Genomic DNA, 72,089 nt, shown 5'->3' with positions numbered 1-72,089 from the left:
GAGGCATAATATGCCATCCTATTCTGGTCTAAATTATTGAATTCCAGCTGCCATCATAATAGTGTAGCCAAACAAATTATTTAATTGATATTACTAAAGTAGATCTGCTTTCTAAAAATGGCTGGTTAAAAAGAAGCAGAGGCTAATTATACGGTAATGGATCCATAACCATATGCAGGCAACCAGCCTTTACTCTATTTTGCACATCCCATACATGTTACTTTCTCTCGTTAGTACAGAATTGCTGAAACGCAATCCAAAAGCCCAAATATGTACAAGTATTTCAAATGCAGCTTTTGATTTTTGTAGTCTTGTTTTTAGGTTGACCTTTTAACCGAATCTATCACTATTGAATCAGATGGGGAGTTCTTGAATTTTCAAAAGAAAATTAATCATAGTAAAGATAAATACTACAAAGTTATCTCAGTATCTCTAATAATATTGAGGTCATTAAGAAATACAAATAAAGATTTAAAGGGCAGAGTGGAGATACAGACTGAAGTAAGCACAAGTTTTTCGCCCACTGGCAAGGATTTATGCAACCCTACAGGAGCCACTTTCAGAGAAATTAACAGCTCTCAATTCATCAGTTGACTTATGGTAAGTCATAGGAATTGTAATTCCTTCTCATAGGTCCCGTTTACAATAGCATCAAAAAAATAAGATACTTTTGAATAAATTTAATGAGAGAAGTGAAGAACTTGTATACTGAAAGCTACAAAACATTGTTGAATGAAATTAAATAAATTCCTAAATAAATGAAGGACATCTCATATTTGTAGATCAGAAGACTTAATATTGTTAAGATGGCAGCTTTCTCCAAATGGATCTATAGATTCAATGCTATCCCTATCACAATTCCAGACTGCCCCTTGAGTGTGTCACTTCTGGATGTGTAGAGTTGTAATCAGGTATGGTCTGACACTGACCACTGGGTGCACTGGCTCTTGGGTCTCCAGGGAGGTGCAAAGTCAGCCACTGCCTGGGGCCACCCAGCAGGAGCTACAGAGAGATCTGCAGATTCCTCCTCTTTGTACTGAGTTTGGAAGTGCCCAGATGAGGTCCAGCTGTGAAGCAAGGCAGGTGCCAGGTCTTGGGCCTTTTTTATTGCTATGTTTGGGGCTCCCTAACCCAGCTGCAGCTTGTTTGAGATTTTAGTCTGAGCAAGGACAGGCCATTCATATGCAAAAGCTGCTGCCCACAGCTTGGATGGGGTTGTAAATTGGATGAGGCGGGGTCTTAAGGAATCACCAGGGCAGAGCAAACAGAAATGGCTGCCAGTCAGCCCTGCAACCAGAGAGGTCCTCTGTCTGGGAGAAAGCCACCCGGACTTCCTGCCCTGATGCCAGACAATCCAGTTCCTCCACATATGTGTCTGTGCACCCCAGAGCCTCGCCCCGGTGCTGGAGCTCAGAGGAAGCAGAACTTTGTAAGTTCAGTTTATGGTGCTGGCCTTTTAAGAGGAATAGCTGGGTCTCCAGCAGCCTCTGTATCACTGAGCCCCAGTCTGCACTGGTTTATACAGTCCGTAGTTCTTACTGCCTGTAGGGACTTCTTTTCCCAGCTCTGGGACCCTGGTCTGGGTGTTTGGTGTGGGTCTGGGACCCTTTCCTCCCCCATGGCGGCCTCTGCAGAGTCGATCTCCCTCCCCATTAAAACAGTGGCCCACATGGGTGCCAGACCAGCCAGTTATGCGCCCCGCCTCTCCTACCAGCCTCAGTGTGCTCCCTTCTTTACCTCTGTAGTTGTAGGATTTCCATTCAACCAGCTTTCCAACAGTTCTGGATGATGGTTGTTCTGTGTTTTAGTTGTAATTTTGATGTAGTTGTAGGAGGCAGCAAGTACAGGTGTTTACCTACACTGCCATCTTTCTTGATGCCTCTTTTGCCCATTTTTAAATTGGGATGTTTGTTTCCTTATTGCTGAGTTATAAGTGTTCTATATAGATTTTGGATACCAGTCTTTACCAGATATGTGTTTTGAAAAGTTTTCTCTCAGTCTGGACAGTCTTTTCATTCTCTTAACAGTGCCCTTCACAAAGCAGAAACTTTTCATTTTAATGAAGTCCAACTTATCAATGTTTTCTTTTATGAATTATGCCTTGGGTGTTATATTTAAAAGCCATCCCTGCCCCGGCCGGTGTGGCTCAGTTGTTGGGCATCATCCTGTGCACTGAGGGGTTGCTGGTTCAACTCCTGGTCAGGGCACATGTTCGTTTTTCAGGCTTGATCCCATTGGGGGATATGCAGGAGGCAGGTGATCAATGTTTCTCTCTAAAAATCAATAAAAATATTTAAAAATCATCATTAAACCTGAGGTCACTTAGATTTTCTCATATGTCTCCTCTAGGAGTTTTAGAGTTTTGCATTTTATATGTATGCCTATGATAGTGTTTGAGATAATTTTTGTGTAGGGTATAAGATCTATGTCTAGAGTTATTTATTTTTTTGCATATGGATGTACAATTGTTCCAGCACCATTTGTTGAAAAGACTAAGATCATTTGACTATATTAGTACGGTTCCATTTTTGGGCTCTCTATTATGTTCCATTTGTTTTGTCAGTAGCCTTTTAATAATTTCCCCTTATTTGCTTATGATGATTTGAGTTGAATTTTGGTTGCAACTGAAATATCACTGATTAATTCAAGCAATTGGTACATGCCAAGCACTGTGCTAATCTCTTTACATAAATTCAGTCACAACAGTCTTTTGATATAAATGAGAAAAATTGGGTTTTCAAGTTTCAATAAAATGTCCAAGATCATATCACTTAGTGACCCAGGTCTATCCGCCTATCTATACTATACTACCTGTCAACTATGACCTTGTTCATCCTTACTCGAACTATTACAGTTGCTTTAATAGTCCATCTTCTGCCAATAACCGCATCTAATATATATATATATATATATATATATATATATATATATATATATAAAAGGCTAATATGCTTAGTGTCTCTCCAACTGTCTGATCGGTTGCTATGACATGCACTGACCACCAGGGGGCAGATGCTCAATGCAGGAGCTGCGATAATGCACACTGGCCATTTACAAAGAAATGGCACCATGGACCTGGTGCCAACAAAGTAACACTGGGCTTCTCCCAAGTGGGACACAGGCCCCACCACCACCCTGGAGCGACAGCCCACCAAATCGCAGCCAACGCTGCCAAGACCCAATGGCACAAAATGCGGCCCACAGCCCAGCCCAGCCCAGAAACAGTCACTGTGGGCGCCGGGTAATGACATCATGTAGCAACGCCCGGCTTCCTCTCCGTAGCGACTAGCCTCCTTGCATTTTCTTCAACCCAGGAACACAACTTGCTTTATACCCAGGCGCAAACATTTTACCCTTTAATCAAATGTCTGTGAAGCGTTTTCCTGTGCCTCATCTCATTTGATCATCACAGAAGTCCTGGAGTAGGTAGATAGGAGACTCAGTGGAATCCTAGTTTCTTTTCATTAGCCGGAAAATGGAGATTTATAAAGTTTAGAGACTTGACCTGACTGAAAAGAAGTAAGAAAGGGTAGACCTTGAAAATGACTTCAGGTTTTCTCACTGTGCAGAATATAGTCAAACACTGCTGCAGTTAAATATTTTACCCTTTGTTCTCCCTGCGTGATCTACAATAATAATCTACGTGTTGACAATTTACTGCTTTGTTGCCGACAGTTACCTGAAAGAGAAGTTGGAGTGCTTCACTGGTCTGGAAAAAGTTTAGCTAAATTAGAAATCAGGTCTAATCAGGCAAGTTTATTCTATGTATATAAAAGTCTAAGTTGACTCATGCATGCGCAATACATATAAAGCTCTCGCTGTCGCCAATCACCCGTGTGTGTTTCCCTCTGTCATTGTCAATCATGAATTTGGTTGGCACTTCTATTATAGAGAAAGGGTGAATAGTAATATTAAAATATTTCTTCTAATTAATTTCTTTTCACTGTGCATGAATCCATGCACCGGGCCACTAGTTACACTGTAGTTGTCTTCTAAATTAAATTCTGACTCCTTCGCCGCATTTAAAGCCTAACACCTCCATCTTTTTCGCAATACTCTCTCATATCTCAGTGTGACTACTCTGTGGTCGTCTGTTGCTCCCACCATTTACTATACCAGCATGTGACCCAACCTGTTCCTTATACTTGCTGCATCTCAAGCATTGAATATTTGGGGACAGAGTCATCTCAAAGGTCATCTTCTCCCTCAGCTTTCTCAATTGTGTACCCCCACCTCACCCTAAAACTGGAATTGAGATCTTAAAATAACCAAAGCATTTCATTTCACCCTCAATTGTGACACAACTTATGCCTTGCTTTCTGTTATGTAAATTTGACTTGTCATTACCACGAAACTGTCACCTTCTTGATATCTTGTATGCTGTGTGGAACCTGGCATTCATTTAAAAAATTATCGAGCACATAATATCTGAACCAAAACATCACTAAATGCTGGAGTGGCAAAGATAAAAGACATAGCCACTGCATTCAAAAAGCTTATAGTCTAGTTGGAGAAGCCAGAGCAGAATGCAATTTCTTTTATGTAATTTAAGTTCTAATATGAATGCACACCCTCTAGTATTATGGGACAGAGCAGAGAGTATGGAGTACTTAATGCAGTTTGAGTTTGGGAAAGAGAGACTTATCAGAGGAAAACACATAGAAGTTATGTCCCCTGAACTAAAAATATATGCAAAAGCCTGAAAGAGCATCACACATTAGGAGAGCAAGTAGTTCGGATTAGCTCTACTACAATATCTGAGTTAAAGAATGGCAAAGGATGAAAGAAAGGTAGGGAAGGGGAATCTCTTTTTTTAAAAAAATATATTTTATTTATTTCAGAGAGGAAGGGAGAGAGAGAGAGAGAGAAACAATGATGAGAGAGAATCATTGACCGGGTTACCTCCTGCATGCCCCACACTGGGGATCGAGCCCACATCCTGGGCATGTACCCTGACCTGGGAATTAAACTGTGACCTCCTGGTTCGCAGGTTGACTCTCAACCACTGAGGCATGCTGGCCAGGCAGACGGGGTATATCTTAAAGAAGTTTCTGAGTCTTGCAAGGGAGTTTGCATTGTTATCCTGTGGGCATGAAAGTCAGAGTAAGTCTTTAAGCAAGGGAAGTCTGGCACTGGGATCTCATGCTTAGGTGGGTCACTCTGACCAGCTGTAGCGATCATGAAGTGGAATTAGCTGAGACTAATGACAGGAAGGAAGGCCAGCCAGCAGGATGTTACAGTAGTCTAGGAAAATAGTATTAGGATCTGAAAGGTCAAGGAGAAAAGAGAACATATTTGAGAGATATTTAGGAGATAGAATTTATATAAGACTTGGTGATGGGGTAAAATAATTCTTTAAGATCTCATATTCTCTACACTTGGGGATTCATCTGAACAGTAACTTTCCCACATTAATTTAAAGAGATACTCTTTCCTCTTCCACTGTATAAATTTCTGGCATCTATCTCATTCTTCCTCATCATTAACAGCCACCTTGCCAGACAGCCCCTACTACCAAAAGGGCTCTTACCACCAGAGCCTCTGCTGCTGCCAGAAGATAAAAGATCCTGCTCGCACTGCCCAACTTAGGGGAGATGTACTTCTGAAATAAATATTAGAACTCACCAGCCTATTTCAGTTTATTATTTTCTTAGAAATAATGTTAAAAGATAAGGACTTCGGTACATCGTGTCCTTAAGTATGATCTATCCTGGGCCATAAAACTTTGTGGCACTTTGATTACAAGTTCTAACCAACCTGCTCTTTAAAAAAAAAAAAAAACAACTTGAAAATTAAGTTGATGGCTCCTTATATATACTTGTGTACCAAGAAGTGGGGATGTCCCAGCAAGAAGGAATATTTTATTGCTGACATTCTCTAGAATTGCTGTCACATGACAGTGGTGTTGATGATCGTAATAATAATATGGTGGACATATTTTTAGTCTGTTTCATTTTTGTCTTTAAATTTTCCTGTAGCTCATTACCCATTTCTGCCTGCAACTAAAGCTGTGCTTCCCCTCTCCTTCCACCCACTGCTCGGCACACCACTGCTCACATTCCAATCAGAACTCACAAAATGGAAATTCTTCCTTCTGAGACAAGGAAGAATTCTGAAGGAAAAAAACCTGTTGGATGTAAATCTGTGTCCTCCATTTTACCAACAGCATGATCTGGGGTCGGAACAATTTATTTGAACCTCAGTTTTTCTATTATTAAAATAGGGTAAAATCTCTCTTTTGTTGCATATTAAATAATATTTAAAGTACCTGGCACTTAGCACATACACTAAACAAATACTGATTCTCTCCTGTTGTAAACGTTTTCCTATTTTCTGGCTGCCCAGGAGGTGAACATTTTGCAATGTTACTTTAGGGCATTTCCGATTGTAATCTACAGTAAGTGCTGTTTCCCAAGGTGACCTCTGAAAACAAAACCTCCAGACTCACAGCTAGCGCACACATGTGACCAGGCTGCAACACTCAGCACACCTGCGTGAGATGTAGATGTGGAAGTTACTGGCTTGAGGAAGGAAAGATTCTGCTTGAAAACCAATTTGCTAAGAAAGGCATCTGCCATTTGGGGAGGGCAGTGCTTGAAAGGTTAACCGCCTAGTGCAGAAGGGGCCTCGCTGGTCACGGAGTGGCAGCTGGAGACTAATGCATTTTGGGGCTCCCTAACCTCCTCCTCTCGTAATTGTACAAAGGCCACTGCTATAGAGGCCCCTCAAGACACCTGGACCTAAGTTATTGGCTCATGCTGCTTACTACTAGAATAGCCACAACTGTGAGCCCTGACTGATGTGTGGTTCTTCATTGGTATTTTGACCTGTGAGTAACAGGCCAAGAAGAACGTTAAGGAAGAGGCAGAAATAATGTAATAATTCTAGAAAGTAAATCCTATAAAAGTTTATTGAGCTATCACCGAGTGGAGTTTGAGGATTATAGTTCTGAGGATTATATATAAATATTAGAATGCTTTTGCCAACTTTCTCTTTCTCTATTGCTAGTGGAAATACTTGGGTGAGCTTAGGCTTTCATGCTCCCCAAATAGAAATTATTTCAGAACCAGTTTATAAAAAATTTTGAATCCCTGGATATTGATTCTGCAGAGCAGTCCCAAGTGAGTTTATCAGTTCAAATCAAATCCAGAGTCAAAATAAAGCAGGCATTATATGGCATATTAAATTCCGGGGCCTCAACTCAGTTCCCCTAATCTCTTAGCAGCAGTAACAGAGTGGCAGCTCTCACTCATTGCGATGGGGAAATAACAAAGCCAGAGTAAAACTGCTGTTGCAAAAGAAAGCGCATCACCACATTTCCATCTCATGCATTATAGTTCATGAATCTCCCAGGAGCCAGGAAAACGCAGCAAAGTCTTTAAAAGTGAATCCAGATGTCAGCCATCACCATAGCAGTGCTTTAATTATCAAAAAACAAAGAAATAACTCCTTAGGTACATTCTAAGCAGGTGTTCCTTTACAGAAAACTGAATAGGTGAAGAAACAGCTGTGCATGATATCTGCTTCAAGAGCAGGGAACAAAAGTACAACTTAAATAACAGAGACTACCCAGAGGGAGCATAGGCAACTCACAATTATTAGAATTTTGCAAGTAGCAAGCTATACAGTATAATGACTGATTAATATTAATTACTCCGTTTCACAGATGGGAAAACTGAGAGCCTTGGACAACAGCCATTTCTAATTCAAAGTCTGTCTTTGACAAGTTCACTCATAATGCATTTATTTTGCAAGGTATTTTAGATACACCATATAGCATGGCATGGTTTTTTAAACACACTGATATGTTTTAACACAAATAATCCATTTTTATTATAGCAGATTTAGAAAATAAAGATAAGCAAAAAGGAGAACTTAAAATTACCTCTAATTACTTTGTGATCAGCAAACTGCCCTACAGCCTCAACCTGTTATCTAAATGGTTCCTTGCATTAACTGGAAGCTGCCTCAGCTCTCATGCCCTCTGACCCTGGAGGGAATAGTGCACGTGGACATAGCTATGTTTGGGAGGCAGAGAGAGAGAAAATGGAGAGTTCTTTGAGAAGAAGGAAACAGGCCATCAGTTGCGTAGGTGAGAGCAGAGGTCTTGAGGATAGGGGTAGAAGTATATTAATAGCTACTGGGATGGTGGGTGGGGTGAGAGGGCGCTTCACCAAAGGACAGTAAGAGGATTGGCACATAGTATTAAAGCTCCAGCTGAGACCAGTGTGAATCTTTGTTCAGAAACTCAGTCTGGAGAAAATACCACACTATTTTTTAAAAGCTAATTTAAATTTACCTCTGAGCTGTCTGTTAATAAAGCTGGAGATTAATTCATTATTGGGGCTCCCTAACCTCCTCTTCTAATGCAGGGGTGGGCAAACTTTTTGACTCGAGGGCCACAATGGGTTGTTAAACTGGACCGGAGGGCCGGAACAAAAGCATGGGTGGAGTGTTTGTGTGAACTAATATAAATTCAAAGTAAACATCATTACATAAAAGGGTACGGTCTTTTTTTTCAATAGTTTTATTCATTTCAAACGGGCCGGATCCAGCCCGTGGGCCGTAGTTTGCCCGCGGCTGTCCTAATGTATTCCTGTAGAGACACCTGGACTTAATTTATTGGCTCATTCATTATTGGTTATTTTACTACTAAAATAACCACTCCCCCAGCCCATGGCCAGCCCTTTAGACCCAGGCACTCTGCTGCCTGCTGGGGGATAGACCTTTCTGCTAGTTAGTAGCTCCCGTGCCTTCAGTCCAGTTGACTCGCATGCCCTCCGATGTCTGAGAAGCCTGGTGCTGACACACTGGGATCTGGCAACCTCCGAGCTTTCCCAATAAAGGATGTAATATAATGACTATAAAATGGTGACTGGAGAGGCAGATAAAAAGCAAAATTTAAATGAAGTGTGACAAGCCAGATTGGGGGAAGTGGTGGAGAATAAAATTAACCCATCATTTACTCAGAGAATAGCCTCAACCTGGGTGGGAAGTTCAGAATCTGATTTTCCCAAGTCAGGTGATTGAATTTTGAAAAGGTTTACAGTGAAAATTTGGAAAATGTGGAAGTTGAAAGATGCCTAGGAACATAAGATTGGGAAGTTAAATTCGAGAGGATCCATGTGAATAGGGTTGCCCGTTGACATAGCAAACAGAACTCAGCTGTGGTGGGTGAAAGATGGATGCAGATTCTCTGACATTCCTCTCATTGAGAAGCAGAGTCTAAAGTCCTTCCTTCTTGAATCTAGACTCACTTAGTGACTTACTTGGTCAGTGGGATAGGGTGGAAGTGACACTCTGGAACTTCTGAGGCTGAGTCATAAAAAGTCTGGGGGCTTCTGTCTGGGTCTCTTGAAACTGTCTTTTTTTGAGCCCTGAGAAGCTATGCAAGAAGTTTGATTACTCTTCAGGAGAAACTACAGGGAGGGGGCGCACCTAAGCCCAGCCCATCCACATTTAGACAGATGGATGAGTGAGCTTCACTGTCTTTGACCCTTTAGCCCACCCAGCTCAGCCATCAGCTGGTTACCACCAAATGGCTGCCTAGGTGAAGCCATATGGAGCAGAAGAACCTGCTAGCCATAAATTTATGACTTACAAAAATCATCCGATGTAATAAAAATGATAGTTGTTTTAACCGTGAAGTTTTGGGGGAACTTTTATACCGCAGTAGATAAGCTGAACATCAACAGAGCAAGCAGAAGTCCTTATCTATTGCTGCATAAGAATTTCCCTAAAACAAACTGAAAATAGCCCAAATGTCCATTGACGGGAGGATGGACATATAAGTGATCACTTATTCAAACTACAGACTATTACACAGCAGGGAAAAATGAGTGAACTATAACCAGATGGAATAGCTTAGGGACCCTCAGATATGTACTGTGGAGTAAAACAGCATATTGCAGACAAACAAGCGTGGTCTAAGTTGAAAGACATGTGAAACTGAGCAATATGACTTAGGAATACACACTCACTTGTAGATAAAACTGTTATGGGGAACAAGGGAACTTAAAGACTACAATGGGCAGTTACTTCTGGAAGAGGTGGCGGGGAGCAGGGTGTGATCATCCCTGGAGGCCCTGCAAGGTCATGCTCATTTTCTTAAACGGGGCAGTGACGACATGGATGTGTAGTCTATTATTCTTTGAACCATACATATTATTTTTGTGTATCATTGTATATACGTGTATATATACATTTTTGTAAGCATGAAGTATTTAGTAATTTTAAATATCCTATATAATAAAGTTGTAATATGCAAATGGTCATTCCTTAAGGACTGACCGTGTAATGACTGGATCACGGATCAGCAGGCGGGTGGGGCAGTTAGCTACAAGCGGGCTGCGGAGAGCTACAGGACGGGGCAGGACAGCAAGCTATGGGGGGGGGGTGCGGGAGGGGGGCAGAGGGAGCTACAGGAGGGCGGGGCAGCGGGCAGAGACCTACTGGCGTACCGATTCATGCGCAGGGCTACTAGTCCACAATAAAGTAAAATAATCTATTAGATTTCCAAGTTGTGTTTCAAGGCTTAAGAACAACCAGTTTTTATATAAACAGCTTGAGTAAATTGGATGCTATTAAAAGCACAGCAGTTGTTAAGTACTACCGTCCTTTTCACCCATAAAAGGTAAAAGCCTTTAGAGCAGTGGTTCTCAACCTTGGCTGCACATCAGAATCACCTGGGAATCTTTTTAAAATCCTGACTTCTGGGCCTCATCCTCCGGAAATTCTGTTTCTTTGTTATGGGGTGGGGCCACATCATTAGTAACAAAGAAACAGAATTTCCGGAGGATGAGGCCCAGAAAGCAGGATTTTAAAAAGATTCCCAGGTGATTCTGATGTGCAGCCAAGGTTGAGAACCACTGCTTTAGAACATTTCAAAACAAAGCTGGCATAGTCCATGCCTCTCTTCCTGCTTCCTTCTCCCGTCCCCAGTGGGTTCCTATCATATATCATTGGTGAATTTTTGGCTTTTACAAAAAATAGCAATAGCTTGAGTATATGCAACTTGTACTTTTACCAGCTACAAAAGTTCCCTGACAGAGGGACTCCAGAGCGTGGCTGCCAGCTTGAAGTGCAGGGAGAGGAAAAGAGAGGGAAATGGGGAGGAAAGACACAAACTAGAAACGCAAATGACCTTGCTGTAGATGCTTTATCACACTTTTATAATTTTTCTTTCATTTGTAATTTTTTCAGGAGTTTTACCATTTCTATGATCTCTCCCTATCAGTTTATTATAAATAACATGTTCATTTAAAAATCATAAAAAACCTTTGTATCTTATTCTTTAAATATGTTTTTAATGATTTTAGAGAGAGAGGAAGGGAGAGGGAGAGAAAGAAACATCAATGATGAGAGAGAATCATCGATTGGCTGCCTCCTGCACGCCCCCTACTGGGGATCGAGCCCACAACCCAGGCATGTGCTCTGACCTTAGGAATTGAACTGTGACCTCCTGGTTCATAGGTTGAAGCTCAACTGCTGAGCCACACCGGCCAGGCCCTTAGTATCTAATGTTAATAGCATTAATAGCCAGATGTTTTTCTCTCCTCTCAGTTTCCCCTCCCCCCCCATATTTGTTCTAAATTGGTCTATTTCTGAAATTCAGTCTTTCATCCTGGCATCTGTCAATGAGAGAGCCTTAAGTCATCCCTGGTGACTTTATAATCAGATTTCCTTCAATGAGATCCTTGTGTGGGTATTTGCTGACTTAGAAGAAACATCTCCAACTACAAATTGCTCTTTAGGTTCTGGGTTCTGTGCACTTCCCTTCAGAAATTCTGCTTGGTTCTTTTCCTTCAGCAGAATTTTCTTTTCTCGTGGATCTTAAGGGAATTGGGCAAGATACAAATCCCAGAACGGCTTTGCCTTCCTTTTCTTGCAGTTTTTCCTCGCCCCTGGATTCCTTCCTTTTCTCCCTGTCCCTTTTGCTACTGTTCCTTTTAACTCCTTCCATTTTCTGAATGTGCCCCTGTTCATTCCTGAACTCTCCAAGTGAGCATGGGAGTGAGGACCCGGTGGCTAACGCCCCTTGTATCTGCTGCATCTTTGCTTTGCTTCAGTCCCTGTGTCTTCAGTCCCTTTTCACTCTGTGTGTTCATAGCCCACCTCATTCCAAACGTAATTTTATGCCTTTTACCAAACGTATTTCCTTTTGTTTTTATTCCTTTTTCAACTTTAACTCTCCTTTTCTTGGTCATTTTTTATAAAAGTCTCACTTGGGACAAAAACAATGGATTTGATTTCTAAAGCCTCATTGAGTATTTTATTATAACGAAGAAGTGGTTCTTATCCACATTGTACAGATGGCTAAGGAGCCGTAGAAAGGAAAACCTCTTGCCTCCAGCCATATGTTAAGTCTTTTGGAGAGGCCAACCAGACCAGCAAACAACTGCTCCCTCCACCTGGTGCCCCTCTCACCCAGGACACTCTTTCTCAAAGGGGATCGAGGAACCATCCACACTGAAGTCATGCTTGGTGCTTTTCTGTTCCCAGCCCCAGGATCACAGATCCAGGACATAGTCTCCATTTTATTTTATTTTATTTTTAAATATATTTTATTGATTTCAGAGAGGAAGGGAGAAGGAGAGAGAGATAGAAACACCAATGATGAGAGAGAATCATTGATTGGCTGCCTCCTGCACACCCCCTACTGGGGATCGAGCCCACAACCCACGCATGTGCCCTTGGCTGGAATCAAACCTGGGACCCTTCAGTCCGCAGGCCGATGCTCTATCCATTCAGCCAAACCAGCTAGGGCCATAGTCTCCATTTTAAACAGCTCCCACGGTCATTATCAGGCACAGTGAAGTTTTTAAAAAGCCACAGATTCCTAAGATAGTGAAGGTGCTAATCCTTTTTGTGCACATAATGTGTGTTTGGTATTGTTGATTTCATTCTATAAAAGCTCACTAAGCTAAGTTTTCTTATATCCATTTTGTGGCAGAGAAACTGAGGTCTGAGTTAGGAAACTGCCCGGGGTCAGTGAGCTGGTCTGGAAGAGACTACCTCTGACTTCTTTAGCCTGGATTATGAGAACTATGGCATGGCACATGTTTTAAATTTACCACGAAGAGCTAGTAAATGTTACCATACATATGGGGTTATTTTAATCTCATACTGTACTGTAATCTGTAATACAGCTACATTTATCAAACTCATTCAAGTGTGTTTTTTAATTGAGATATGATTGACATACAACATTATATTAGTTTCAGGTTGACAACATAATGGTTCAATATTTTATATATCATGAAATGTTCACCATAATGAGTCTAGTTAACATCCATCATCATACATGGTTACAATTTTTTTTGTGATTAGAAATTTTAAGATCTACTGTCTTAGCACCTTTCAGTGTTACCATTGTCACCATGCTGTACATGGCAACCCAGGCATACCCAGGGCTTATTTATTCATTTTATAGAACTTCACCCATGTCACCCACCCAGCCTATCATTTCTGGCAACTGCTAATCCGTTCTCTATATCTTGGAGCTTGATTAAAAAAACTTTTTTTTTTTAGATTCTACATATAAGTGAGGTATTTGCCTTTCTCTTACCTATTTCACTTAGCATAATGCCCTCAAAGTCCATCCATGTTGCTGCAAATTGCAGGATTTTCTTCTGTCCTTATAGCTGAATAATATTCCTGTGTGTGTGTGTGTGTGTGTGTGCGTGTATCCACATTTTCTTTGCCCATTCATCTATCCGTAAATACTCAGATTGCTTCCTTGGCTTCTGCACTGAACATGGGGATGCAGATATTTTTTTCACGTTAGTGTCTTCATTTCTTTGGATAAATACCCAGAAATGTGGCATTCTGGATAATACAATAGTTGTCGTTTTAGTTTCTCCAGGAGCCTCTGTATTGTTTCCATGGGGGTTGCACTAATTTGCATTCCCACCAACACTACACAGGGTTCCCTTCTCACCACATCCTCACCAACACTTATTTCTTTTTTTTTTTTTTTTAACATATTTTTATTGATGTCAGAGAGGAAGGGAGAGGGAGAGATGGAAACATTAATGATGAGCAAGATCATTGACCAGCTGCTTCCTGCAACCCGGGCACGTGCCGCCCTGACCGGGAATGGAACTGTGACCTCCTAGTTCACAAGTCAATGCTCAGCCACTGAGCCACACTGGCCGGGCTATTTCTTATCTTTTTGATAATAGATGTAAGGTGATATTTCATTATGGTTTTGACTTACATTTTCCTTATGATTAGTGATGTTGAGCACCTGTTCATGTATACGTTGGCCATCTATGACAATTTCTTCAATGTCTCTGAAGATCCTCTGCCTGTTTTAAAATTGGATTGTTTGGGGGTTTCTGTTGTTGTTGTTGTTGTGCTCTTGAGTTGTATGAGTTCTTTACATATTTTTATATTAGCCCTTATTAGACATATGACTTGTAAATATTTTCTCTCATTTAGTAAGATGCCTTTCTATTTTGTTGATGGCTTTTTTGGCTGTGCAGAAGCTTTTTAGTTTGATGTCGTACCATTTTTTTATTTTTGATGTTCTTACCTTTGCTTTGGGCGTCAAACCCACAAAATTATTGTCAAGACTGATGTCAAGGAGCTCATTACCTATATTTTCTTCTAGGAGTTTTTGGTTCAGGTCTTACATTAAAGTTTTTAATCCATTTTGTGTTAACTTTTTATGTTTGGTGTAAGATAGTGATCCAGTTTTATGTGGCTGTCCAGTTTTCCGAACGCTATTTATTGAAGAGACTGTTTATTTCCCCATTGTACTTTCTTGGTTCCTTTGTCTTAAAATAATTAAAATTTATATTCATGAGTTTATTTCTGAGCTCTCTATCCTGTTCCATTGATCTATGTGTCTGTTTTTATGGTAGTACCATACTTCTTTGATTACTGTAGTTTTGTAATATAGTTTGAAATTAGTAAGCCTTCTTTCTCAAGATTGCTTTGGCATGAGAACCATGATTTTATCTTTTCCTGATATTATCTTTTAACATAGATAATGTATAAACAAACATTGTGTTAAAAGACAATACAGCCTGGCTGGCATGGCTCAGTGGTTGAGTGTCGACCTGTGAACCAGGAAGTGACTGTTCGATTCCTGGTCAGGGCACATGCCTGGGGTGCAGGCTTGATCCCCTGTGTGGGGCGTGCAGGAGGCAGCCAATCAATGATTCTCTCTCATCATTGATGTTTCTATCTCTCCCCCTCTTCTTTCCTCTGTGAAATCAATAAAAATATATCTTAAAAAAGATAATATAATGACAAAAGAATTGAAAATTATGAAGATTCTATGTTATAGAGTCATAAGCACATGTTAGTCATAAAAATTACAATGAAGTATTCTGGGTGGAACATGCTCCACTTTTTTCTTTCTGCTGCCTGGAGCATGAATTCAGTGGTTGGAGGTGGAGTAGCCACCTTGAATCACAAGTTAGAAACTGAACACTGAGGATGGTCAGAAAAGCCTGACTCTCAATGTGTGCCCATAATACCAGTCCCGACTCTTTCTGGATTTTACATGAGGAAAAACTTCTCTCCTATTTAAACACCGTTACTTGGTGTTTTCTGTCTCTCACAGTTGAACCTAATCCTAACAGTAATTACTTCTGTTATATAAGGTTTTATCATGATAAATATTAATCATTATGAGAGTTAATAAAGCCATTTCAAAACCTCAGTCAATAATGAGAATGTCGTACTTTAATACAATCAATACACATTGTCATTTTTATAGCTTCTAAGTTAGTTATTGAAAAAAAATTTTTTTGTTGGCAATCCAACATAAAAATTGTTTGTAGCACACTTTAAATTTGAAATAAATTCAAGATTTGAAATAAAAGTACAGAAATCTATTGCTAAAATAATTATTTGATTCCACAGTAACCTTTGCTATGTCAAAAATAGAGACAGCTTTGCTATGTCAAAAATAAAATTTGCATTTCATAGGATGAATAATACATTGAGCCAACAAAGGGACTCTATTCCCAAAGTTTCCAACCAGGTTTCTAGCTCTGCTGTACCAGGCCAAATGTCCCATGTCCGTACAAAGTACTCCAGCAGATTTAAGATTGCAGTGCAAACTTTATGCTGTAAAATGTATAAAACTGGGGCTAATAGCAGGAAATATGAACTTTTGGAGATAGTTCAAGTGTCTACTAAATTAGTCAAGGAATTATAATTTATCATTACAGTTAGTACTTAGAAAAATGTCTTCTGATGAATAAAAATGAAATGCCTGCATTCCCTATTCTACAAGTTGATCCATTGTAATCATTGTTATAGCAGAATTTAGTCCCATGTTTGTTTGCTTTTTCACCTTGCCCTTCTCTGATGGATAGTATCACGTGTAGGACGTATCGTTTTCATTTATTTCCATTGTGTGGCAGGGGTGGGCAAACTTTTTGACTCGAGGGCCACATGGGTTCTTAAACTGGACCGGAGGGCCGGAACAAAAGCATGGATGGAGTGTTTGTGTGAACTAACATAAATTCAAAGTAAACATCATTACATAAAAGGGTACGGTCTTTTTTTTTTTTTAGTTTTATTCATTTCAAACGGGCCGGATCCGGCCTGCGGGCCGTAGTTTGCCCACGGCTGGTTTAGGGGCCAGGGAGGTAAAGTAGGGTTAGGTTTGGGAACCTATAGAGAACATGAAGAATCCAAGTTTGATTTTAAAAGGGAGATTTAATGTTTCATAACTAAGGTAACAAATTTTAAGAAATTCCTCTCTTGTTATTATTGTTGACTGCATGATGCATTGAACAGGCCCAAGCATGATTCATTGAAACAAGCCCAAAGGTGAACTTAAGGCAGGATTGGATTTCTGCATTTTATAATAGGTATTACTACTATTTTCCTAAATGTTCAAGGTTTTGAAAAGAAAAATATAACTTTAATTTTATAAACTTAGTAAGTTGGATTTCACCCCTTTTTTATTTAACATACATGTACTTGGGAATCTCGAGGCACTTTCTTAAGCTGTTAGAGCTACTGCATACCATCTCACAAGGGTTCCATTTTAAGATCGCCTCCAGAGGACAATTCCCAGTTTCCTCCCATCTAATGCCCGGAGGCCAGACTGATCCCGCAGGCATTTGCTCCTTCAACTCCGTGATTTCCAACTTGATAGCTGGACTGTTTAATAGTGCTTTAAGTACATTCTCTTCCCCTGCATTTCTAATCAGGGAAACATAAAACAAGACCTGTCCTTAAGCTGTTTTACTTTACCTTATAATGATCTCCATTTCCTTTTTTGAGGCATTATCTTGATAAATTGCTGTTTTTAAAGATCACTTCTTGCCTGAAAAGTGTGCAATAGATCAGGCACTGAAGGCTCTTTCTGGGGTTGGGGTTTTGGCCACATGTTGTATAACCTCCTGCATGCTGTATTAATACCCCACAATATTCCTGATTTTACTCTTTGTTTCTAATTTGTATACTGGCTGTTTTGTTTATTTTTATTTTTAAAAAATATTTTTTTTATTGATTTCAGAAAAGGGAGAAGGAGTGAGATAGAAACATCAATGATGAGAATCATTGGTTGGCTGCCTCCTGCACGCCCCCTACTGGGATCGAGTCCACAATCCAGGCATGTGCCCCCGACCAGAATCAAACCTGGGACCCTTCAGTCCGCAGGCCTACCCTCTATCCACTGAGCCAAACCAGTAGAGCTCTATACTGGCTGTTTTAGCAAATTAGACTGGCTGGATTCTCCCCGAAACAAAGCACACTCCTTAGCTAAACTAAGGACTAAAAAGCATACAAAAAAAAATCACCATACTTAGAAAGATCCATTGAGTACTGAAACTGTTTAAAAAGAGAGAAAGAAAGAAAGAAATAGAACAGTCCTATAAGTCAGGTCACATTCCTTGAATTCAAATGTTAATTATTCCCGGTGAAAATTACCTTGGTAATTGATTTCTAGAGGTATGTTAGAATTTGAATCACTTACCTACATTCATCCCTAGAAATCTAGCCGTAGTTTAAAGAAAACTTACATGGTAATTTGTCTGTACTTATTACACTTGGAGGAACACTTAAAAAGCACTGCACATAAACAAAACACAAAGCAGGCACATCACTGTGGAGCACAAGTTCCTTCGAGTGACAATAACAATTAGTATAAAAAGAGCCACGTTGGCTCCACTGAGGACTACCATTTCCTAAAAGCAAATGAGCAATTTAGAGGAAAGCTATTGGAACTGATTGTTAAATAATGCCCTGAACTGACTTTGAAATAACACATGGGTATAGCTATGCTACTAGCAAATGGTAGAGAAAAAATTCTAAATTCATTTACATTTACCGGACCTTTTTTATCAAGTGCTTTTGTTGTTGTTGTTGTTTACCATCAAGAGGTCAAGAAAACACCTGCCCCTCTGTTAATTTTTATGGTATTTGATTTATATACCTCTAATAGAGGATTAAAAGGCTACTTTGTAATTATCAAGCATGAATCTCAAATTCATATTTAAAAATAAAGTTAATGTCATACCCAAAGTCATGGAAAATTTTAGAAGTGGTATTTAAAATAGAAATTTAGACTACTGACTTGAAACCCCATGCTCTGACCACCAGACCACACGCCTGCCCAAGGATACTTAAATTTTTTACTGAGTTATTCTTCTTTGTAATTAGATGCAGTGATTAGAGTGTCTTTTGCATTACTCTGCATTTTTCTCTTAAGTCAGGGTTGCAAGCCACATAGGGCACTGTCCCTTACAAACTAAACAAGGGATTTTTAGTCTTGCAATACAATCTCTTGATATTTGTTTATAGGTTTCACACATCAAAAAAACAATGAAATCTGTAATTTTTCAAATTACAATCTTTTCATTCTCTAAGTTATGTGCCTATGAGAATTTGAAAATCTTTTGAAGAGAATGTAATCTTTATGCTTACAAAATGTAGGCTTTCATATTTGGGTACAATTACAAATCAAGGCCTTTTCCCCCATAATAATCAGTTTCTCAAAGTTGTGGGTTTTCCTCATTTGAAAATAAATTAATGGGGATTTAAAAATATAATTCATCCAGTTATTAAATCTTTTCAATCTTTAAAATTAGAAACCATTTCTATTCTCAATCTCCAAAGAAGCAATGGCAGAAAATGTCTTATATTATAGCTTATTACAATTAAATTTTTGATTTAGGAAATAAAAATAAACAGCTAAAACCAGTTTACATTGTAAAAGGGAGGAAACTTTTATGTGACTGTTTATTGTTATACTTTTTTTCATGAAAGGTATATTTTGTGTGCTTAAATATTGATTTTTTTTCTCAACCAACTACCTTTCAAGAGAGAAGTTCAGTTTGGGAACAGCAAAAATTCAAAGTACTACAAATGGTTTTCTAAAGGAGTTCAAATTAGCATTTAATGTTGCAAAAACAATGATAACCTCTATAGCTCTAAACATCAGTTTTTTTAAATTAGAGATTGATAGAGAAAGGAACTAATTTTGCATAATTATTCTTTTTAGAATAATACAGCATAGTTGCTAAATTATACAGCAATTTTGTATAGAAACATATTTTCTGAATGCTGTCATGTAATTATTTAGAAATTTTATTCTCAAAACCATGAATTTAGGACACAGGTTACTTTTTTTCTATTAGTACCTTATTTTGAGATGAAAATATGGTCATTCATATTTTCCCCAGACTTTCCTGGAGTAGTCTTCGGGGCAGGGGTGGGAGTTGGGCGAGTAGGGTGGCAGTAGACACATGTAAAACTTGTTAAACCTCATATGTGAACATCGGCTTTTGGTGAGGATCTAAGGAGTCTCCCAGAGGGAAAATAGAGTGGAATCAGGAACATCAGTGCCATACAAGGAGGTAGTCTTCCAAGTAGTGGTTGTTCTTTGTCAGAATCCTAGAAAATCAGCGTGGAGAGCAGGTTCTCTGTCTAATTTGTCAATTCTGTGCCTCTGGTGTCTAGAGCAGCAAATATCTGTTGAACGAATAAATGAGTGAATGAATGACTCGTGATTCTTTTGGACACCTTTTAAATCAAGTTGCCAAATTAACATCTTCATCATAGGTAATCCCACTGATCAGTGAGTGGTATAGGAAGTATACACCTGGCAGTTACTTGAGAGAACAGAACCATGGTTGGGATCAGGGATTCTTGAGGGCAAACAGCACTTGGGTAACGCGAACTTTTCCAAAGGCAAGTTATGGATGACATATTATAACTGGACTTTCCTTTTAAATCATACTTTGAGGGGAAGGTTGAAGGAAACAGGAAAAATAGATGGGGTATAGATGAAAAAAATTTGCTACACATTGATAATTGTTGAAGCTAGGTACATGACATGAGAGCCATTATACTCTTCTCCATGCTTGTGTTTGAAATTTTATATAAAATTCAGCAAACGCATACCCCTCTTCTTAAGAGCCTGACATAGTAAACATACATACTGCCTGATATGTAGATATCAGTCTAATCTTAAAGAGCCCTTCTTACAATATATAGATAAAGAATTTAAAAAAATTGTCTTCATGACAAAAAATTACTTTTGGCTCTAGATGCAACAAATTATGATAAAAATCAGTACCATATCACTGATATCAGGCTTTCATAATCTTGGAGAAAAGCTGAGGAGATATGCCTAGACTTATCTTTATCCAATGCCCAAGTTGTCCTCAGTGCATCTTCATACTCACTTGAAGTTGGGGAGGTTATTGAAAAGGTTACTGAATAACCAAGGTAACCTTGGTAACCCACCTACTTCTGGTCATCTGCAGAAAAAACCTAGGGGTAGCCCTCTCATCAAGTGCTTTACAGTGCTGTATCACTTTATAGTGCTTTTATGGGATTCTCATTGCTTGGTCATGAGCCAGATTTATTTACCAAATCTTACATTCTGGCCTAACAGCCATCTTAGTCCATTCAGCTGCTTTAAAAAAAAATACCATAGACTGGGTAGCTTCTAAACAACAGGAAGTTATTTTTACAGTCCTGGAGGCTGCAAGTCCAAGAGCAGAATGCCAGTGTGGTTGGGTTCTGGTGAAGGCCCTCTTCTCTGTTGCAGATTGCAGACTTATTTCTGTATCCTTTTATACAGGACCTTGGGGTCTCTTTTATAAGGGCACTAATCCCATTCATGAGGGCTCCACCCTCAGGACCTCATCATCTCCCAGAGCCCCCACCTCCTAATCACCTTGGGCATTAAGTTTTCAACATATGAATTTTGGGGTGACACAAACATTCAACCATAGCAAACCTTTAATTTTCCACTTCTTTAAAGTCGAACTCCTTAACAAGGGATACATGTTCAATCCCTGCCTCTTCAGAGGGTTTTCTCAGGTCTTTTCAGCTCAGTGATTTGTGATTTCATAAACAGTCTACTGTATAGTCATTAAAGCACAGTAAGTCTGATGTCTCCATTTATCCTTAGGAGCCATCATAAGTGATGTGATGTGTTCAGATAAGAATTGATGGGAGGTGATTGTTCCTGCCCAATCCCCACGCTTTCCTACTCCGAGGATATTTTTTCTCTAACATTGATTTGTGAATGTTTGGCATAGAAGCTCAAGTTTAAAAATCTATATATTACAGGGCTCTCCAGGTCACGAATTAACTCTCCACAGTACCTTTTTCATTTTCTCATAGTACCTAATACTGTATAATTATGTTGCACAGTAGACCCCAATACCTTTCTTTGCAACTATTACCAACTGTCACCTCACAGCCTGGCATGAAAATAAATGACTCCAATCTTTAATAGTGTTAATCTGAAATGTTTAAAACCAGTCTTGTTACTGAATTAAGAAAGTATAATCAACCGACCAGTTGATGCCAAAGTATAATCACTGGCATCAGTACCAAGACTGGAAAATCATTACTGTAACAGAACGAGGTCAAAATTAAGTGAGCTGGTCGCTTCAAATTGTACCTTAAATCTGGTGTTCATACATTATATTGCAGTTTCCAGCCAACCCCTCAAATCTACGTAAAAGAAGAGAAGTTTATAATTCAAATATTATAGGAAGAGAAAATCTAATTTTGACCTTGAGTCAAATTGATGCTAAATAGAGTTTATGGTTTTCTTTACTTTATAAGCTGTAATTGCAAATACAGTTTCCTTCATCTAACAGACTACTCCACCCTGAAATTTTCAAACAAAAATAGTTTGCAGGAACATGGGCAAAAGACATGTTCAAAAGTCACTAACTAGTTTCAATTAGAAGGAGAGGGAGGAAAAAGATGGTAGATATTTTTAAAGGGGTTATGTTTTCAATATTTTTGACACTCGATTTCTAATTCCCGTTGCTTTTTTAAAAAAGTATTTCTCATTTAAGATTTAAAAGTATATTCATAATTTAAATGTGCTTAATTTGTAAATAAGATAAAAATAACATGAATGTGTATAAGATAACTTTAAGAGAAAAATACAATATGAATATCTTTAAATAGTAAATAGAAACAAAGTTGTAACCAGCAAATGCTATAAAATACTAAGATATGAAGGTCCATATTATGACATTAAAATATAGAAATTAATGAAATGTATTTAACAAAAATAATTTGATTATTTTAGCAGAATATTTGATAATATATATTTAATGCCAATAAGTAAATTATGTTGGTTATCCTAAACACTATTTTTTATGGTGTATCTATAGCTTAAATTTAAAATCATGTTTGAGATGAACTGACTCATCACCTTTGCCACAGTGATTGCCTAGTGTCCAACATAAGACACGTCATGATTCTGGTTTTACGAAGTTAGTGTATTATTTCAGTAGATGAGAGGTTGGTGTGGGGTAAGAAGTTCTCATTAAGTAGAAATGTTATCCCCTCTTATTTCTTATTGCTTGCTGCAGGTTCCAGGTTCTTATGAAGAAAATAAATACAATAAAAACAAAGGAGCTGGAAAAGCTCCAGGGAAGCATCACACCTTCCCAGAATGGCTTCTGTGTCCGGTCAGTGAAAATGATAGATTTAGAAAGATAAAGCCATTTCCCAAAGTGATATCACCCCACCCCACCCCAAACCCCACATCCTGCCAGATTAACCAAACCAAAATCAACTAAATTAAAACAAAACGATCAGAAAATAAAATAAAAATGGAATTTATAATTTTTATAATCATTAAAATTATAATGGCCATTGTGAATATCCAAGAAGAGAAATAGGGGGATTAATCACAGTCTGAGTATTTGTTCCTGTACCATGATATCAAACTTTAAAATGTTTAATTACTAAGATTTTTTAATTGTAAAAGTGTACAATAAAGTGTACATTTTTATATACATTTTTATATAAGATTATCAACTTTCCCAAGCTTCCCTAATTTTGCAACACTTTGCTCTTCTAGTACTTATAGCACATAAGGAAATTTTAATTCCAAGTTATATCTGTGTATTCAGATTGAACATTTAAATATTAACTGGTTCATTGGCCTTCCTTGTTGGCATTATGTTCCTGCTTTGCTGACTGTATGTGACGCAGACATCACATTGATAATGTAGGTGTGTGGCTATCTGATCTGGCATCTGTAGTTGAGCCAAATAGAAATCTTGACCACATACTTCAAAGTCAAAGTTCACTAAGGCCCAATTCAGAGACTCATAGAACATTTAAATAAGTAAAGACTATCCTAATTGTTTATAGATTCTATATTCTCATTTCTTCTTTTCTGGAGAAATAATTAGACATTTTAAACTGAAATCAATGAATTCCTCTAAAATCCACAAGATGGTGCTATGAAGTGGTGTTTAAAAATTTCTGAAAAACCATATGCCTTCTAGGAGCTATTTTTAGGCAGGGCCAAATTAATACCATTTAATAACATTGACTACAGATAAATGCTATTTAAAAAACAACCACCGTGTAAACCAGATCAGTTGATTTAAGGAAGGCCTACCTTTACTCCTAGTGTTGCTGTTAAAAAATACTTTACCCCATAAATTACACTTCTGTTAACTCTGTTATTGAGATGAGGTTTTAAGGGTATTTTCTGAGAAGACTGGGACTTGAACTTGGATCTTAGCAGGTCTAAGTCATAATGTAAAAAGTGCAGGACTAAAACAGAGACCCGAGTTCTGATCTCTAAGCTCTACCTGAATTGCCACGTGCAGCTGCTCTCAAGGACGCTTTGCCCAGGGGGCCGTTTAGCAGTGTCTAAAGACATTTTGATGGTCACAACTGGTAGTGTGGTGGGGGCGACTATTCCTGGCATCGAGTAGGCAGAGGTCAGGGATGCTGCTAATGCACAGGACGATCTCCACATTAAAGAATTCTCCTGCCCAAGGTATCAGTGGTGCTGAGTTTGAGAAACTTGACCTATGTTTTCACTCCTTTTTTGGTTTGTCTCTTCATTTATTAATTAGTCCACACATTCCTTTATTTATGTACTATCTATCCATCAACCAATTAATTAATTCCTTCAAAAGATTTTTATAAACTGTCTACTATGACTCAAGACTGGACTAAGCTCTAGGGATTGCAAAGACAAGACTTATCCTATTCTTGTTCAGTCTAACTGGGGAGCGAGACACTTATGAAATAGAGGCCCGGTGCATGAAATTCATGCATGGGTAGGGTCCCTAGGCCTGGCCGGCAATCAGGGCCCATCTGTGGAGCGACCAGCGGGGCGATGGGGGGGATGGGGGGGAAGGTGGGCACTGACACCCGCCTTGGTTGGCCTGGGACCAGCAGGCTGGGGGCAGCTCCTGCATTGAGCGTCTGCCCCTGGTGGTCAGCGCGCATCATAGCAGCCGATCATTCCGCCATTTGGTCTATTTACATATTAGGCTTTTATTATATAGGATATTGTGATCAAATGTGCTCAGTGTTTCAGTGGTAAGTGTGAGATGTTACGAGAACACACAAAGGGTGTGATGAATTCTGGAGAATGTGACAGAGTTCAGGAAGGCTTCATAGAGGTGGGGGTATTTATCGGGTGGGTGGGTGGAGGATGGTCATAGAATGAAATCTTGAGCAAAGCACAAACAGAGCCAGAGACAGAGTAGTCCAAAGTGTGTTTGGTGAGCAGTGTACTGTTGTGGTATGAGATCAGAGTGAGGAGGAAGGGTGGGAAAAGAAAAAGAGAAAATCTTTAAAAAGTAGAATGGGGCCATCACCCATGGTTAGGGCCTTGGACTTCATTCTCCAGGCATTTAAAATTAAAAATAGAAGATGTTAGCCATGTGGCACTCACTTAACCTCTTGAGGCCTGAGTTTCACACCATTAAAGAATTTGGTGAGATACTTTCAGGTTTCCTTTTAAAACCTTTAAAACTATAAAATCAACCTATTAGAAATATTAGATACTGTATATTCTTAAATTTATATTACAACTATCAATAAAGATCATAATATCGATAAAGAAAACATCTTTTTATCCACAAAAATTGTGTTGTCCCAGGTATTTACTTTCATTATAATGAATCAAATGTAATATGTCCCTATTAATATACTTGGTGTTCCTTCTAAGGCTGGAAATAATTAAAAAGATCAAGTTATTCTGCAGAATATACAGTCTTCCTATTGGTTTATTCCTATGTCAATAAGTACTTTAGGTTACACCCAGGATAAATTTTTGAATTTTTTTCTCAACCTTCTCTACTATATGTACTTTTATCAATACCTTTCAGATGATCTAAGTGGTTTAACATATATTTTATAATTTGAATAATTACTTTAAAAATATTAGATTTCAGGGAAATAAACAATGAAGTAGTTTATGTTTTACATTAATAAATGAAGAAAATCCCATAATTAACAACTGTTTGGATTTTACTTGAGTAAAATTAGTAACTATCAAGTGAATATTTGATATAATTTGATTGTGATTTATAAAATATATTCTTATATATATTTTTCATTTAGTATGTTTATACTTATAATTTAAATTCAGCTTTAAAATATATAGGTAGCTGAAACCACTGCTATAAACCAGTTCAGTTGTCATTCAGAATTTGAGCCCAGAGATAAAATGGTCTAAGATTAAAAAGAAAAAAAATTAGATGGGGGTTGGGAGTTGCAGAAAAGAAAAATGGGCTCCATATCTGAATTAAAACACAGAAATCTCCTTCGAGGAAAATGGCCATCCTCTTGCCCCGAATAGAGAAGTGAAAATACTGATGTTAAAAGTAACAGAGGCACTGAGAAGGGCAGGCCGTATTACAGTCTCCTGAACTGGATAGTGGCACTAACTGACCACTTTCACCCTTGCCTGTTGTCTGACTATCTGTCTGCTCTATTTGATTGCATCTGTTTGAATCCTTGTTTCTCCTTCTCCCAAATTGTTATCCTTCTGTTTCTGCACCACATTCCCTCAGGTATTAATTAAAGCCTCGGATGGATTCTTTCAGATATGAATACCCATCCATACTTACTTTCCTTCACAAAAATGATCGTCAAAACCCACCCAGTAATTGAAAAGTAGTGTGGATTTCCCACAGTGCTTGCATTTTGAAACAGCTCATGGACTCGTGTCAAGATAGAGAGTTCATCTTCAAAAGATGATAACCTTGCACGATGTTATAAAAAGGGTAACAGGCACCAGAAGAGGGGTTGAACTAGTCAGTGGTTTGCAAAGGCACCTTAGGGTTCCCAGAGGGGCCACAGAAGAAGCAGTAGCGGGTGGGGGGTGGGGGGTTAAGTGTAGGATGCGGGACTCAGCCTCTACCCTGCTTTCTCCCAAGCTCTGCCTCCACCTCTAGCTAGTCTGTTCCAGGTCACACATGAGCAACGGTCCTGAGGAGGCACCAGATGATCTCTAAGATCCCTTCTGAGCTGAGCTTCTATACACGTTTACTTTCAGATTCTTTCCAAAAACACAGAACTTCAAGCTAAAAAGATTGCATAATAACTGAGGCACAAAGTAGGGTAAAGAAAACGTTAAAAACAACAGTACCCAAAAATTAAACTTGCCCACCTCTTCCTAAGAAATTAGACATTTTCTATTTAAGTGTAATGAAAATAAATGTAAAAAGTTAAATCCCTTCAAACCCTGAGATAGTTAGTAAAAGACAAACAAACCAACAGGAAAACCTTTACTCAAACCTTCCATTTGAATGTCCTGCAGAGACCGAGCTTGGAGACCCGCCCAAGAGCGGAAGTAGTTCTTGAGAAGGGGGCTGTTCAAGGCCAGGACGGCTGGGAGCACAGTGGATGAGGCCGTGCAGCCACTGGGCGCTTCTCTTCAGGGTCTCCGACTCCTGTTCATACAAGAGGTGACCCCCTCCCTGTCAATTAAGAGCTGACAGTCACCTGCATATAATAGGACATGAAGTAACCACAGTCCAGAAGTGCCTACATGTGCACCGTCACAATACCTGTCGTGGTTCTGCCTGCAATTTGGCAGTTCTTATCCACTGGTTACAATCTTTCAAGTAAATATTTATTGATAAAAACCTCATGAGCCAATGAAAATTTATGTTCCTAAGGGGAAAATGTTTCTAAACATTCCCAGCATTTTTTCTGGACATAAGATAGATTTTGTGAATTGCAATAGTTTTAGAAATTATCTTAATGTAGTCCTATAAGTTAAATTTTCAGCAAAGATTCTAAGTTAGTTTTAGGAATTGCTTTTCATCTGCAATATGGTTAGTAGCTATAAAAAACCCAGCTTTGGAGAGGGGCTCTCGGCGACCCCTCATTCATTCAGTGCCTACGGCCAAGAATAAAGGCACCCACACTGTACCCATATTCTGAATTGTTTCAGGTAAATAGGTAATGAAATGTATTAGGTGAGTAGAGTTATTTTGCTCATTTTAGTAAGGGTTTGCCTTCTTGTAAGATAAGTTGGCCAATTTGAATATATATGGAACTCCTTGAACAGACTATAAATTATATGTATCCACTGGCCTGGAAATTTCCACCCTTGACATTTCTGGTTTTGTTGCCCATTTGGGGGCCCGAAGATAGGATGCAGGCAGAGCCGAGCGGCGCAGTGTCCTCTCAACCCTACAATCAGAAACGGGCTGGCACAAAGGGGACCGCAACCACTGGGCAGGGATCAGGGTGAGGCGAGGAGACGAAGTTGGCAACTGCAGGGTATGAGCCAGTCTTTATTTAAAATTCTGCTATTGTGTTCACCGTGGATTTCTAACTTTGCATTCATGTTGGTTTTTAAGGTATTGCATTACTGAGTTTTTTGGCCCCCACTTAAATTTGGGTCCCAAAATGTATCTCACTAGTCCCAGCTCTGCTCCGGCACTGGGGCTCTGGGTCCCAGCGGAGCCTGGAGCCCCACTGGAGCACAACCTTCGCTCCCACCACCTCAGCTCTGACGGGCCAGGGAAGGCTCCCACAGGAACCACGGCTCCTGCTTGCACACATGGAGGGAAGGGTGCAGACAAGCATCCTCTTGGTCTCCCGGGGAACCCCTGGGAATGTCAGGGAACAGCTCTCATAGCTGTTGACACTGGCTGTGGCTTCTGTGTATGGACAGGAACCATAGTGACACAGGCATCCATGTCCTCAGCATGGATTTAGCAGGAGAAACGAGGAGAGTTACACACTCACCCCAAAAGCATGAAGAACTGCAGAGCATGCTAAGTCATATAAAAATGAGAGGCTTGGTGTACAGATACCGGAAATCCGACACACAGCTCTTTAAATCACGGAATGGGCAGGGTCACGCGTGGTAGAGCTCAACTAAAGCCGAAGGCACCTTTCTGTTCTTGAAGAGAACAAAATGGCACTTTCAATCTATTGCTGAACTTCTCGTCAGACTTGCTGGTATCTGTCTCCTGTCTCGTCCCAAAAGACACGCTGACAGTCCTTAGGCAGGGCCAGTGGCTGCCCCTCCATAAAGAACCTGGAGGCCTGCTTTCTCTCCATTTGTGTTTGATGAGAGCAGAGTGGGGAAAGGGACTGAGGTTGACTAACTCCCGGGTGTTCGCACTTACTCATGCCCGGGAGCCCTGGAGGGAGAGAGACTCACAGGATTAGAAGTGGGGAGAAGTCTGACTTCTGGCATTCGGCATTCACTACAGCCAGAACCGTGAGGCCCTAGTGGTCACACTTTCCTCTGGGGCATACGCGAAGACCAGATATAATGGGACTGCTCTGTCTTTCATCTTAGCAAGTAGTCTCATCATAGGATTGTCTGCAAACACGAAGTACACAGGCTGCCGTTCCGTCGTCCTCCATGGAAGTCAACTTTGGACACTTTTTGGAAATTGGAAGCTAAAGCCCTAGGTAATAAAAGCTCTGAAAAGGAAAGAAGAGAAAGTTAGGGACATGGATCTGATTAAAAAGCTCTCAAAATTATCTGCTGACATTAGATGGGTATTGGTTTTTAGGTATTAACACGACTATATGTCTATTTTATACATGTCTATGCAGATTCAGTAGGGAAAATGCTTAAATATATACTTAATTCCATAGGATCCCAAAGCACTTGAGGATTTAAACTGATAAGCCAACCTCAAAGGGACTGATTCTTGCTACTAAAACACAGACACCTCTGGGGTGAAATGTGGCAACAGTTTGACAGGCATAGCAGTAGCTTAGGCCAGAAAGGATTTATCCAATTAAAATTATGGGATGAATTTTGGCTGGCAGAATGTAATTACCAGCCTTGGAATGGATCCAGGATCCTGAGGTTAACACCCCGCCTCTTGCCAACAACCCTCCTACCTGCCAACACTCCGAGATGGGGAAGGCAGGATCTGACACAATCGCACATAATACTGTTGTGACATCTAAGTACAATGATGATGATGTGAGAAGCATCGTGAACCTGATTTTTTTTAGCACTCATTATGTTACTTATTTTTATGCCACATTAGGCTAGAAACCAAATGTCCACATAAATGTTAATTTCCTCAAATCTGTATTTAAAAAGTATAATTAGAAAATAAAAAATAGATTTAAAAATTAATTTATTCTGTCAAAGTCGTTATTTAGTGATTATTGCAGTTTAGAAACGAAATTGGATCAAAATGGTGACATTTAATGGTTGCTGCATTAAAAAAAACACACACACAGGTCCTGAATTTTTGGAAGAGAAATGTGTTCTCCCAAGTTCACTGGCCTAGAAAAAAGGGAATGCCTAGTGCTAGGTTCACAGTGGTATTGGGCTAACCGGTCAGGTGCAAGCACTGCTTGGTCCCAGGGCGTCCGTTCCCTCTCACGGGTGCGCGCGGCAGGGGAACTGGACCTGGGGAGTTTGTGCGCGCGCCCCGGGGAGAGCCCCCGCAGGAGCCTGGTCCAGGGGGATGGCCTCGCCTTTGGATCCCGCTGCCCTCCTAGCGAGGCAGTCATTTCCCGGAGGGAACTGTGCAGGCTCCCCACGGAGCGGGAGCGGCCGGCGGGCAGTGCCAACAAGGACGTCCAGCTCTCCGGGCCCGGGCGCGCGGGCGAGGCCGGGCCAGGGTCACGGTCACGGCCCTGGAGGGAACGCAGGCAGGAGCGCGCCGGGGCGGGAGGCGGGGCTGGCGGCGGAAGCAGCGGCCACGCGCGGCGACTGCGGCGATTAAGGCTCGGTGCCGCCCTCCCCTCCGCGCGCAGGTCGGTTCCCTCCCAAACCCGCAGGGCGGCTTCGCGGCCACGGGTTCGAGCCGGGCCCTGGCTGGGCCGCTCGCAGACCACAGACCGGGCTCGGGCGGCCGGGAGTCTTGCCGAGCCCCTGGGTTACTCTCGGGCCCGCGTGGCCCTGGGACGCTCCACGCAGGACCCGGGGCGGGGCCGCGCGGGGGTCCCAGCCGCAGTTCCAGCCCCAGCACCCGCTGCCGCCTGGCCCGCGGCTCCCTCTGCGGCCCTGAAAGTGCTCCCGGCGGTGCGTGCGGGCCCCTCGCCAGCTGCTCCGCTCCGCACCGGCCCTGCCAGCACCTCCCGGCGAGCCAGGGTCTGGTCTGTCGCCGGGCGTCACCGAACCGCACGGGGATTGAAAGGGTGGGCGGTCTGGGCTCCCCTCTCCCGAGTGTTGGGAGGGCTGGCTCCGGGTCCCTGGGTTAGAGGAGGAGGGAGCAGTGCTTACCCTGGACTAACAAGCCTGACCGCTCTCCAAAAGCCTGGTGCAGCCGCTCATTCCAGCGTGTGCTGGGAAGGTAGGTTTCCCCAGCACCATCTTTGTGTGATTTAGCTGTCCACAGGGAATCAGATGTGGAATGAGAAGATGAAACTAATCCTTTCCCTTGCACTGTTAGGGGTTGCCATAAACACCATTTGTTAAGAAGCATAATTAGGTTGGGAAAGTGCCTGATGAGACAATTAAGCTACATAAACACACCGAAAACAAATGAAAGCCAGAAGACGCCCACGCCCCTTGTGTAAAGCAATTTTTTGTTTACAGGAGAACCAGAGGTCTGAGCTGCTTTAATACAGCGATGTTACTAATGTCTACTCCAGAAGAGCCTAATGACCGCGTCTTCTATGAATTTCCGATGCGGTGATGGTCACTACAAAAGCCTGAGCTACCCATGAGCTCTGCGCTTCCTTTAGGCTAGGATGGTTAGGCCACCACCCCGAGTGTCCGGCTGCCGGTGGATTTATGCGTGGAGAGCACTAACTGGCACCCAGCACGGTTAGCTTAAACTCATAGGCTTAATGTTTGTCTCAGAGGAGACCACCCTTTCCTGAAGCATCCCCCACACGGAGACCATTGCCTGACACCAAGTGACCTTAGTCAAGTAGTTGTTGCATGAGGTCATGAGGGCTGCGTTCATTTTTCGATATGATATGTTAAAAGGCCGCAATAGGATGGCCTGGTCTCAAAAAGGGTTGGGGGGGGGGGGTTGTTACTATTTTGAGTTATTGAAATTTCCTCACGTCATATCATCTGAGGTATGGAAAGATAATGGGTTGAAAAATGCCTTTCTGGAGTCCTAAAGAGCATCAAAGCAACTTCTAAAGCGTGTGAAATTAATCCATTTTCAGTGAAAGAATCAGTCACTTTCTCGGCATTACTGAGTGGCATACCAGAGTACATGTCAGCTTTCACAGTTCAAGGTCCAGAGTCCTGTGGAAAGGTTTGCCACTGATTTAGAAACTTTGGAGATCAAAGTGCCAGAGGAACATAGATAGTTGTCATGTAAAGCCCCTACGTGAGCCCCTTTATTTCTTTTTGCTAGAGGAATCGTTTTTTGTAGGAATCAGCATATTAAATAATCTCCTTCATTCCTCTTTTTTTGGTAAGTCTCATTTAACAACAGGATCATGCTTACTGGTTACACAGAGAAGACCCGGAAAACAGGGAAAAGCTGAGGAAGACTGTGCTTAAAAGGGAATAATATACTTTAATGGAAGTTTCACTTGCACGACAGAATTCAGGCTGAGTAACTTGAAGGATATACTAGTATTCCAGTGTTGCTACTGTGTTCATCTGTGCGTGGCCACATACACAGTCTCGTGAGGAGTCTCCCTGAGGGTCTTATTATTCAGGTGTTCCCTAAGGAGTGAGAGAGTGACGTGTTAATATTATGACTAACTGGTTTCCAAAGAGCTATGATTCTTTTAATGGTTAATAAACATGAACATTGTTTGAATGAACTGTAGAGGTGGAAATGAAGACTCCTTTTTCTCCCATTCTAGGAAAAACCAGCATGTCTTCCTCCAGATTGGGGCTCCGTTTGGCTGCCTGTTTACTAAACATCTCAGAAGCCAGGAGGAAACACGTCGTTGAGAACATCGCAAAAGCAGCTCTTCTTGGGGAAAATGGTAGGAACAACAGACAATTGAAGTGGCTATGTAGTGTTTTGATGATACGGTAATTTTTGTGCTCTGCAGACAGTATCTATAGAACACTCTTCTTTCTTTGTGGGCTCCCCCCACCACCACCACCGCCCCGTTCCTGGGCTGTAGCAGGCCTCCAGGATACTGAGGTAGAGCAGTTAGGCAGATGTGCACATGGGTCTTTTCCAGACGCCTGCCTGCGCTCCGCCATGCAGTTAGGGATAGTGGAGAATGAGAGGAGGATGTAGTTACATAAAGGTTAAATGTCCCCCTCACAGGCCATTTATTTGGTCATTAATAGAATGAGCATAATTGGGCATTTTGCTTTTTATTCAGCAGGTTACATAAAAAATAAACTTGCCAAATACCAACCACTTTTCAAAGCACTCCTGCCAGCAAAGCCCTTGCTATCATTACAGCACTATTATTTCTGTTACCTATTTTCCCTATAAAGAAAGGCTTTTAGGCAATTGCATTTAAGTGATGCGCGTAAGATCACTTAGCAATTCAGGAGTCTGGAGCCCAAACCTCCTTGCTCCCTGGGCCAGTGTTTACTATGCGAGATACTACTCTCCTTTTTCATTTTTTTTAAATTTTTTACTCTTGTTGAAGTGTTCATGTGATGACATAGTTCTAGGCATCATTTGTTTTTACACACATACATGTACACACACACACATACACACAGACAACACAGTGAGTGTACACACAGTTGTTCAAATAGAAAACTTTGTTATTAAATGAAGTTTTTTTGGCAGCAGGCGAGCATTAGGCCCCTAGCCCTGAAGCATTTCAGACAGTGTATTGTCATTTCTGATCGTCATTTTTCGTTTCGTTCCTGCTTTTCATGAGAAACAAGTGTTTCCTTCAGCCCATTTCTAACGATGAGCGCATTTAAATTACTGTCTTGTAACTGTACAGGAGCTGGAAGTGTCTACGAAAATTCCTGATAATTGCTGATAAGAAAGAAACCTCTGGAGTCAGCCAGCTGTGCTCTTGCATTCTCTTTGTGGGAAGGGAATAGCCCGCTCGGCCCCTCATTGTCAGACAAGCACATCTAATGGGATCGGGTTACCTGTCTCTGTGATTAAATGAATGCGCCGAGACATTTGGGGAAGCCACACACTGATGGATACCTTGTCTCACTCACAGTTTTTATCAGCTTATTAGTGGCAGCAGCTCAAATGGAATTATAGCTATTATACTCCATTACAGACACCAAACAATTTACTTCTGCTGAGAGGCAGCCCGACAGCTCCTCCTGCCAGCAGCCGTTCTTTTCTCTCTGCATGCTGGAGAGATTGCAGGAGAAAGTGTTTCATTCTCTCAGCATTTGATTCAATTGAGTCAGATGAAACTGAGAATAAAAGCTTTTCAGAAGAAGACTTAGGATGGAAAAATAAAATCACAGTAAAAAGGAGATTGTCTGGTCTGGTTCTTGCTTCATCTTTTATAGTTATGAAAATGCAAGGAAGTAGCACTAGCTAAGAAAATGACCTATTGTTTTACAAATACTTTAAAGGCATTTATTTTTCAGCAAGTGGAATAAACCGTAACACCTATAATTTTCCTAACTAAGTAATGTTAACACATTTAAGTGGCCTAAAAGGTCTCAGGGAAAGAAACTTGAGTTATAAACTTTAGACCTACACCAGGGCAGGGCTGTATAGATGCTCATTTGGCTAAGAGCAAGTGACATACTCTAAGTTTATCTTTTCAAGTTATTAAAGTTAATGGCATAGGGCTGCTGTAAGCTCTGTCGTGCCTGCATGCAACTTATTTTTCCTCTCTTCTGAAAAGATTAATTGTTAAGCTGCCAGGGGATTGGGGGTGGTGGGGGTGGGGGGACAAAGGTATAATGGCATGGCGAACGATCTAATTACCGCCTGAAAACTTTTGTCCTTCTCTTTGAATTTGCTTTTGCAGGCTTGAGGGGGACTTTTAAGGGGCCTGGACCAGGCTTGTAAACTTCAGAAATAATGTGGGGTTATGTGTGGCTGCCGTGCCGGGCAGGGCAGGGCAGGGCAGGGCAGCTTTCTCCTCCGGGTTACGTGATCACCCAGTCACAGGCCACGGGAGGCTGGAAGCCATTAACATCTGAGGGCTGTGGGTGGCCTCTAAGGAGGTGTTGGGGTCGGAGCGTCTCCAACAGGCAGGTGCATGCATCCCAGAAACCTCTGCTTCAGGCACTAATTGGCCCATCCTAGTTTCTCCAGATGGCAGCTTTTTATCCAGACAGGTTGATTTCTGGGTTTAGGAAGGAAAAATTGATAAGGCCTGAAAGACGCGACTGAGAGGGAACGGGATTTGGAGCGACACAGCGTGGCAATTGAAAGAAGAGGCTGCCATCTTTGAGTGGAGAGACACCAAAGCCTCGTGTCCGAGCTGAGCCGTCCAGCTACATAGGAAGGCGCCGTAAGGAGTGGGCGTTACTACCCAGGAACGTCATGATTAGCCAGTGTCACCTCAAAGGTCACAACCCCGAAATTTCTCTGTTGAACAAATATAATTGTATCCAAAGAAGTAAAGTATTAAGGCTTCAGCAGAGAAAAATAATTCTTGCCTTTATATTTTTTTCCTTTACAGGGAAGAAACGTCCTGAAGTATCAGTGCTCAATATATTTTCTGATCAAGACTACAACAGATCAGTCATTACCATAGCAGCTTCTGTTGATGAATTAAGTGAGACCGCAGTTTCTTTCTTCATATATATATATATAGATATATATATATATATCTATATATATATATCTATCTATCTATCTATATCTATGTCTATAATGAAGGGTAGCTTCAGGTAGGCCTGCATGCTCTCTACTCGTTGATTTCCTGTGCCGTAGGAATAGTCCATTACCTGGAGAGTCTACCTCAAAAATGCATTTCATCATTTTTCTGAACATACACACCTCAAACATTTCCCATTTCCTCTTCGTTACAATGAATCTTGGGTCCAAGAATAATACCTTTCCCCCCCTGAAGATGGTCACGTATCATTTATGGATAAGAAAAACAATCTTCAAGTTTTAACCTGTGGAGTCATAGTGTTGAAGTCAGCCTTGATTTCAGTGATAAGTTGGCATAGAATGAAACATGCTAAGCAGTTGTGTTTTGGGTTGGGAGCCTGAAATCTTGAGTTGGTTCACGGATTGAAATGAAATGTCTCATGATGTAAGTTTTAGTGGGACAAGTTGAATTTGAAGGATCATAACTGTTTGAACATAAACTTGTATTATCTTAATATTGCTTACAAAGGTCTCATAATATTTTTAAATAGACTTTATTTCAACTCAGATTGTCTTTTTTCATAAGGTATGTTTGTTTGAAGAACTAAGCGCTGGCTGGTAGCTCCCAGCAAACAGGACAAATTATCTTGAATGTTAATCATAAGATGGTAAATTTGCTTCTTTGTTGTTTATCTTTCTTGTTGAAATGGTCATTCTGTACTGCTAATGAAAACTCAGGGTAATAGCATAACTCTTAGGTATCCATCATATGTAGTTAGATGAAATAAAATCTTTGAATGCAAAATCTAATTACTGGAGAAGAGGAAAACTAAAATAAATAGTTATGCTTTTAAAACTTTGTGTATATATTTTAATAAAAATTAATAAAGCATTCTGAAAATACAAAGTTTTATCAGATTAATTTGATAAAGTTGAAAACATTTAAAGTAACCAGTTGTAAAAAAACACAGAGGTGCCCTAGCTGGTTTGGCTCAGTGGATAGAGCATTGGCCTGCGAATTGAAGGTTCCCAAGTTTGATTCTGGTCAAGGGCACATGCCCAGGTTGCGGGCTTGATCCCCAGTAGGGGGCATGTAGGCGGCAGCTAATCAATGATTCTCTCTTATCATTGATGTTTCTATCTCCCCCTCTCCCTTCCTCTCTGAAATCAATAAAACACACACACACACGCCCACAGGTGTTTAAGAATCATAAACATTGCATAACTCCTCTACTTTGGGGAATAAATGTGAACTTTTATGATGATTGGGAGGTAGGGCAAGGGGAAATGTTGGATCTTTTACTTTATTTTGGGTGAAAATCATCTTCTATACAGATTACAAAAAAACAACAACAACTAGTGGGACACTAAAATATAGCTGCTTCTTTACTGTGTTTGAAAGTTGAGTGATTGTTTTGTACAATTTTACCTTTTAAGACCATGCTGTCCTGGCTGCCTGCGTGGAGGCCTTCCGGTCTATTGACATGGAGGCTCAAGAGGGGATCCACCCGTGTTTGGGAGCCGTGGACCTGATCCCCATTTACCCGCTCGCCGGCGTGTCAGTGGAAGAGTGTGGAGCTGTGGCCAGAAGTAAGAGAAAGCTTGGGGCTGTGTGTTATTTCTTAACAGAAACCATTTTACAAAGCAGAGCAGCTCCTGACAATGTCAGCGCTCCTCAGCTCCCCGGGAAAGGTCTACCTTGAGGGCGTGTCTGAACAGTAAGCTTTCCTGGGTTGCAGTGGCCCATCGTGTCTCTGTGGCATCCTTCCAGTGTCCACGCCGGGGCACGGGAGCGCTGACTGCTGTGGGATGCAGCACATCAGTCACTTGTCCCTTCCGAATTCATGGTGGACCACGAGGAAACAACAGTAGTTTCTAATGAGCTCCTAGACTCTTTGGGGCAGGACGATGCTGTGTTTTGCCCATCTGTGTCTTATTTTCTTGAGCAGGGATAATGATGAGGTTGAAAACCACTTAAATGTTAACTCCTACCCCCTTTTCCCCTGACTTTTTTCTCTCCCTGTGCAGGACTCTCTTTAAGATTTTCTTTAGAACTGAACTGTCACAGGCTTGATTTCAGCCCCAGGGGTGAGTTTAATTTGGAAAATTTGAGCTATGTCACTTGAGGTGTTTTGGAATTAGGCAAATTGGGAGAAAAAAAAGACCCTTTGCCTGGACTGTCTAGCTGCGCCACGGTTAATTACGGCACACAGGGGCTCATAACCTGTGGGGGAAAGGCCGCCTTCGGATAATTGCATTCTTCTCTGTATGACCTCAGAAGTCCCTCATTTTTATTTAATAGTGAATCGTCTCACATTTGGGATGTAGGTCTGGACCCTGGCTGAGCTGCATCAGGCACCAGGAATAGGAAATGAGACTTGTTTCTAAAGGAGAACTCACTGTTGTACTGCACTTTAATATGACCTGACAGTCGAAGGATTGCTTCGCAGGGAAATCTTGGCCCGAAATGTGCTTTACTTTTTACCCAAGAAAGAGTTAAAATTTAACATGGGGGGGGGAAAATATGTTTCACACAAAAAAGAAGAGTTCATAGATGTCCAGGGCAGAATAATGATTTTAATTGTCTTCAAAACAATTATGTTCAATTACATTAAATCTCAAATTAGCTAGTACACGAAGTTCTTCATTACATCAGGACGAGTCTGCCCAGATGTGCGTCCTGCAAAGGAGACAGTCAACAATCGGAGGGTCTGGACACAAGAGCTCTCCCTTCCCCTGCCCTTTTGCTTCATTGGCAGCTACTGTAGCTCATGATTTAAACATGGACATTTCTAATTAAATGAGAGCTCAGCTGCATTCTTGAACTAATTTATAACATTTGATTTGAAATGTAATAGCTTCAATCTTCATCTGATTAAAAACAGTCATATACTGTACATGGTTACTATTTTGATGCTCCAACATGCAGTTTTTATTTTTACATTCCCCTTTCTGCACAGCTGTTCATCTAATATCATCCAATTTTTTTTTTAACAACATGCTCAGACATTCTTATAAGGCAAAAGTATTCAAATTCTAAGGACTGGCTGTTCTCCAAACGGTGAAGGGATGTTTTCCACTAGGGTAACCCCTTCTCAGGGAAACCAACTTGAAGTTGATAATTGAACTAACTTTTTTGGGGGAAGAAGGGCAGTGGAGAGCAGTCCAGTTTCATAATATAGTTGATATTGGTTATTGATACGGATAATTCATATATGCTTTTGTGTGCAAAAACTCATTGAATGATAAATTTCAGAACTTTTTGATATCAGCTATAAGCTTGCTTATACCTTAAGGAAGGGGTTAAAGTGGGGCATGAAATTGGTTTTGAGGAGACTTATAAATACTGTCAAAATCACATGCAAATTTTTATGCCTGTGCTTTCTTGTATACATACAGAGATACATACTCTCACGCATAACTGCACAAATCATTTTAATTTAAGAACTTTTAGAATAAAGGGCACAGCAGTGCAGAGGTTCAGAGGTGAGGGTAGCCTGGGATTTGGGGCCTGCAAGGGACTTGAGTATGTGGCCAGCCCTTAGAGGTGGATAAGATGGGAAAGGCATTCCTGGGAATGTTAAGATAGAAGCTCAAGTGATGCTTGGAGGTCAGATCATGGAGTATTATGTGCTGGTGAAGGAGCTCAAACCTTATTGTAAAAGGATGGGAACCACTGAAGAGTTTTAGGCAAGAAAGTGGTCTGATTGGCTTTGAACTCTGGAAAGATCACTCTGTGCCTGCAGAGACCAACAGGATGCAGGCGGATCAGTTTGGAAAGGTGATGGTGGCCGAAGGTAATCGATAATGGAGAGACTCCAAAGGATGTTGGGGGCGGGGAACAAAACGATGGCATGGAAGTGTCATCACTTACAAATGATGACAGGAAGGAGGTTTTAGGGGAGAGAGCATGAGTGTATTTTTCACATGCTGCTATTGGCAGTTGAATATACCTCAGTGGACAGCTAGGAGACACATAGGCCTACTCTATTTATGTAAGGCTTACCATGTTTGTTTGTTTTTTTAAATGTCTTGGACTTTTATTTTTATTTTTTTAATTATTTTTTCATCTTTATTGTTGAGATTATTACAAATGTCCCTCTTTTCCCCCCCATTGTCCCCTTCTACCCAGTTCCCCCCTCACCCCTAGCTTCCACCAACCTATTGTCTGTGTCCATAGGTAATGCATATATGCATATAAGATCTTTGTTTAATCTCTTCCCGCCCCTACCCACCCCTCTTCCCTCTGAGAATCATCAGTCTGTTTCATTTCCATGCCTCTGATTCGGTTTTATTCACCAGTTTATTCTGTTCATTAGATTTCTTACTCATTTATTATTTTTATTTTTTTAATAAAAATATATTTTATTGATTTTTTACAGAGAGGAAGGGAGAGGGATAGAGAGTTAGAAACATCAATGAGAGAGAAACACTGATCAGCTGCCTCCTGCACACTCCTTACTGGGTTGTGCCCGCAACCAAGGTACATGCTCTTGACCGGGATCTATCCTGGGACCCTTCAGTCTGCAGACTGGCGCTCTATCCACTGAGCCAAACCGGTTAGGGCTTATTTTGATTTTTAGATTCAATTGTTGATAGGTATGTATTTGTTGCCATTTTGTTGTTCATATTTCTGGTCTTTTTCTTTTTCTTCTTCTTCCTCTTCTTAAAGAATACCCTTCAGCATTTCTTATAATCCTGGTTTGGTGGCAATGAACTCCTTTAGCTTTTTCTTGTCTGCGAAGCTCTTTATCTGACCTTCAATTCTAAATGATAGCTTTGCTGGGGCGAGTAATCTTGGTTGTAGGTCCTTGCTTTCATCACTTTGAATATTTCTTGCCACTCCCTCCTGGCCTGCATAGTTTCTGTCGAGAAATCAGCGGACAGTCATATGGGCATTCCCTTGTGGGTAACTAATTGCTTTTTTTCTTGCTGCTTTTAAGATCCTCTCTTTGTCTTTAGCCCTTGGCATTTTAATTATGATGTGTCTTGGTGTGGTCCTCTTTGGGTTCCACTTGTTGAGGACTCTCTGTGCTTCCTGGACTTTAACACATTGTATGCGGGAAACATATTTATACGTTTTACGTTGACTGGTAGTAGAGTGCGGGACACGTATTAATACGTTTTTTATAGACTAGCGGTAGAATGCGGGTAACATATAAATACGTTTATTTTTATACTTTTTTATTGCTCTAAAGGGATGCTAACATGGAGATATACGAATTCCAAAGGACAAAATTTGGGTCTCTAACACATACAATGGTGAATTATGTATGTACTTCCAGGTATAATGGTAATCAATCTATTCAACTGCAAAAATGGCCCGCGCCACCTGTTAGCGCGCGCGATAAAAACTACCCGCAAACAATGTGTTAAGTTTATTTCTTTGACCAGTTAGAGGAAGTTTTCTGTCATTATTTCTTCAAATAGGTTTTCAGTATCTTGCTCTCTCTCTTCTTCTGGCACCCCAATAATGTGAATGTTGAAATGCTTGAAGTTGTCCCAGAGGCTCCTTACACTATCTTCTTATTTTTGGATTCTCTTTTCTTTTTGCTCATCTGATTGGGTGTTTTTTGCTTTCTCATATTTCAACTTGTTGATTTGATTCTCAGAATCTCTACTCTACTGTTGAATCCCTGTATTTTATTCTTTATTTCAGTCAGTGTATGCTTAATTTCTGACTGGTCCTTTTCTATTTTTTATTTTTTTTTTGGAGGTTTCTAAAGCAGCAGTTCTCAACCTGTGGGTCGCGAACCCTTTGGTGGTTGAACGACCCTTTCACAGGGGTCGCCTAAGACCATTCTGCATATCAGATATTTACATTACGATCCATAACAGTAGCAACATTACAGTTATGAAGTAGCAACGAAAATAATTTTATGGTTGGGTCACAACATGAGGAACTGTATTTAAAGGGCCAGGAGGTTGAGAACCACTGTTCTAAAGATTATTTAGTAACCTTATAACCATGGTTGTGAACTCTATATCCAGTAGTTTGCTTTCTTCCATTTCTTTCATTTGTGATATGTTTCTTTGTCTCCACATTTTGGCTGTTTCCCTGTGTTTGTTTCTATGTATTGGGTAGAGAGCTGCTATGTCTCCTTGAGTTGGTAGAGTGGCCCTTGTATAGTAGGTGTCCTATAGGGCCCAATGGCTCAGCCTCCCCAGTCACCTGAGCTGGGAACTCCAGGTGCACCTCTTTGTGGGCTGTGTGCACAGTCTTGTTGTAGTTGAGACTTGATTGCTGTTGGTGTCACTGGAAGGAATTGACCTCCAGGCCAATTGGCTGTGAGGACCAGCTGTGACTGCCATGGGAGAGCTGCTGTTCAGGAGACACCCCTATGGAGCAGGACTTGCTTCAGTGGGGTTTTGGTGCTCACTGAGTCTTCCCCTTGAGTGTGTTGCTTCTGGATGTGTAGAGTTGTAATCTGGTATGGTCTGACACTGACCACTGGGTACACAGGCTCTTGGGTCTCCAGGGAGGTGCAAATTCAGCCACTGTCTGGGGCCACCTAGCAGGAGCTACAGAGAGATCTGCAAATTCCTCCTCTTTGTATCAGGTTTGGAAGTGCCCAGATGAGGTTCAGCTATGAAGCAAGGCAGGCTGGTGCTGGTGCCAGGTCTTGGGCCTTTTATTGATACGTTTGGGGCTCCCTGACCCAGCTGCAGCTTGTTTGATTTTAGCCTGAGCAAGGACAGGCCATTCATATGCAAAAGCCTCTGCACACAGGTTGCGTGGGGCTGCAAATTGGATGGGGTGAGGTCTCAGAATCACCTGGGTGGAGCAAATAGAAATGGCTTCCAGGTAGCCCTGCAACCAGGGAGGTCCCAGCATAGGAACAGAAAGCTGCCCCCAGGTTCCTGCCCTGATGCCAGACAGTACAGTTCCTCCTCGTATGTGTCTGCGTTCCCCAGAGCCTTGCTCTGGTGCTGGAGCTCAGAGGAAGCGGGACCTTGTAAGGTCAGTTCGTGGTGCTGGCCTTTTAAGAGAAACAGCTGGGTCTCCAGCAGCCTCTGTGTCACTGAGCACCAATCCGCCCTGGTTTTTACAGCCTGTAGTTCTTACTGCCTGTAAGGACTTATTTTCCCAGCTCTGGGACCCTGGGATGGGGCTGAGACCTCTTGCTCCTCCCTACAGCCACCGCAGAGAGGATCTCCCACATGGGTAGCAGACCAGCCCATTCCCCACCTCCACACCTCCTCCCAGTCTCAATGTGCTTCCTTCTTTACTTCTCTAGTTGTAGTACTTCCATTCAGGCAGCTTTCCAGTGGTTCTGGATGATGGTTGTTCTGTAGTTTGATTGTAATTTTGATGTAGTTGTGGGAGGTGGTGAGTATTGGTGTTTACCTATGCCGCCATCTTCCTTTCTCTCTGATTTTTATTTTCTATAAAAACCACATTTGATCATTTAGGCTACATCTCATTTTTATCTCTGTTATGTCTCTAGATTTTTCCTCTCCTTTTTCTGCTTCCTCCCTCCATCCTTCCCTCTCTCTCCGTGCTTTCATTCTTTCTTCCCTTTTTTTTTGTTGTTATCAAAATGATACATGCATGCAGCGAAAAGTCAGATGTTCTACAGGGTTTATCCCCCAAACTTTAAGCACCTACACAACCCACCTTCCCCCCTCACCATACATAAACTTTAATTTCCTTCTTCCCTGAGCCAAGTACTTTCAATTCTTTTATTTTATTAAGATCGACCCCAGATACCTAAATATCAGTGGTACTTCTTAGTTTTTCAATTTTAGGCATTGTCTATTGATTTCTTATTGCAGAAGATGAGAATTTAGCTTCCTCTCACTGTTCCCCATCCCCAACACACACACACACTGTCTCACACTCTTACTTTCCCATTTTTCCTTGTCTCAATATAGTTATATCAAAATTTGGGTACTTGGTGGTTACATTATTATGACTTTATAAACATTATTCACAATGAATTATTTAAAATACTAGAGGCCCAGTGCACAAATTTGTGCACGGGTGGGGTTCCGCCAGCCTGCCCCAATTGGGGCTGATCGGGGCCAGGCTGGCTGCGGGGAGGAGCAGCAGGAGGTTGGCTGGCTAGCCCCACCCCCAAACGGGCCAGTTGGACAACTGCAGTGCACATTATAGCGACCAGTCATTCCATTCGTTCCGGTCGCTTGGCTTTTATATATAGAGATTATTATTTTAGCCTTTCTGCAAAACTTTTTTTTTTTTTTTTTGCTAGAGTTGATCATTATCTTTTTGATTGATTACTTCGTTTTTAAATTTATTTATCACTGGCATGACCCCAGACTCTCTGTTAATAACATTTCTCCATGTATTCAGATGCGACATCTCATGTGTTGAGTATTCTATTAATTTCATCTTCTTGAAGAAATATCTTCTAGAACTCTCTGACCTGTTCCAATTAGAAGACAGGGGAAGGGGTGTTCCACTGCTATTTAAGGAGGCTTTCCACCAGTGTCCCTGTTTTGATATTTGCCTTTACCTCCCAAAGCTAGGTTGCCCGTTTCAGGTGCCTGTGGTATAGGTGAGGTTGCTGCTGTTCCTCTTGCTGCCTTGAGGCTATGGAGTAACCACCATGCCTATATCTGCTCTTCTCATTCCAATACTATTACCTCCTCTTCCGTCTCCATTTGTTTGAATGAGTGAAGGCTTTAAAAAATATCTCTTTACCATCCTTTTCCTGGGGTTCTCGGGAGGAGGAAAGTAAATGTAGGGATCCACACTCCCATCTGCTTGGAAGTCCCCACTTCTCTAGTTCTTTATGATTGTTAATTATCTTGGATCCTTCAAGAACAATGAATTCACCTAATTTGGTGTCAGTGGTAAATTTACAGGAACATTATCCTTTTGTCTGACATCCAACCCAATATTGAAGATATTTAGCCTCATTTCCTGGACTTGTACCAGTTTTTTTTCCGACAGCTTTTCTGAAGGATTCCTGTGGTCATAGTGCTTCCTGTATGTCCTCCACTTCTTCCTTACCAGTGTTTTCCCAGGCAGGAGCCAGTGTCTCTGGACATGACCCTGTTTCACATTTACATGCAAACCTTCAGGAGAAGGATAGAGTGAAAATGGAGTGGGGGTCAGGGAAGAGGTGCCAACAGATTCTCCCAATGTGTGAAAATGGGCTTACCTAACATGGAAGTTCATAGCATGCAGCTTTAAAAGTCTGGACCATAGCTATGAATTTTGTCACTGATATAGAAACTTGCTTTTTGTTTTATGTCATTAATCAAATGAAATAATGTTTGTACAGTACTACTTATTTACTTATTTTTGTTAATCCTCACCCGGGGATATTTTTCCATTGATTTTTAGGGAGAGTGGAAGAGAGAGGGAAAGACAGAGAGAAACATCAAGTGAGAGAAACACATCGATTGGTTGCCTCCTGCACAGGCCCCAACCAGGGCCCACACCAGGGAGGAGCCTGCAACCAAGGTACATGCCCTTGACCAGAATCGAACCCAGGACCCTTTGGTCCACAGGCCAACACTCTATCCACTGAGCCAAACCAGCTAGGGCTACAATACTATTTAAATTGACAATATTTAGAAAGATAAAGTGTTAGCTAAGTTAGTTATATGTATAAAGAAATAGCTCCTGCATGATTGATATTTAAAAATATTTTATCTTAAAATATATAAGCATTAATGAATTTGATTAGAATTATCAGCCTTGTTTGATGTTTTCTCGAGTATTTTTATGACTTGGAGGATATGTGCCATGACAGATTCACGCGACGTCAACACTTGTGTGGTAGTCATGAGACCCTTTGATTACTTTATTACAGATTGTCAAAATATGGGCTGATCTGGCAAATCAGGAACAACTTTTCACTTGAAGAATTTTCTACTCTGATTCTCCAGTTGCTATGGAGATTTTCTCATAAAACAGCCTGGGTGTGGTTGAGATTAGTCAATTTAGATGCTGGGTTCTGAGATAGTATTCTCGACCCTCAGCGCTGCCCTCATTGCCATAGCATAAACGCAATGATTGGTTTTGCAAGCACATGTTAACATAGCTTTAGGACATAGCATTTAGTTTGAGAATTTTATAATACCGCCACCATATACAAAGCTGAAAAAACAAGGAATGGTGCATTGGGAGAGTACTTAAAATATTAAGATAGCCCAACCAGCGTGGCTTAGTGGTTGACCATCGACCTATGAACCAGGAGATCGTAGTTCGATTCCCGTCAGGGCACATGCCCGGGTTGCGGGCTCGATCCCCAGAGTGGGTCATGCAGGAGGCAGCCATTCAATGATTCTCTCTCATCACTGATGTTTCCATCTCTCTCTTCATCTCCCTTCCTCTCTGAAATCAATAAAAGTATATTTTAAAAAATATTTAGATTTCTTGAGACTTTATAGACCATTTTGTCTATGAAGGAGTTACCAGGATGTTCATAAGTGCATATTGCTAGAGGCTTAATAAATGAACAGGGTGACATCGACCACAGTAAAACAGAGGTACCAGTGAGGAAGGAAAGGCCCAGTGGGAGATCTGGAACACACCTGTTGTTCTCCTGGCAGTTCCAGGTGAACCCCACATCCGTGGGAAGCTGCACTCTTCTCTCCTATGTCGGCTCTGCAGCAGTCTGAAGTCCAAGCAGAGCTGGTAGGTAAAGGCTCCCATCCTTTGTCCCTGAGATGGATGATTCTAAGGCCCATTCCAGCAAGGTCAAGCCCCAGTTGCTCACAGCAACGACTAGCTTGACTACACACCCTTGTGTTAGCTTCCCGTCTGTCCCCTTTTCACTCTTGATGTATGTTGAATAGGGTGTATGGAAAATATTGAGGAGAATAAATGCACTGTAAGAATCTTCTAATTGGAATGAATAAGTGAAGTGCATGGGTCTTGCTGCCTGCTTCCTTCCTGTAATTCTTTCCTAGTTTAGAAGTCACAAGGTTTAGAGTTAGAAACTGGGAGGCCCATCTGCCCACTGCCACTTCACCTGGGGAAAGGGCCTCTTAGAATGCGTGGGATTGAGCCAGGGGTTATTGCGGGGGGCATTAATTGACATTCACCCCTTACTAGCCAAGGGAGCCTTGAGGGCACTCAGGTTAGGGGCTTTAGGTTTTCTGATTTTGGGTCATTATCCACAACCCCAAGAAATTGATCTTGTGTGAGCACTGATGGTGTTTTAGAAAATGTGGACCTAGTAAGGGGTTTGTAACAGGTGATTGATACCATGTTCACTTCTCCAGCCCAGGCCCTGACCTTGGCCATGCTTTTCATGAATCCCTTTCTTTTCATCCCTGCTTCCTAGTGTTTGCTGTGATTTCCAGTGTGAAGGCCACTAGGGTTAGAAAATTCTGAAGAGATGACATAGTGATGCTAGATGGACCCGTAAGACTTAGTGCATCAACCCAAGTCTCTCCACACCCTCAGGCCTCCACCAGCCCATCGATCTGGTCTCCATGGTCAGGGTGTGCTTCTTCAGGAGACCCAGAGTGTGTGATAACATTAATAAAGGTTTTAAATATACATACACATATGTAAATTAAATGTCAAAATAAATGCACATATTGTGCCCCAAGTTACTGTTTACTATATATTTTCATGCATTCCTATATCTTCATGAATGTATATAGTACATTACATTAAAATTTAGGCCACACTAGCTCGTTTGGCTCAATGGATAGAGCGTTGGCCTGTGGACCAAAGGGTCCGGGGCTTGATTCCAGTCAAGGGCATGTACCTTGGGTGCAGGCTCCTCCCCGGCCTGGGCCCTGGTCGGGGCCTGTGCAGGAGGCAACCAATCGATGTGTTTCTCTCACATTGACATTTCTCTCTGTCTTTCCCTCTCTCTTCCACTGTCTCTAAAAATCAATGGAAAAATATCCTCAGGTGAGGATAAAGAAAAAAGAACTTAAGGGCACATAATTCTTATATTTATATGATGAGAAGAGGATCATCATATACCTCTACAGTGAATTTTTTCATTTGGTAGCTGGAAAAAGGACCTAGAAACTTACTCATAGTTTTTCATTAAGACAGCAGTAGAGCCGAAACTGGTTTGGCTCAGTGGATAGAGCGTCGGCCTGCGGACTGAAAGGTCCCAGGTTCGATTCCGGTCAGGGGCATGTACCTGGGTTGCGGGCACATCCCCTGTGGGGGATGTGCGGGAGGCGGCTGATCGATCGATGTTTCTCTCTCATCGATGTTTCTGACTCTCTATCTCTCTCCCTTCCTCTCTGTAAAAAAATCAATAAAATATATAAAAAAAAGACAGCAGTAGAACAAAGAATTCTCACCATTGTTTATTTATTATACCTTGCCTCCTGTTTCATAGGCTGATGCTCAACCACTGAGCAACACCAGCCAGGCTGGGACTCTTTATTAATTCTCTTTTTTAAAATTTCAAGAATTATAGGAAAGGATAAAGTTTGCTTCTACCACCTCCCCCAGTCATGGTTTCCTGAACCCACCCCTGCCAGGTTATGCTATGAGTACAGTAGGCTCACACTGAATTGAGAATTTTTCCCATGCTTTTATTTATATGTGTATGAATATGTGTATGTTGACAAACCCATTGTAGGATTGCTTGTTCATGTTTATAATATAAATGCTATCATACTGTAATTTTTTAATTCAGCAAGCTATCTTGGAAATCTGTCCAAGGTGTTGCACGTGGTTCTAGTTCATCCCTGTAGTTTCACAGTGTGGACATACTACCTTTTATCTATTCCCCTCTCTGTGGACAGTCAGATTGTCTCTCTTTTTTCCTACTACAATGAATGCAGCAGTGGACTCTCTTGAATAACCTTTTTTGTGCACATCTGCAAGAATTTCTCTAGAGCCCAAAGAAAGGAAAGGGATCATTAGGTCCCAGTATTTGGAACTGTTTTTCACAGATTACTTTTTACATGAAGATTAATCTAGTCCTTGTCCTCATTTACTCATGACCTTGTTTTCATGATACGTAACAGGTTCTTTTCTTGGCGTTTTGTTTTTTTACCGCTATGGCGATGATAAATTGACAATTCAGCGACACAAGCGAAATTACTTTCCTTAGCGAGTCCTGTTATTTTGAGTCATAGATGCTGTTGTCAGCATATCGTCATTTGTAAGCTTATTTGTCCTTTAGAAATGAAACGTGACAGAGTAAACAGTAGCATCCAGGGATGGGCTGTGGAGTTTGGTTTTCCCCCTTAAATTGTTTTCTGCTATCTCAAGAAGGAACAGGCCCCAGAATGTGTTGGTAGAAGTGCAATTTAGGAATTGCACTTGATCTCGTCTTTCAGCCCAGTGTTTCTGTTCTTTCATCATAAAGATCAGCTGCGTTTTACCCGCCCCCCCAGGCCCTGTCCCTTGAATAACATCCAGTTCTAGTCAGCATGTTTAACGTCCTTCTCGATGTTCTAGCACAATACATTTTCGTATCTCGTGCATGTGTGCATATGGTAAAGATTGCTTCAAGCTGCAGCCACGTGGGGGAGGAATATTGCGGTTGCTTTGCTAATGCAGTGTTTGTGTTGGAGCGGTTAGGCCCTGCGCTTTAACTCGCAGCGCTGGGCGTAATGAGATGGCTTTGATGGTGGCTTAGGAGACTAGTGGGACGGTCACAGCTTCACACTTCAAAGCCGAGCATATGGGGTGAATACTGGGTAGCTTTTTTGCTCTCTGGGACGGTAGGGAGATAGTTCTCAACAGCTCTGTTCAATGAAGACACTGAAAAGAAAGGCTCTGTCTCTAAAATAATTTTGAATTGCAAAGGGAGGCATTTCCACCGCCCCCTGCCATAGACTAAACGAAGAATAATGTTCCCAGCCTCCACTTAATGAGAGGCAGGCCCGCATCACAGCGCCGTGCTGTATTTTCAGAGTACTGTAGCGAGATTAAGAAGACAGTTTTATTTTAGGGACGTGTGTGAATTTAGGCAAAAGCTTTTAGGGCTATCTGTTTTACCATCTGAGAGAGCTGTGTGGCTTCTGGGAGAGAATCTTTTTCTCCCCCTCTCATTAAAAAAAAAATACTAAATAAAAAATCAGCTAAACAAAAAACTTGGCTATATTAAGAGAGCTCTACTAAAATTAGAGGATGCTTGAAAGATTCCAAGTCTAGCACCAGGCTAATTTTTAGATTCTGTGCTTTTTTACCTCTACTTATTATTGAGTCTGAGGTGACGGGTTGGAAAAGACTGTTTTCATTGCTATGCACTTAGGAAAAGATTTGATACTCTTTTGAGTATTATTAGAGTTCTGCTTTAAAATAAATAAGCCACACATTTATGTCGTGTGTGGGCAAGAGGAAAGAGATTTTTTTCTGTTCCAGAGGAAAGGGAGTGACAGATTTGATGGTTTTTTTCCTAGTTGTGCATTTTGGCTGCCGTGGAAAAATGTAACAAAAGTTAGCCTCTCCGTTATGTTCCTTGAGCTGCTGAAATGCAGTGCTGTTTAACAGTTAAATTGCGACTCCATTTATACCAGTAATCCTACGTTGCTCCCGAAAGAACAAAGGCAGAAGGGAAAAGGGTATTAAATACCACTGTAGCCATGAGGTATGTGGCACATACATTTAACTCAGCAGATTCTTCAATACTTCTTCACGAACTGCTCTAACTATTGTATGTCCTCAGTAAAATCCTACATCTTGGTCACACGTCCGTTATAGACTCAGAGGAAACATTTGTTAACAAAATGAAGCTTAAACTTCTTATCACATAGAGAAACGTCTCGGTGCATTAATCCTCCTTTTGCAAAGAGGGATAACCAAGCTCAGAGAAGTCTCTAAAGATAAGACAGAAAGTGATAAATACCAGTATACCTGTAGAGAAATGACTAAAAATCATTTTTGAGTAAATAAGGTCAGCCAATCATGAAGGTTAAAATATGTTTTTAAAATACTATCATCAGTCCGGCCCGTGTGGCTCAGTGGACTATGAACCAGGAGGTCATGATTTGATTCCTGGCCAGGGCACATGCCCGGGTTGCAGGCTTGATCCCCAGTAGGGGGCGTGCAGGAGACAGCCAATCAATGATTCTCTCCCATCATTGATTTTCTGTCTCTTCTCTCTTCTTCTCTCAAATCAATAAAAATATTTTTAAAAAGTACTATCATCAAATCAGCCTTTTCAGCATATGTCTAGTGAAAATGGGAAGATCAGAAGTATTAATAATGGTGGTGGGGAAAACTTGTCAAAAAATGGAAGGAAAACTAAAAAAGATTGTTCTTTTAATAAAGAGCCATTTAGGCAGCTGACGGGTTCTGCTTTGCCTGTTTCAAGTGCTTGATGGTATCCGGCTCTTCCATCGCCAGGCGATTCGGATGTTTGTCGTGTCTGACAGTACTGCCGGGCTCAGGTAGCCCCCATCAGGTGGCTTTGCCGCTGCGGAGGGGACTTCCGTTCTGAGGACAGCTCGTAAGATGTGATGCCAACGGTGGAAGACTGATCCCAGGGTTCAGTCGCCACGAGCACATTGTACTCCCCCTGATGTTCAGCCCAGTTCGCATTTTGTCAGCTGACCCCTTCCTCTCCTTTGTAGGTTGGGGCAAGATGGGGTGAGGGGGACGACACGGCTATTTCAGGTTTGCAGTGCCCAACATCTGCAAAGTGCTCAGGACCCAAATTCCATTCATTCAACTTAACAAACCTTAATTGTTCAGGGAGCTCGAAACCTAGACGTAGAAGCAAAAGTCTGCAATTAACTGTGTGATGCCAGTAGATTAGATCTGATGTTCTAGCCAACAAAAGCTGCAAAGTACCGCAGGAGCACGACAGAGGGAGAAATGAATTTCAGTGGCGGGGAGCAGGATGAGGAAGCAGGCATTAGTTCAGTCGTTCTGGTTTCTTGCTGGTCATTGTAAACGCTCCAGGTCCCTGCTCTGGAGATGCCGGGCTCCACCGGAGGAGGGAGGAATGGCTCTAGGGGAGATGCACGCAGGGCTGTGGCCTTCAGCAGCCGTGCCGCTGACCTGAAGGCTGACGGGACTCAGTTTCCCACAGGCTTGCACGTGGAGTGTTCAGAATGTTGATCTCCTTTAGGAGGCCTATTTGTTTGCTTGGTGTGAGCGTTTGCAATTACATGGAATGATTATTGCCTAGATTAATTGTGAAAATAAAGTGATAACATTGAAACAAGCTCTACCGAACATGGAACCTATGACAGACAAAATAGCTTGTTGGTAAGTATTCTGACTAAATTTGAGACATTTCTTTGATATGCGGGCAGTCTACATTTTCTTTCCAGCAAAATTGCGAGCACCTCCCTGCCAGGCGCCCGGGTTGCAGTCACTGGAAACGTAAATGCTCTCTCCCTGAACCTGAAGAGTATAGTGTACTGTCTCCATTACTGAATACCAGTTCGGTGTTGGTTGTCTTTTCGTTGCATGAGAGTAATGAAATACTTTATTCTCTTCATTAGAGAACAGAAATTAAGGTTGCTTCCTTCCACCGTGAATTTGTGGAGAAGACAGGGATTTCTAGTCGCAGGGACATGGCGGTCCAGGAAGGTGGCTCCAGCTTGTCAGAATTCAGACCCGCGGAGCAGGCCTGCCGGGGGAGAGGCCGGCATTTACTGAGCATGTGCACCAGGCCTGCTGGATGCTCTCCGTGGCTCATCTAATCGCTGTCTCTCCATCTATTCTATGGGGCAGTTTCTTTTCTGTTTTTCTGTTTCTTCCTTGATTTTTCTCTCCTTTTCTCTCTTTTTATCTTCCTCTATTTTCCTTTGGTTTTACTAAAGTATTTTAAAGCAAGTTCCAAAGATCATATTATTTGGGCATCACAGTTTGTATATTACACTGTAGCAGCCAAAGTTATGGTTGGAGCAGATATCAGTGATCTGAACAACTAGGAGATTTGGAGTGTTAAGGCATCTTGACAACTCTCCAAAACGTTCTCCCCTTTCTTCTGCCCCCTCCGCTCCAGTCCAGACTTGAGAAGTTACCTAACTGCCTAGACCAGCGGTTCTCAACCTGTGGGTCGCGATCCCTTTGGCGGTCGAACGACCCTTTCACAGGGCTTGCCTAAGACCATACTGCATATCAGATATTTACATTACGATTCATAACAGTAGCAAGATTACAGTTATGAAGTAGCAACGAAAATAATTTTATGGTTGGGTCACAACATGAGGAACTGTATTGAAAGGGCCAGAAGGTTGAGAACCACTGGCCTAGACAGTATTTTACAATCCTGAAACCTCCGTTGACTGTATGTGTCCTGGCATCTTTGCCCTCCCTCCCTCCAGGAGCAATGGTCCTTTTGCATCTTAGCGTGGTCTAAAGAAGCAGAGATGCCTTAGTGAACTTGGGAGATTGTCTTGGCTTCTTGGTCTATAACAGTGATGGCGAACCTATGACACGCGTGTCAGAGGTGACACGCGAACTCATTTTTTTGGTTGATTTTTCTTTGTTAAATGGCATTTAAATATATAAAATAAATATCAAAAATATAAGTCTTCGTTTTACTATGGTTGCAAATATCAAAAAATTTCTGTGTGTGACACGGCACCAGAGTTAAGTTAGGGTTTTTCAAAATGTTGACACGCTGAGCGCAAAAGGTTCGCCATTGCTGGTCTATAACATCGCGGGCTCCTGATGCTGGAGTCCCGACCTGACTCGGAGAAAGAACATTTCCTAAGACCTCATACAACTCAGAAATATGAAATCTTTGTTGGCCACCTCCACATTTCACCCCTCCTATCAACGTGGCAGTCCACATTAGAAACCAACAAATTACAGACCCTAAAATTGCAGTTGGAGAGGTTTCCTAGGCTTATGTGGCAGGAGGCCCTGTCCTGGCCCCTGATGTCCCATGATGCACCTCCAGTAAAGAAGGCCCACATTCCTGCTGTCCCAGGCCACCTCCCAAATTCCCTCCATTTCATACATCAGACGAGAATGCGTGCCCTCATTGTCCTTCGGGATTGTAATTAGCCCCGTGTGAACGTGCTGTTGGCTGCAAACAGGCTCCCGGTAGCAGTTCTCTAGAATAAACAGGATAGTTCTGTAATCTGCCTTGAGAAGACGAGGTCAGAGACAGGATCTAGGTATAAAGAAGGGACAGAGGGGATGCAAAAATGTTGTCGTGTAGAGTCCCCTCCATAAAGTTATGCTGAAATATTGGGCTTCTTTAGGGAACATCTGGCCCGGTGCTGGCCAACAGAACTTCCTGTGATGATGGAAATGTTTGATATCCGCGAGGTTCAATAAGGAGACTGCTTGCTGTGTGTGGTTATCGAGCCCTTGACATGTGGCTAGTGCAACTGATAAACTTAATTTTTAATTGCATTTCATTTTTTAAAATGTATTTTTATTGATTTCAGAGAGGAAGGGAGAGAGAGATAGGCACATCATTCATGAGAGAGAATCACGGATCGGCTGCCTCCTGCACGCCTCCCACTGGGGATTGAGCCCTGACCGGGAATCGAACTGTGATCTGGTTCATAGGTCGACGCTCAACCACCGAGCCTCACCGGCCAGGCTAATTGTATTTTATTTTAATTGATTAAAATTAAAACTTAATAGCACACGTAGGTAGGGGTTACCATACTGGACAGTGCAGATCTGGCCCTGGCGATCTTTTATTCTCTTCTGACAACATGCACAGTTTGGGGCTGTCAGAAAGTTGTTAAAAAACCGAAGGTACCAATTTCATTCGTCTTAGTGATGAATATTTGTAATGGCTTAGAAATTCTAGCCTCCTCTTACAAAGACAAACGTTTATTACTAGACTCCTCCTTCACGGAAAAATAAATTATGTTCAAACTTTGATTTTAAAAATGAGTATGAATTATAGGCTTTCACGGTGATGGTTACACAGTGATGGGAATGGACTTAATGCCACTGATTTTTACCCTGAGAAATGGTTGCAGTGGTACATTTTGTGTTAAATGCGTGTTACCACAATAAGACAATTGTAAGCTTGATTTTCTTCCGTTGGGCCCGATTTTAATGTACTTTTGTGAACGCCTCCCGCTGCCACAGGCCTGGCTGAGACCCTCGTCCTGCGCGTCCCGGGCAGCGGCGTGTTTCTCTTCGGCGAGGCCGATCTGCCCGAGAAGCGCCCCCTGGTCCAGAGGAGGAAGCAGCTGGGCTGGTTCGCGAGGAGGGATCTCAGTGCCCTGGAACCCGACCTGGGAGCTGCACCTGCCCGAAGATGTGGCTTAACAGGTTCGCAGTTTGGTCTTGTTCTGCTGTTGTTTTTAAACTTGACGGTAGACTCCTGAGATGCCCTGGACTTGTTGAATCGTGTCGGTCCCAGTGAGGGCCCTAGTGAGTTGGGTCAGGGGCTCTCTGCTCTTGCTCTCACCCGTCTCTCCATAAGCTGACCAGAGAGGCTAGCAGCCCTCCTCGGATACTTGATGACAGTCCCTTAGAGGGGGTTCGAAGATCCATGATGAGCCCTGCCGCCTGGCCATGGTGACGAGAATGGTGTCACTCCCGACTCTGGGGTAGGGTCCTGGAGGCCTGCTGCTGTGCCCGGGGGGTATGGAGACACTGGGGGGTAGGGACCTGGTCCAGGTTACTTGTAGCTGGTAGGAAAGCCTATCTGAACCTGATCAGCCAGTGTGGCCGGGCTGATGCGTGCAGCTGGAGATCAGTTCTGGGGCAGCTGGGGAGCCTTCTCTAGACACCAGGCTTCTGGAAGAGCGAGCAGGCACCGGGAACAGGCATGGCGTTCTCCCTTCCTGGGGGTCCCATCGGTTCTTAACTGTCTGCTGCTCCAGCCCTGCCCTGTGTGCAGGGCTTATCTAGGAAAAGGAAAGCGCCCCCCCCCCCCCCCGCCCAATTCCATCCCTGTTCCCTGCACTTCACCATCCTGCTGCCATTTACTTGAATCTTAATTCTTTTATTCTCAAATATCTTCTGAAGGGATCACAAATTCAACCATGTTAGGTAACGTTTTGGTAGTCAGTTAATACCTTAGCCGTTACAAAAATATTGGCTACCCAAGAGGTGGGCAGGCGTAAGTCACACAGAGGCCTCTGCGTATGGTCCCCTGGTGCAGAATTCTCTCAAACGAAGCGTGTCTGTAGTCGATGCAGCGGAAAAATCACGGCTTTGAGGCTGAGCTCGAATCCCGCCCCTGCTGCTTACTGGCCCTGTGACCTCTGAGAGTTCCGTAAGCCTCAGTTCCCATATCTATGAAATGGACACAATCCCTGCACCTCCCTCATAAGACCGTGAAGTTGAAATGTCTGCTAAGTACCAAATGCAATACTAAAGGGCCTTTTCCCCCTTCCCTGCAGAGAGAAGGTATATAAAAAGTGGTGATCAGTGTGCTTCCGTCTGTAGTTATGGAAAAGGGAAGAAACTGATCGCTCCCTGCCAATTTGAACCTCACATATTTTCCCACGAGTTGTCTCGCAAGTGTAGAAGTGTAAGTTCTGTGACTAAATCCTCAGAAGTCTAGTTCCTGGTTTCTAATTCGAGCCTCATTGGAGACTGAAGGGATTGCACCACAAACCAGTCAGCCCAGTGCCAGGTGGTGCGATTGCAGCTAGTGGGCAGGCGCTACAGACGGGCTCCTGGTGTTAGAATACAGCAGAGCTGGCTTTAGCGTTAGGTAGGCAAACCTTGAAAAACCCAGTTCTCATTTTTGCAGTACTGTGAGAATGAATGGGTTCGTACTTGGGAAGAACTCTAACCTGATTTAAAAAGCATGTCTGAGTTAAAGACCAAATGGTCAAAATTGGCACAAAGAGGTTTAAAGATGGCATTTTGAAGGCAGTTTTGATACTGGTAAGGATGTCATCCTTAGGCCCCTACTGCTAAAGGTACTATCAGTTGGTTCAAGCTGTGGAAGTGAGTTCAGGGTATGCATCAGGAGCTTCAAAGGTGCATATGGCCGCCTGGCAGGAGTCCTATTCCTGGTGATAAACCCAAAGGAGATAGTAAAAGGTGTATGTCCTTATGTACAAGTATATTTATCAGAGCATCACTTGCAATAGCAAGTGCTGGACACATGATACACGTTCAATATTAAATAAACTGTGGCATGCCTAAGTGAAGGACTATTATGCAAGCAATTAGGCATGAGGTTGCGGAAGAATGTTTAGAGACATGGAAAATACAATACATTGTAGAGAGAATTTGTAGATAATAAATGCAACAAGGAATTTGTTAAGTACTTGGTATGCACCAGACACTGTCATCAGTGGGCAAAACCGAATTGATATGCCCTCAAAGAATTTCTATTCCAGGGGGTAGGGATGAGAAGACAGACAATAAATAAGAAGCTTAATTAATAGTGAATTCTATAGCATGTTGGAAAATGATAAGTGCTATAGCCAAAAAAGAAAACAAAACACCAAAAAACCAAAACAACACCACCACCACCATGAGCCCTGGGGTGGGGTGAGCTGTGAATTTCAATGGGATAATCCAGAGTCAGCCTCACTGTGATGCAGCTTTGGAGCAAAGGCCAGGGGAGGCCGGTAGCCACTGGAGGTGTGAACAGGCGTCTCGGGTGGAGGGACTGGCCAGGGTCAAGGCCGGAGGCTACAAAGTAGCACAAATAGATGGCCTGAATATTGGGAAACAGACGTGCATCTTATTTATCTCAACTTTTACACATTTTAAAATTTATAATGCTCCAGCTTATTTTCGTTTTCATAATTTCTCTAAATCGATCTTGTGATTATTTTCCATTATCTCTCATGAGGGATAATTTTGAAGGTTTATCAATGGTCAGTTTTTATAAAAGCTGGGTTTCAATGTGTTCATTTAGATGGGGTTTGATGGAAGAGTCAAGTTAAGAAGGAAAAAGTAGCACAACTTTCCCCCCAATGTCTATTTTGCTAATATCTCCCTGACAAGTGGCAGAAGCCTTCATTTGTGCAAAAAACATGAAAGTTACAAGAGTAGCTAAGTTTAGGCGACCTCCTCCAAGCACAGGCCCTTCATTTAATAGGCTCAGAGCAGGTGCCTGCAGAAAAACATCATGTCTGTTTCAAGGTGGAAGAGTAAATAAGGGGTGTGGATAAGCAATTCGTTTCTAGTAATTTGCAGACCAGATTGGAATTCAATATTAAGACACATGATCAGCCCAAATCTCAGGGTACCTTACTTGCACAAATTCTCCCTTAAGAGAACATTTATGTAGGAAGGAGTAAAATGCTTTCCTTTTTTAAAGCCCTATATATTGAAGTAGAATTTACAATACTTTGGTCATTAGGGTATAAATGTGACTCATCTAATTTTTCAGTGCATTTAGTTCTCAACAGTGGTGGTGATCTCCCTTATTTTAAAATCTAATGGCTTTATATATTTTTCTAACTTTCTTTAGTTATGTCAGTGTTTCTCAACAAATCTTTCCACTTCTCCCATCAAAACAGAAAAGCCTCAACACATTGTTGCTGTTTATTTCTTTTCCTAAAAAAGAATTAAATAGGATGATTGGTGCTATCAACTGAACACTTACAGTTAACTTTCCAGTGACAAATTAATCTGCGCAGTCCCCCAGAGGAAGCAGATCTATGAGGGAGCAGGTTTCTGTTTTGAAGTTCCCTAAGAATATTATAAACAGAGGCAGAAAAAAGTGAGCTCAGAAATGACTAGCACTCCTAGTCAGTGCCAAACAGACAAAATCTTTTAACCAAATTCCTTTTAAAAGTTTGTAGTTGGCCAGCTCGTGGGGAACATAAATTAGGGCAAAGCAATAATAGTTGATACTTTTAGATCTATAAATAAATACTTTATACATATATATTTAAAAACCCTAAACATTTATGGGATAATTTAAACACTGCTGGCTGATATGTTATATGAATGGCCTGCATATACTATATGCATCATTGTTTAAAAATACAGGGACGATTCTTTGAACTACACAGTTTCATATGCTGTTTTGGGAATCATGGATGGAGGTAATCGGCACATCTTGGAGTCAGGGACTTCTGTTTAGCTATTTAAATGGGTTCCTGAGAGCTGCCCCTGCTACTTCTCTCCCTGTAAATCAGAAGCGTAGCATCACCAGCCACTTTTCTTGACATTGAATAATGCGATTTACTCCACATCAAAACTTTTACTTAGTCCCTGAAAAATCACTTTCCTGTGTTAGAATGAGTCTGTTAAGTTTTAAGGAACCAATTTCCATGATTCTCTGTTTGACTATTCATCCACTTTGGATGATGGGAGGTGAAAGTCTCAATGTGTAATTAAACATGGAACCTGTAATGGGCACATGAAGGACTTGGGTGTTGGATGGATGAAGGGTACCACTCCACTATGGAAAATTAGGGAACAAGCAGGTCACCTGAGCTGGCCTCACCCGGGCTGGCTTCATCCCATGACGACGTTTAACATGTACCTACTTGTGTAATTTCCTCTCTGAATTCTCGCTGTTCTGAAAGATTCAAAGCTGAGAAATTGAGGTTCACCATTCCTTGCAGAGCAGGAAAATATCATAAGCATTTTGCAGAAAAACAGCCGAGCAAAGGCAGTGTCCTGAGGAGGTGGGACTTGAATCCCGATCCCTGGGGTGCCACTCCCAGCTCTGCCCACGTGCTCCTCACTTAGCTTTCTTTTCCGTAGATCTGGCCACATGCCTCAGAGCCCTGCGTGCTTCCTGCCATGGGAGCGCGGGGCTGAGCAATTATGTGTGAGTTTTGTGGCTTTGGTCACCAAATGTCTTGTCTCAGCTGTGATTTCTCTTTAGTAGATGTTCTAAAAAAGTTACAGCACCCGTATGTAACGGTGCCTGTTCGCTGAGGGTAGTAACTGTTTGTGTTGTGGGACTGAGGTCCAAGTCGGGTGCCTGCTCTCTCTGTTACTGTGAAGCGAAGACCACCTCTAGGCTGGGCTTTATCTTATTTTCACCTCCTTCCTGTTTTTGTGCCCAGCGACTCAAGGCTTCTGGCACGCAGCAGGTTTTCAAGGAAAACATACTCACTGAGGGAGTTGCACGTTGGTCCACGAGAATCTCTGTTTATTCCCATTGCACAGGAATCCACACAGGTGACGTTCTCTCTTCAGATATGAAAATGCCAAGCACCCCAGAACACCACCCCAGCTCTCTCCTCGCACATGTGTGCCTACTGGCCGCAGAGGAGGAGTGCAGTCTAATGGGTAGGACGCCTAAGACACCCCTAAGCAACTTCTGGGCCGCTGAACTGAAACTCTTCCTGTGAAAGAAAATGTGGAGAATCCTTTGACCTGTAAATTGATTGATGGCTGTGCCACTGAGAACTATTTTTGAGGATAGTTTTGATCTAAGGGGGAAGAAGGACGCGTGTCTCCCCCGAGGGCTGCCTTCTCATTGTTCTAGTGGGCTCTTCGCTATTGTTTTGTCTGAATGCAGGTTTTTATTTGTGTTCTTCCAGACGTGGTCCTACCACAAGCATCTTTAAACCAGACATTAATAGCGTAGTTCACAGTCATTACTGCCAGTGCTCAAACACAAGTATCGCATTCGTGTTTGCAAAAACTACACATCAGATGTTAATTAAGTGCATTTGGGGCTTTTTGGTTTTTTTTTTTCTGCTTAAACAATCTGGCAGAAAGAGTTTACATCTCTATCAGTTCACCATAAGGTCTCTACAATATCTAAATCACCAGCCGTGCAGTATATGAGAAATACAGTGTTTCCACACAAGAAAATAGCAGGATTGTCAGGAAAACATCAGGCCTGTTAGATTTCCTTGGGAAATAATAGCAACTGAATCTCAGTTTCTTTTTCTTTTTGTTAAAAAAAAAGTATTTAACTAGAAGTAAACACCAATATTTAGAATGACAATTTTTTTTTATTAAAGAATAGAACACATGGAAAGTGAAATCATAGCAGAGATTTTCCCTGCTTTTAGCCTGCTTGGGGGCGTTGTGACAGTTGCATTGGAATAGAACTGGGATTTGAGCTTCGAGTGGGGAGATTCGCAGAGCAGCCTGCCAATCTGTGGAGGTAGGGGCGGGGCGAACCACAAACAAACTCACATCAGCTTTCTAATTTTAGAGCAAAAAGTGGAATCACTTTAATTATAAGACGTGTCGCTAGAAATACGAGTTGCTGGGATTAATTATTTTCCTTATTTAAAAATTCTTGCGAAGTTTAATGAGCATAAAGAGTCAAATTCAGCATTTGAATAAAGTCACTGGGACTGCTGGATTTGTTAGAATTAGTGCACCGTGTTGGTGTTGGACTTGGAGGAAGTTGGGAAAGCATGCATTTGGGCAGAAAGTGGTTTTCTTTTCCTCTCTTCCTCTCTCCTCCTTCCTCTCCCTGCACTCCCTCCCCTTCCACCGGAGAAGTGGGTCATGGCCTCCCAAATCCGCAGAAAGGGAACCCTACCTGATGAGGTCAGAAACTTCTCAGGACTCATTGGATCGTCTTTGTTTATTCACTGCTGAAGCTGTAGTGATAAAACAAATTATTGTGTAATTAAATTTTAATAGAAGAATTTAAAATAACACATAGCAATGGAATACAGGAAAAATGATCCTTCTGTGCTAAGGGGTTCCCTCTTATTTTATTTAAAAGAGAATATAAAAGTTACTTCTGATGTTTTGTTTTATTTTTCTAAGAAATAATTAACTTTTACATATGCCTTTCTTTTACGTATGCTTTTAAAGGCGTTTTTAAAATAGTGGGTTTTTAAAAATTAAGTAAATCAGTGTTGGGACAAGGATATTCTTTATCAAATTCTTGTGCTCTGGGCTGGAGATCTAAATGTTTTCTATCTTCAATAACTTACCTTAGGCAATGAATTCATTTATTCACAAGAATGATCACCTTTGGAAATGCTACTAAAAAGGGGCAGTTCTTGGGCATGCGGTGGTAAAAGGGGCCTTGGAATCTTCTGGATCCTGTGGCTGTAGGAGGGACTGGCCCGGCCACCGCAGCGGGGGCATGAGGGCCCTGGGTCCATCTCAAGGACTCCCTCAAGTTGACAGATTGCATGTGGATATCTGAATGCTGATTGGACACATGGCTGTTTTGAAATAGCCAAGCGCAATAGGCCCAATATTTGTCGTGAATAGTTGTGCTTACTGTGGCAGAGTGTATATAGAAATAGACTCTTCAGCAAAAATGAGTGAGATGGTTGGAGTGATGGTGAAGATGAGAGTCAGAATAGGGGATGTCTGTCGGATTGGAGGGGATCATTACCTGTCGGGCGGAGGAGAGAGAAGCCATGCTTGGATGTTTTCTATTAATGAACGGCATTAGCATTGACCGAAAAAAAAAAAAATTCCAATGTGCTCTGTGAAATGTTGAAACTGATATACTTCTCAAAGATATTTAGAGTAAGTGACTGGTGTATGAGATTATGAGAGAGAGAGATGTATTGACTGTTAGGAAATTTAATTTTTGTGAAATCAGCATGATGGAGAACTACTGTAATCTGAATCATTTCTGCAGAATTCCCAGGAGGAAGAGGCCCAACCTCAGGAGTTGAAATGTTTTATTATGTGTACGCATGTGGGAAAAAGGCAAAATGTGGTTTCCGTGTGCTGATTTTCTGTGAAGCGTCTATTAGTATGAGCGTGCCCAGGCTAAGGCAGCAAAGCCCCCGAACCACGGCCGTCCATGGAAAGTGAGCCCAGAGGACGTCTCTGATGGACACTGGCATCCTGAGCAATACGTTTGAAAGTAGCAAGAAAAAGCCATGACAGTAAAATGATGTTGAAATAGCAGCTAAGGAATTGTCATCTGCTGGAGATGAGGTCAGCCTTTTATCCTCCGTCAATCCCTCATCAACCTTGCTTTCAGAAATATAAGGTTCCCCCAAAGTGAAGAAACTGCAAACCTAAGCTTTGTATGCCAATGCTAATTTAACCAAGTTGTCCATCTTAAAATGTAAACTATAATTAGAGCAGGGTTATTTATGTAACATGAGCTGCACCATTCTTGAGGCAAGAAAAAAAAGGGACATTTGCCCCCGGCTCTAAAGTAACGGGGCTCAGAGAGGCCGTCCCAGGTCCTGGGGACGCTGGGGGTGGGACAGGTGCCTCCAACAGGTTGTACCTCAGTAGGTACACATAGTGCTCCAAACCCTGCCAAACCCACATTCTCATGAGACGCAAGTGTTTTTCCTCTTCTCAGTTCCAAGGCTTTTTGTCACTTTTCAGTGACCACCTTCCCTAACCAAGACTGTTGTTGAAGTTCCCTTGAATTGGGTGTTAACCTAACTCAGTGATAACTGGTGTGTTTGGGGAGGAAGGGATGGGTACAGAGTATGATTTATTCGTGTCTCCCAGAGCCTTAGGCCCAACCCTTGTGGAGATGTCCTTGGAAATTAATGAGAAGCCAAGACTTTTTGCTGCTGTTGATATTTAATACTAAAGTGTGCTGCCCCTTTTCTGTTGATATTTGGGAAATTCTGGACCCTTAGCTAGTCTAGAAAAGACAACCTGCAGATACTTTCAGAGTAGATAAACGTTTCTGCTTTTAGCTTAAATAGCTCTGTTTTATATACATATATATTTTACAAAGTTCTGGAGTTGATAATGACATTTGTATTATTTTAAAGTACAACCACATAAAGGTAGCTCCTTGGATTAAAATTGGCTAAAGAATGGAACATTCAGAAGGAGGTTTTTGCTTTGCTTGATTAACATGCTTTTCCAATGATTTAGGCGTCGGCGCCAGCCCGTATGTGATGAACTGCAATGTTACCATAGACTCTCAAGACTTGGCCTTGGGAAAAGAGATTGCTGGTGCCATTCGGGGCTCAAATGCAAATGGACTGAAGGGCGTCCAAGCGATGGCTTTTCCCCATGAAGGGAAAATTGAGATAGCTTGCAACGTGGAGAGTTTTGAAGACCAAGAAGCTACAGAAACCTCAGAAGAGTCCCGATACATGTCTTATAATGTTCTTGAGGACCATTTTTCTTACATATCTCCTCATTACATAGAAACTCAAGTTAAAAAGCTGGCAGGTGATCGGGGAATTGGTACTATAGGGAGAGCATTAATTGGATTTACACCCCAAGAGTGCAAGAACTGTGCTGAATATGCTATAAAAGAAAATATCGGGGAATTCTGGAAGATACGGGGAGGTATTTTCATGTGATCCAGTTTAAGAATTCATGGAAATTTTAAGGAAAAATGTCAATCATTACAAAGTTTTGTTTGGCCAGTGAAGATGAGGGAAAGATACAAGCATTCTTTGCTCAACAGCCAGTCTTTATGGATTGTTCATCATTGCCCCGTGATAGTTCTAGTCCTCGTTGAAACTTCATGAGAACCTCTCTGCACCACGTTTATGCACTTTGTGCATTAGAAGACCTCCCGAATCAACTGAGTGGAATGGGCATGGCTGCCGAACCATGTCAATAGGTTTAATTGTTGAGAACAAAACCAAAGATGGGTTTTATTTCCTTGGTTTTCCCTAATTCATTATTTCCAAGGTCTGTATTCAACTTTCATTTTTCAAATGATCTTTTTTTTTTTTTTTAAATGTGTATGTTAAAAAAAATCAAGTACTAAGTGACTAAAAAGTGGGGAGAATTATAAAATAAAATTGCTCTTTCAAAGCCTGGTTGTTCTTTTTTGCCTTCCCACTTTTAGGATAACCTATTGTTTATTGCAGAGATAACTCCAAAAACCTGATTTGCCTAATTTTTTAATGTTTATATAGGGAGATGGAATGGTGGTGTTGGGCATGACTTCAAGGAATTGTGTTTATCCTTTTTGGAATTTAAATGGGAAGTCTGAAGATTTAGGGAATATATTGCTTTTGAGCACAGAGAAGAGTATCAGTGGAAGGAATTTATTTGAAAGAAATCAAAATATGTAGTCATTTTGTGAACTAAAAGAAGCCACTTGTTGATTCTGGAAATTTTATGTAAATCTTTAGTATTTATATTGCTTTAGCACAGGGCCCTTTCTATCCATAAAGCACAAAGAAATGTATTTTTCTGTTGATTTTTTTTAACAAGAAAGATTATGGTCTTTCCAAATAAGAGCACATATTGTGAATTTATTTTATGGAATTAAAAATAAAAAATAGATTGAATTCAACTCTTGAATCTGGTTGTGTTAATTTTGTTCCAGAATTATGCTTCTTTGGGTAGTTTTGCTGTAAATATAAATGCCCAAAAGATGGGAAAATGTTGGACTCAGTTTGGTTTTCAGGCACAAGGACACTTGGTTGCTGTGGTGAAGAGAGCCAGTGCTGTCCAGTTAGACCCGACGTGTCTGTTTCCCCGACGGTGAGAGCTGAGAAGCAGTAGCGCCTAGTCCTTCTATTGCCTTGGCACAGGCCACGCAGCCTGGTGACCGAGCACTGGGCAGCGGGTTGGAGGGCGTGGGCTTACCTCCCATGGAGCCGGAGTTGCATCACCTATAAAAGGGGGAGAAGAGTTCTCATCTTGACCAAGGGCTGTGTCCTGGGGAACTAGATGGGACTTTGTAAGCTGAAATGTGAAAATGACACGGACTTCTAGTACTCTTCCCAGACCTAGTCTAGAGCTTTGCTTCAGTCCTGGGCATCAATAGTGAGCAGGGGAGAGAGGGGAAAGCACCTGCTGCCACTGAGTTGTCTGGGGCTGTAGGAGGATTTGCTTCGTTTGCCAGGCACCTGAGTGAACCTCTCCGGGTGCCTGCCGCTGCATCCCAGGCTGCTGGCTTTGCACAAGGCCTGTCTCAAACCAAACATCTAGTTCATGGGTACGGTTCCCGTTGTGGAAGATAAAAAACATTCTGGAGATGATGGTGATGATGGTTGCCCAGCAATGTGAATACTTAATGCCATTGACCTGTATATGTAAAAGCAGTTAAAATGATAAATTATATATATATATTTATATATATACATACATACATATACATATATATATATCCACAATTAATCATTAAAAAGTATATATTGATTCCACAAAAGTTTAAAAAAAACAGACATCTGAGTAAGATAATTTCACTAAGCCATACTTATTAAATAAAGTTATGATGGACTTTGGCACTACATATGAGGGTTAGTTAATGTTTTAAAATAAAGTTGATTAAATTTGGCCTTTGATCGAAATATAACAATTTATGATTTTTTAAAAAAATCTTTATTGTTTAAAGTATTACATAAGTTTCCTTTTCCCCCCATTGACCTCTCCCCGGCTGCCCCCATCCACTAGCACATGCCCTCACCCCCCTACTGTCTGTGTCCATTGGTTATGCTCATATGCAAGCATACAAGTCCTTTGGTTGATCTCTTACCCTCTCACCCCCCGCCTTCCATCATAGGTTGGACAGTCTGTTTGATGCGTCTATGACTCTGGTTTTATTTTTGTTCATCAGTTTATGTTATTCATTATATTCCACAAATGAGTGAGATCATATGATATTTATCTTTCTCTGACTGGCTTATTTTGATTAGCATAATGCTCTCCAGATCCATCCATGCTGTTGCAAATGGTAAGAGTTCCTTTTTACATTAGCGTAGTATTCCATTGTGTAGATGTACCACAGTTTTCTAATCCACTCACCTGCTGATGGGCACTTAGGCTGTTTACAAATCTTAGCTATCTTACGATTTTTTTTATAAAGAATTTTCAAATCCAATACAATCACATCTTACTTCTTGTTCATATTCTAATTCCCCTGATCTTTCCTTTTGTCTTTCTCTCTTCCCCTCCTCCCTTGCTCTACCATGGTTCTCTAGAAAATCTGAACCAGCAGTAAGTTGCCGTAGATTTAACTGGCAGACAGCTACCGTATCATCAGCATTTTCTAAGCCTTAGCTGGCAGAAGTAGCTGGGATAGGTCTATAACATCGAAGGATTATCATGTTGGGTTGAGAACATCTGGCAAAATGCACTGACAGATATCCTGACCCATATCAACCTTTTCTCATACTGGCCTCTTAGAAGCAAACTGACAGTTTGTGCAAATGTTCCTGCAGCATTTTGTTCTATGGGACAACAAAGTGGACACTGTATGGAACGTGGCTCATTTAACCTCGTCTCCTGCCAGATGACCGCCCGGGACTTGGGCAGGTTGTGAATAGGGCAAAATGGATGTGGGCAAATAGAGTTGACATCTTAGCAACTTTTCCATGTTTCTGCTCTCCCCCACTTTATTTTTTTTTAAATATATTTTATTGATTTTTTTACAGAGAGGAAGGGAGAGGGATAGAGAGTTAGAAACATTGATGAGAGAGAAACATTGATCAGCTGCCTTCTGCACACCCCCTCCTGGGGATGTGCCCACAACCAAGGTACATGCCCTTGACCGGCATCGAACCCGGGACCTTTCAGTCCGCAGGCCGACGCTCTATCCAGTGAGCCAAACCGGTTAGGGCTCTCCCCCACTTTAAACGTTAGCTTTTTGTCTCTTAGAAGAGGGATAAGAAAAGCAAAACGCTAGGACCTGAGGATGCTGGAGCTTTTGTTGCTTTTCTTGGGGGGAGCGGGGGAGGGGTATCATTTGCTTCCAACATGAATTTGGGCTTGACTCAACCTGAGGGAGTGGGGCGGGCTACGTAAGATAAAACTGCAAAATAAAACCGATTGGGGGGCAGTATTTTCATTCCTCGACATAATGAGAAGCCTTGCTCGGTAACTGGCTTGTACTGTCTCGGAGGTGGCGTCCGCGGCCCACAAAGGACCACTCTGTGAGAGATCTGCAAGGAATTTATCATTCCCTCTGGCTGAGCCAACGCAGGCTGATACACAGTTTTGTTTCGTATAAATATTCTCATGTTACTGTTTACTCTGTGGGAATCCAGGATCTCCCTGACAGGGTACGTGCTCCACAGCCTCGCTTTTAAGAGGCATGGGCTTGACTCTGTTGTTTGTACTCGCCCAGCAACTTCAGAGAGTGGCCCGGGAACGCGTTTGATAAGCATCCAGACCACGCTCCGGGAGCATGTCGCGCTCGGGGGTTAGGAAAGCTTATTGTTTTAAGCAGGCCTGCACACAGCCCCGAGGAGCCCATTTTTCATAGGAGAGAGCAGTGCAGACGCGAACCCCGGGCCCCTCGAAGGCTCCTCGGAGCTGGAAGGTGAGGTCCCGCTGCGTGTGGCTCTGGTGGGACGCGGCCTGATGCTGGGTTGCCCTGCCATTTCCTCTGTCCCCACTGGACATATTTGGAGGCAGTTTAGTTTGTTGCGAATTAAGATGGGAGCCGGAGACCTAAACATGGGGCGAGCTTCCCTTGGTAAATGTGCAGTGCATGTTGTCCAGCCACTGTCTCCCAGCTCCGCACCCCCTTCTACACACTGCTTATGCCCCTGGGACTCTGCAAACAGCATTCCTTCTTTGCCAGCTGGTTTCCCATGGGGCTCTGCCATGCGGGGTGCTGGGTGGGGGCTGCAGGGCGGGGGGCGGAGGGGCTTGCTCCTTCCTGTGGGCTGCCTGCTTCTGGCAGCCTCACCTCAGCCATGGCTCTCAACCTGATGGAGGGACGGGGGGCGCTCTTGGTTCCAGGCTCCAGCTTTTTTTTTCTGATTGAGATATTTTTATTGATTTCAGAGAGGAAGGGAAAGGGAGAGAGAGAGATAGAAACATTAATGATGAGAGAGAATCATTGATCGGCTGCCTCCTGCACGCCCCCACTGGGGATGATCCTGCAACCCGGGCAAGTGCCCTGACCGGGAATCAAACCGTGACCCCCTGGTTCATAGGTCAATGCTCAACCACTGAGCCATGCTGGCTGGGCTTTTTTCTTTTTTTACATCAGCCTCCTCGTGGCCCACAGAAGCGCCCGCCTTGGCAGGCTCATCACCCCCGAGGGCTGGGCCCTGCTCTGCCAGGCTCCCCTCGATGCTTCTAGGCCCGAGAACCCAGCCTCCTCCCCTTGTTCCCTCCGCCTGGGGTGCGGGGCCTCCTGGGTGTGTGTCTGGCAGCGTGGCCTCTCTTGCCCTTTTTGTTCTCCAACAGCTGTGGGCCAGTTTCTCTCTCTAATGTCATCTCTTTCGAAATTCTTTGTGGTTCTCCCTGCTGGATGCTGTCAGAAGGAAACCCGCCGGCGGGCCCGACGGGAGGGCGCGGGAATGAGGCAGAGCCTGTTCAGCAGTGGGTGGCGTCACCAATGGAAACAGCCCGTTGACGACCGCTCGCCTTTGCTGCGCATTCGCATTTTGTTCTCTTAATTTCACTGTTTTCTTCTTGTCAAGTTCCAGTCTGTGTTCCCTCTCACAGGCTTGCTATTCTTTCAGCCAGTAAGGAGTCTAAGTGCTCACTTGAGGTCAGGTTGGCAAGTACAGTAAATCATTGGGTAGAGTTTCCCAATGAATGGCTTTTATGTAGCAGTTTCTTTCCCCCTTTGAAATGTAGACCAATATCATGGTAAAAGTAAAAGAATTGCAGTCTTTTCAGTCTTGTCATAGTTCCTTGTCTTTCCTTTTGTACCCCTCTTCACCTGCCAGTGAGATGATGCTTCTTAGTTGGTGGCACCCAGACCTTCCTTCCAAAGCTCTTGTGTATCATCCTATTAATTGTATTTTAGGAGGTCCCACCTGCAACAAGTCGCTGTCTCCTAACTTCTTAGATACCTGTATCTTCATGGAGGCCAAACTGCATTGTCTAGCAGTGACTCCTTGTAATAAAACTCTGTGGTTTCTGGTAAGTGTAAATAATTGTTGGCCATCGATAAGTATTATTCTCTGTCTACCCCCAAATTATGTCCAGTGCTGTTGGGGAGTACATATTCCTCAAACCCTGCTCTCTGTACTGTTTGTCGAGTGCATAGGTCCTTCATCCTGCTCCACTATGCCAACTGTTGGAGTCCGAGCCCCTCTGCCAGGGACTGGACCTTCTTGGATGCCAGGTATTCGACGGAGAAGACATGAGACGTTGTAGGTATATAAGAGAATCTTTATTGTAGCCCAAGTAGCCATTGCTACTAGGGATCCATTAGACAAAATTCAGTAAAGCAGTTCTTGCTAATACAGTAGCAAACCCAGGAGAACATCCTAGTAATACAGCCTCAGGTAACAGCAGCCTTCTTGCTGGCTGGTCAGTAACATACTTTATACTCATTGAGATAAAAGAAGCTTCTTGCCAAATAGTGACCTCAATCTTTCGGGTTATAGGAGGGCATGCTTGTGCAATGCATACAGTGAAACTGCTGTGTCCTTGTACCTGCCTAATGGCAACTTGGCCTTGAACATCCTGATTAGGATTCACACACTCAGAGTGGCCTTGAACACCTGGCGTACACAGACTGATTAGGGTTCCCACAAGTGTCTTATCTTCCTTCTTAATACCTACTCCAATATTTCACAAGGATAAAAGAAAGATAAAATATAGCAAGATACAAGAAAAGATGTTTTCCTTGAACCCTTTTAGCGTCATTAATTGTAGCTATTTCTTATTGAATTCCAATTAAGTGTTGGGTCCTAGTTAATGATTTTCACAACAACCCTCTGGAGTAGATGACTGTAAAGTAATAAAATTTCCCAAGTTCTGTTAGTCACTGGGTCAACCAGGAGCTTCCTACCATCATATTCCATATCCTGTAGATTTCTACACTGCCCTAACCCTAAATAGCACCCTGCGGCTGCATCCTCGGGACTCCAGGCCTCTCCTCTGAGGCTCCGTTGGCTTTTGTCTCTAGTTTCTTGTAATTCAGTTAGAAATTGCACAGCCACCTGGTCGACCCTCCCCTTCTATGGAGGATGGCCCACCTAAGAATCCTGGAACTCCTTCCAGACCTTAGACCCCTCCAATACTTCTGCATTCTTCCCTTAAAACATCTCCCAGATCTGTCTTTTACTACTGAGTTTTTGCCCATTTATTCGTTCACGTACCTGGAATATCCATCAGCTTCCAGTGCCATAGCTTCCCGCCCTGGACTATCAGTGCCTCCTCTGAGGGACAGTGTCTCCTGTCCCATTAGACACAACCCTGCATCGTTAAGTGAGGAGGTGGAGGATGAATCGCCGCACACCCAGATTTCTCCCAGATGAATTTTCCTGGGGTAAGCCACAGAACTTGGCGGCAACTAATTGGGAGACTCCTGGAATCACTCCCGCTGTCTTGAAAGAGCCATCTCAGCCATAGGACCCAGAATGGTCCCCATCGGCATTGAAGTCAGCAGGGAAGTTGCCACCAGATGGTGCCAAAACTGCAGACAGGACTGGGAGAGATTTGGATCATGCAAGCCAGTATCCCAGAAATTCTGGCTGGTGGACTCTGTAGAGTCACTTGGGTTATTTCTTTTATTTTGCATCCACATCCCCACATTTTATGCAATTATGTTTCTTGGACTTGACACATTGAGTCATGGCAGGGTTTTATCCATCTCTTCTTTATAATCTTTCTGGCTAGACTGTAAAGTCCCTGAGGATAGAGCTTTATTCACAGTATTTATTGAGCACCTACTGTATTTCAGTGGCACAGATTACAACGATGCTAATGAAACTTCAGCTGCAGATTCCCTCACTTGCATGAAACCCTTGTGAGGCCGTATGATTTGTGAAACTTGCAAATGTAAGCTATTTTAGCCACAGTTTGGTGAAACTACTGTCTCTTCCCACTTATACTTGCTCATTATACTTCCCTTCATGACTGGTGGGACCGGAGTGGCCAGGATCAGCCTCCTGAGCTCACAGCCTGGGCTGTAGCACAGATCCTGTACTTGGTTCAGTCCCGGGCTATCGCTGAAACGCTGGATGCGTTTAAAGAGCCAGATCCCCATTTTCATTTCCATCGGGGCCCACAGATGATGATGTAGCTGGTTCTGGGAACGACTATGGGCATTGTTGGACGCAGTTGAAGTGAGCATTGAGTTGGGGAGACTTAGGATTTAGTGGGACATATTTATGTGATTCTCAGTGACTTCCATATGCAGTTAGGTTATTGCCTGTTCCTCTAGTGTCGGAGGGCTTCCGGGAATGCTCTTCTCACCCACTGTGTGCACCACACAGGGCCGGGCCAGAGGAGCATCACAGAGGAATGTGTTTCTGGTGCCCGGCCCCAGAAACACTCCAGGGAGGGAGAGAGTCAAGGTGCAGGAGGCGTGGAGGCTCTGGGAAACCTTCCAATTATCAGTAGCACAACACCGTACACCAAGAGTGTAGTTCTTCACGGTGTCCATCTGGAACAGCACCTGAGGCCTGGGGAATGTGTGCATTGACGTAGCATATACGATTACACATACACCAGATTATTTCGTCATGATAATAATATGAAATAGAATTGATCAAAACATGCTTTTAGGGAATGAATCTCTGATAGAACCATAAAGAGCATGTATATCTGTGAGTGAAGTTGCATGTTGGGAAGGTGCATGCTAAACGTTAATAATTAAAATGTATATCAACCATTCTAGAAAGAAGAATGATTTAGCTCTGTATTCTCTTTATAAAAAAACGACCAATCGTCATTTGAGGTGATCAAAGAGTATGCAGCCATAAAAATGTGGAAAACACATAGAAAAGTATTACAGAGATAATTAATAATAAAAATGTCATGTTATTTTTTCAGGAATTTGCAATAGTGACAGTATTTCTCTACTTTTAAAAAAGTGTGTTGTGATTTATTTTCTCATTCTGAATTCATTTATGAGCTTATTTGTTAAAATTATTGTTCTATCTATGTTTATTTTTAATTGAGGCATAAGTGACCTAACAATATATCAGTTTCTGGTGTACAGTGTAATGATTCAATATTTGTCTATGTTGCAAAGTAATCACAGTAAGTCCAGTTAACATTCATCACCATATGATTGCTTTTCTTAAAGATGGTCCTGAAATTTTCATAAGCTTCAGGCCTCAGAAGCATGAGCTGAACACAAGTGAGCACTCGACATGTACATCATTTTCATTAATCCTCCCAACACTTAACTGAGATCGCTGCTACTGCCGCTTTCCCGGTGCAGAAGCCGGGGCTCAGATAAGTCACTTCCTTGAGGCCATGCA

At 42.1% G+C, this 72,089-nt stretch overlaps 1 protein-coding gene across 5 annotated transcripts; it reads left to right on the top strand.

The window, feature by feature from the left end:
• Positions 1 to 30,342: 30,342 nt before the first annotated feature.
• Positions 30,343 to 64,206, top strand: FTCDNL1 (formiminotransferase cyclodeaminase N-terminal like). 5 transcript variants are annotated; one of them, XR_004969594.1, is made up of 7 exons: positions 30,475 to 31,007; positions 32,491 to 32,616; positions 35,218 to 35,313; positions 36,792 to 36,944; positions 54,283 to 54,468; positions 61,652 to 61,956; positions 62,869 to 62,989. XR_004969594.1 is itself a non-coding variant. In XM_036320710.1 (6 exons), exons 2-6 carry the CDS (start codon positions 32,502 to 32,504, stop codon positions 63,303 to 63,305), a joined length of 987 nt encoding a protein of 328 aa, XP_036176603.1. In that variant the 5' UTR covers positions 30,343 to 30,468; positions 32,491 to 32,501; the 3' UTR covers positions 63,306 to 64,206. The 5 variants fall into 5 exon arrangements, 4 of the variants coding, with proteins under 4 accessions (XP_036176603.1, XP_036176602.1, XP_036176604.1 ...); XM_036320710.1 differs by lacking the exons at positions 30,475 to 31,007; positions 61,652 to 61,956 and adding an exon at positions 30,343 to 30,468 and having other exon boundaries at positions 62,869 to 64,206; XM_036320709.1 differs by lacking the exon at positions 61,652 to 61,956 and having other exon boundaries at positions 62,869 to 64,206.
• Positions 64,207 to 72,089: the final 7,883 nt, after the last annotated feature.

This window comes from Myotis myotis, unplaced genomic scaffold (assembly GCF_014108235.1).
Source record: "Myotis myotis isolate mMyoMyo1 unplaced genomic scaffold, mMyoMyo1.p scaffold_m19_p_8, whole genome shotgun sequence".
Lineage (NCBI taxonomy): Eukaryota > Metazoa > Chordata > Mammalia > Chiroptera > Vespertilionidae > Myotis > Myotis myotis.
Note: the sequence above shows the minus strand (reverse complement) of the source record. Positions and strands in the feature narration are given on the sequence as shown.

What these genes read in the sequence shown, in the direction of transcription:
- FTCDNL1 (XM_036320708.1), top strand. Translation starts at nt 32,463, where the DNA reads ATGAAGACTCCTTTTTCTCCCATTCTAGGAAAAACCAGCATGTCTTCC. An exon ending in AGCTCTTCTTGGGGAAAATG is followed by an intron (nt 32,617 to 35,217) that starts GTAGGAACAACA and finishes TTTCCTTTACAG; the next exon opens with GGAAGAAACGTCCTGAAGTA. An exon ending in CCGAAGATGTGGCTTAACAG is followed by an intron (nt 54,469 to 62,868) that starts GTTCGCAGTTTG and finishes CCAATGATTTAG; the next exon opens with GCGTCGGCGCCAGCCCGTAT.